Raw genomic sequence first — 72,089 nt, 5'->3', positions numbered from 1 at the left:
GACATGGGGCCAATTTCATGGCACCTTGAGGGAAAAAAATGTTTTTATTGTCACTGAATGGACTCTTCTTGTCATTTTCTGTAAAGCTTGGGAACAAATGGCTGACAGGATGAAAACCTGAGAAGACCTTTGATCCTTTTACAGGCAAGCAGAGTGTGTTGGAGGAAGGCAGGGTGTCTTTTTTCCTGTTACTGAATGAAATTATTAAACCCGACTTACAGGCATGTAGAGGAAATCTATTTAGACATGTCTAAATAGATTTGCAAGACAAATCTATTTAGACATGTCTTAATATGTCTATTTAGACATATCAGTCTAAATAGATATCTATTTAGATATCTAAATAGATATCTATTTAGACTGATATCTATTTAGATATCAGTCTAAATAGACTGATATCAGTGCACATTTTGATTGAGAATAAAATATGTAATAAAATAAACTGTTTGCTACCTTTCTGCACTATGGTGTAGGGAGCACAAAGTAGGAACTTATAGTGTGAGGTTCAAGTCAAAGAGGGTTTGTACTTCTGCGCTGTGAGGAGTCATGTACAGCAGGGGTTCACAGTATATCCTGAGATGTGTCTTACTTGTGCTGCAATGTCTTAGTTTTATCTTGCAAAGTTCTCTTTAGTGTCTGCTGCATTCTGCAAATGCCCGCACACCCTGCTGTCAAGCCAAATCCTATAAATATGTAATGGTCTCTTAAACTGAGAGACCAAACACTAAAGTATATTTCATGCCAAAAGGGCAGTAAAATAGTTATACGTGGTCATTTTGTAATGCTGGACTGCTCAAGTTAAATTAAATCAAATCAACCTATTGTATATTGTATATATTTAAATGGTGTTAATTTGTTGAAATGCAGTAGGACACATACATTTTGTGAAGCAGCCTGTATGTATAGGCAGTTATGGCAATGAAGCTAAATCAGTTTTCATTTCTGTGACTGTCAGCAGCAGAAATATCACATATTTCACCCAAATTCTGGTTCTAAAACTACATCCCACAATCAAGAACATTACTAATTAATCCCATTTAGTGCTGAGGTTTTGTGGTTAGTCCTTTTTGTGACATATGCACAGCTTGCGAATATTATCCTGTGGTGTGATTTACATGTATTCAAGTCACTGCCTAAAGATCTTCCTCTCCTCAGTGGAACAAAACACTCCTCATTTTATAATGACAACATTAATCCAACTAATCCACTAGTTAGTAAAAATTCATGACATTCACCCTTTCAAGGCAACATCCAGGGAGGAAGTGAAGTCCGTATTTGGAACCTTCCTGTGTTATAACAGGCAGACAGTTTGTGCTTTTTTTCTGTCAGTATGAAATCTCTAAGATGAAAGAGCTGAAACAGAATAGCTTGTCAGATAGCTGGCACCCTGGCAAAACCAACAACAAAGAATAGCTTCACTGAATATGTGACTTCTCAACAGCATTTTCTTGTAGGTACTCAGAAAAAGTGTTTCGGAATAATGCATGAACTACTTGAGTATCAGGGAAGGGACCCCTCCTGTTACCTCTCACTGAATTAGCTGTAGTAAGTCTTCACCTCAAGCCCAATTCAACTGCCTTAAGAAACAGGTTTGTTGCAAAGTGTGGAAAATGTCTGTCATGAAGTTATAAATGTCTAGGTATAATGTACTGTGCAATAGTCTTGAGCTACCTCAGTCAGCAATGATGTATGATTAAGTTTTAATGCTGTTAAATGAATCTGATGTTTGTTTCTATGCATCTCGCCACCGTTTTGGTCAGGTCTCTCTTGTAAAAAGAGATCTTTGATCTCAAAGGGACTAACCTGGGTAAATAAAGATTAGATAAAAATAAAATAATTAAAAAAAACATCCTTTTGAATGCTCTTCAGACTTTGAAAACAATTCCCCAAAACTACTTGAAGAAATTACAAGAAATCTTGCCTAAAAGTTTCAGGCTATAATGTCGTCATAACAAATATTGACTTTCAAGCTCATTAGAACTGAACAAACTCAACCCAGTATCATGGCAAAGCATGTAATAGACAAGCTGGTCCACTGTGTAGAAATAATATATTTAAAGCCAACAAGTTGCTACTGTCCAAGGAAGATATGAAATATATTCCAGTGTCCTTCAGGTAAGATTAAGCTAGGTGGCTGATATGTATTTACATGTGTTTTAATCTTGGCTTGAAATAAAATATCACCCTTTGCTACTACTGCAGGTTGCTCCACCTTACTGCAATCTGTCCATTTTACACTTAGAAGAGGCAAAGCAAGACATCCACACAGTGGACCAGCAATTTTATTACATACCTTGCTGTGATATTGGGTTGACAAACTCTACTTTTGCCTTTTTTTGCCATTCAGGTTTGAAATTTTTTTAATAAAACATTGCACCTATTCCTCACAATAGCACAATATGGACAGGGGCTGGAACATATGAGAACTGCATAATGAGCAGTACTACATCACTCAACCCACATACTCAATGCTTAGACACACAGTTACATTTCTGTTATAGATGTGGTATTTCTACAGTAATCATGAACTTGAAATACATGTAGTGTTGCTTGGACATGGGTACTCAAGAGACTGAGGGCAACATTATTTGTATTGTTTCCTCATTTGATTCCACGACTTGAATCTGACTATTACAGTAATTTTTTTTAAAAAGATCAGTAAGAAATTATTACAATGAGTGTATTGCAAGGAAAGGCAATGACTGATAAGTCAGTGAAGCAGAGTGATTACTTTGTACAGAAGATATGTTGTTCCAAATTGTGGTAGCATCCTAGTTATTTCCTTTTCAGTGCAACTGACCACACCACTGACATGCACACTTCTCTTCAAAAGAAAGAAAAGAGAGAGAGAAATGGAAAGAAATGTGTGTGCAGGAGACCGGGAACATCATGTATTCCTCTACAGAATAATATAGAGGGATGATGACACGGTTGAATACTTTGAAAAGACGTGCATGGGCAGCTCAAAGTCTTTCTTTCTTTATTATTAACAAAGCCAAGTCACTTAAATTCATAAATCTTCAGGTATTTTCAAACAGAATCACCACTCAGGTTTACAAATTTTGGATAATTATACCCATTCCAAAACAAGCAAAGCCTAGGAACATGATGTCCTTTTCAGAGACGATAATGTAAAGGACGATGAAGTAATATCATGGAAGGCGTGACTCAAGAACACACAATAGTATCTGTAATGTGAAGTACATCTCATCCCAGAAGGACCTGTGATATCTACACTATGTAAGAAACAATGACAGTCAGAGCCCACTGTTATGTCTACAGAGGGCTTTGAGGAATGTGAAAGTTAAAAAAACAACAACCTCTCAGGCATCTTAAGCATCGTTTCTAATCTTTAATGATTAAAGTAATTTATATTCTGACAAGCTGCACTCGTACAGTTGCTCAGAATCTTTACAGAATTCAAGCGGTTCACTTTTAGGACTTTACTGGATGGCGGCTTCGCAAGTCTGGAAGATAAATTCATTTTGTGAATGGACAGTGCTATAGTTGCACCTGCTTTCCTTATGAAATAAACTAGTCTTAAATTGCCATGGTAATCCATCTTGACCTTTTTCATGCATTTCATACTTGAAAACAGCTTTACAGTGTTTTAGCAGACACTTTTCTTCTTATTAGAAGACCAGTTTCACACATTTTTTTTTTAGATTTTAAATTTTGAAAGAAATTCAACGCAATAGGGGTCATTCTGAAATATTTAAAGAAGAATAAATGAATGAACCGTGAACGTTAACAGCACTTTTGTGTTTCAGCGGCAGGGTCTTCTCCCGGGTTCCTGCCCTTTGACTTTGCACGCCTGGAGGTAATGAGCTCACCTGTTTGCAATCATCTTATCTTCCTGCTGCTGCTTAAGATCTAACTCTATTAGTGAAGTTGGCTCCCTTCTGAGTGTATTTCCTGAAAGAGAGAATCTTGTGAAAGAAAGTAATTGTGAACCTGCTGACTCCAGAGCCATGCGTGGTACTAGGAATGAAATTATGCTTTTTTTCTTTTTTTTAAAAAAATGTCATTGTTTTATACAAACAACATGGATATACCACATTTCTTTATAGACGATTGCTCCTACAAAAGAGAAAATGTATACGAAATAAAGTCATTTACAGCTTTTGATAATTTCTGGTTTTGATTATATTGTAGCCCTAAGAACTAAGTGTATCCTTTTCTACTAGTCACTGCTCCAGTGACCTTGGAGAATTGGAGCACTAAAGACTAAAGCACCTAACTTATTTCTGGTGAAATCTAAAACGAGACTTTTAGATTTTATGACCCCTCCCCCATCCCCCGAGATAGCCCTTGAAAACTAACATTCAAAACTGCCTTTATGTCTGGTAAAGACCGTTTGTTCTTCCCCTTGCTCTCAGCTCCTTTGTACTGCTATAGAGGAGCATATCTATCAAAAGAGAAGTCAAACTGAGGCTGGTGTCAGTACAGGTTGAATGAAGTAAGTACTTTAAGGGTCCTTATATGCTACTCTGCTATGCTGTTTTTAATATAAATTCCCTTCCTTAGCTCATTGATAACCACATCGTGGATTTGATTTCTTACACTGATCTCCTTCCTTTACAACTTTTTAGATTAAAAAAGTATAAGATTAACCACAGGCCCAATTTATTTGACAATTCATTTTAAAGACTCTTTGTGCCAGAAACCTCATCCAAGTAATCGCCGTCTCCCTTTTCCTCTGTGTTTTGCTGCAACTCACCCCTGGGCTGATCAACATCATTCACATTCTGCCTGACCTTCATCAGCTATGCAAAGCACACTTTACACCATGGGCCCTGCTAATAATGAAAATGATAGAAGGAGAGAATAGCTCACTTTGCCTGGGAAGACAAGACTCCTTGGGTCAACAAGGTCAACTCTCTGTGACTAGCAACACTGTAGATGTAAGTGCAGATCAAGTTGCTTTCAGAAGGAGATTTTATCAGAGCAAACCAGAAGCAGCTGAGGCAGGTTACTTTCATAGTGTTGTTTATAAAATTATATATAAAAAGAAAATTAAATAAGAAACAAGAACAATAAACAGCTCTTCATGTTTTATTAAAGTCCCATTCATCTAGCTACAGACCATGAAAATATTGTGCTGACTCTGGATTATATTGCAGAAATATCCTCATACAATTCAAATATAAAACACTTATGACACAAGTCAATATTTACTGCAGTGCCGTTCCATCAAAGCAAGCAAAACAAAAAGTCTAATGAAATCCAAAAGTAGACATCAAACTGTACCATAGTGAACGTGACCTCTATCATCTCAGTGTTATAAAGTGCCTTCACATTGCTGCCCTTCACAGTTGACTATTGTCTCTGGAAGCAGATTTAACTCAGCTATGATTGCACTGGACTCCATAGGGAGCCAGCATTTTGAGGACATGTCCACAATCTGTTAGCAATGGCTTGAGCTTGTCAGTTGCTTGACAAGCTCAAGCAACCAATCCAGCAGCTTTTTCTGATTGTTTTGCACATGTGAAGAAGTTTAACTCCTTTAGCATGTTCGCAAAGGAAACATTGATGGAGCCCAGATATTAGTTCCTCTGGTTTAATAAAACAGACAAGTTGAACAGGTGCTCAACCAATATTTCCAGAATATTATGTATATGAAATTGGCTGAAAATGCTAAGTTTAATCAGCTGTTTTGATAATAATAATAATGACACTTTTTTTTGTACACAGCTACAGTTGATTTTACAGGAAACCTACCAAACATAAGTTGTTACAGAGGTGCAACATTTTTCAACTTGCATTAACTTGCATTAATTGTGTAGGAATTATAGCCATTTCAAAATAATTAAAAAAAAATGGTATGAACTTGTTGGATGTGCTGTTAGTACAATTTATTCCACAAAAACCCACATTATTTGTCAAATAATTGTATTAGCTCCAGAAAGCCTCAATACCACAAATTCAGGTAAGAGGTCCAGCACAATGAATCTAAGTATTCACAATGCCCCCAGTAATGCAACCTGTACACCGCAATAAAAATTAAATAGATAAGTGAAAAAAAAAACACTCCAGACTTTCACTTGAAGACAATTAATCATAAGCTGTTCATAGTTTTCAGTGATAAACTTTTCTCCTGAAGACAGAGAATAAATTAAATAAATTAAAATAATTAAATGAATAATTTAAAAATAATGTAATAAATTAGAAGTTTTAAAATTCATGAATAAACTTCTGCAGCACAGGAAAGCATTAATTACTTTTCTTATCTTATTCTCATCTGGAACCAGTCATGTAAAAGATAACATCTCTGTGCACATCACTATTTATTATTTTCAATTTGATTTCTTCTCTAAAGTGAAATTAAACCAACTTCACAGATTTATTTTTATGTGTAGCAACACACAACTGTATTTCAGTTCTGCCAGCTGCCATTATTCTTCTTAGTTACTATCATACCTTTAAAAAACAAGAATAACCATGTCCCTAGAGAAGTTGTTCTTTGGTTACATTTTCCACATTATTATCACATCAGTGTGTGCTGTGTTAGATAAACAATTGTCCACTGGGGCTTCAGTGGAATTTACATAGTTGGCTCTTCTTCACAGAACTCTATAAACCAGCAACCCTGTGGCTCAAGATAATAACATCGAAAAGGCTTTGAGTTTAAACAAAGCAAAACAAACAAACAAAAATTTATTAAATCTTGTACTATGGGAAAGAGTCAAATCAAATCAAATCAAATCAAATCACTTTTATTGTCACATCAAATGTGCAGGTACACTGGTACAGTACATGCGAGTGAAATTCTTGTGTGCGAGCTTCACAAGTAACAGAGGTGTGTTAAAATACAGTAACATAAGAACAAGCAAAATATAAGAATGGGTAAATCTGAGAATTATATGAATAAATATATGTACACTATAAGAGTGTATGCGCATTACTGCATGTGTATACTAAATATGTATATCTACGTGTGTGTGTGTGTGTGTGTGTATATATACATATTTTAAAAATTAAATAGCTGGCAGTTGGATATTGTGCAAAACAAGTGGCATTTATATACAGTATGGAGTTCATAATGTTGAAGTTCTGGTAAGTGAAGCTGAGATGTCTATGAAGTGTTCAGCAGTCTGATGGCCTGATGGAAAAAGCTGTCTCTTAGTCTGCTGGTTCAGGACCGGATGCTGCAGAACCTCCTTCCTGATGGAAGTAGTCTGAACAGTTTATGGCTGGGGTGACTGGAGTCCTTGATGATCCTCCCTGCTTTCCTCAGGCACCGCTTCCTGTAGATGTCTTGGAGGGAGGGAAGCTCACCTCCAATTATCCGTTCAGAACACCGCACTACTCTCTGGAGAGCTTTGCGGTTGTAAGCGGTGCTGTTGCCATACCAGGTGGTGATACATCCAGTGAGGATGCTTTCAATGACACAGTGATAGAAGGTCCTGAGGATGCGGGGGCTCATGCCGAATCTTTTCAGTCTCCTGAGAAAGAAGAGGCGCTGCTGCGCCTTCTTCACTGTTTTGTTTATGTGTCCTGACCACGTAAGATCCTCAGCCAGATGTACACCAAGGAACCGGAAGCTGCTCACTCTCTCCACAGCAGCGCCGTTGATGGTGATGGGGGTGTGTACTACTCTGCACCTCCGGAAGTCCACTATCAACTCCTTTGTCTTTGCGACGTTGAGGGTAAGATGGTTGTCTTGACACCAGTGGATCAGGGCGCTGACCTCCTCCCTGTAGGCCGTCTCATCACCTTTTCAAGACCCACCACTGTAGTGTCGTCCGCAAACTTCACAATGATGTTGGAGTTTCTAGTGGCCGTGCAGTCGTAGGTGTAGAGTGAGTACAGGAGAGGGCTCAGTACACACCCCTGTGGAGCACCAGTCATAGGTGTGAATCATAGATGCACCGAACTTATAACACCCAGCTGAATTAAGTATTTCACACCTTGAGACATGAAAACAACTCTGACCTATCAGGGCACAGATTGGACCTCTGGGGGGTGTTTAGGACTGGTTTCCAAGTTGGGCCTCTGTGGGTTGCGGCATTATTCATATGCTGTTCTTCCTAAGTGTTTCCAGACTGGATGGACAAATTGTCCTCCTGGTGGACTCCTGCTATCCAGGATTAGTTTTGCCATGAGGAGTGGGTTTGATCTGCAACAGTGTTTAGGTGGATGGTAAGGGTCAGCAAAACATCTGCATGAATTTCAAGACTTGAGCCTTCCCAGCTGAACACTGCCTTGTAACTAAATAATCAATGTTTCTGATTTCAGTGGTTTTAATGCTGAGTAAAAAAAAAATAATCACAACTTAAGAGTAAATTTATTCAGCTAGGTTATATTATAAACAAGTATACTACGCAAACAACTTAAATACTACCTGTGAGCTCAAGTCATTCTAATTAATTCAGAAGAATGCCACATAGGAATCTAGTCGTGATGCCATTGCTCTGTCTACTTACAGTTACTGTTAAATAAAGATGACCAGTCGTTTCTGAGATCAATACTAATATGTATGATATATTTCAGTAAGGAGAGAGCATTTGGAAGAATTTAGCATGATGTATAACAATAGAGAAATTGATTAATGTATTAGATTAGACACTGATGACCTATCATGGCGGGATGATATCATGCTATCATCCCAGTGGTGATAGTATTTAGGATAAGTACACCCCAGAAATTAGATGCTGGTGGTGGTGAAGATAAAGACTGAAGCTTGGATGCAGCTCTGAGTGACTTGGGTGAGGTGGAGATGTGGAGGAGACGAATGAGAGTCTGGAAGGGAGAATGCCTGAGAGCACAGTTTTATAGAGCGGAAGCTGACTGGCTCAAAGAAGATGATTGAACAAGAGTAATGATGTCAATAGTATGGGAAAATGGTAATGAGGTAAAGAACAGACAAGGAGCTAAAACCTGGGAAAGCAGGCAAATGAGTGATTTCTGATCTTTCTTACTGAACTTAGGGATAAGCTTCATTTTAATAATGCAAAAGGCATGCAACTGGATGACTCACTGACATAAATTAAAAGTGTCAAACAGATAAATCGTGTTGTAGCCTGTGCATGAAAATAATAAGAGAAAGAGAAGAAACAGTATTTCTTTTAGAATATAATATATCTATTGCAAGTGAGAAAACAGAATACCTTTTATCTTCTTAACATATTGGATATTGAACATGTACTGGCATGAGCTCCAGCTCCCCCATGATCCTGAATTGGATAACCGGAAGTGGATGGATGGATGTTTAGCCTGAAAATAAATGCATTAAATAACGTAATTAAAGTCTGTATTTCTGCTGTCTTACCCTACCTGGCATGGTTTCAACATACATTTATTAATTCTTTGTGGTCTCAGTATCAGAGTTTATTTGATTAATTTGGGTAATTTTTTTTTGTGAACTGGCAAAATAACACCAATTTTTACATGCACATGTAGTTTGCCACTGCCTGCAGCGACAGATTGTGTGGAGTGAGGATGAGGACCCAAAAGCAGACATTGGAGGCAGGACTGGACTTAACAAAACTGAGCCATTTATTTTAGGTGGCACAAAAGCAAACAAAAGTCAGTGAGAGTAGAAACACATGAGAACACAGCAGGAACGAATTAGACATAATGAGACAGGGGTGGTAAAACTAAACACACTGAACACTGGACGAGAGACTGTCAAAATAAAAGAGAACGTGACACGCAGACTGAGACCCAGGCAAGGACATGTAAGCTAGACAACAGAACAGGGAACAGACGGACATGAAAGCACATTCTCCCTGCGTAAACTTGAACCTAAATGATCTTAATAATCCAAAGAATTGTAAATTCACAAGAAAACTCAAAATGCTTGGTCAAATACCCAGAACCATGACAAAGTTACATCTTTCTAGTAATACAGTTCAACATCTGACTTGTTTTTCTGTGACTTACATTAATCATTTTAAGAAATGTTTATGGTCACTGTTAAACTTAAAATATAGTGTGACTCTTTTACTTCACAAACCCTTTGTTCCATACATTTAAAACAGAATTGATTTAAAAACTGGGCTTTTTCTATTCATCCATCCATTTACCAGATTACTATATACGTAATTAAATAAATGCCCACATTGTGTAATCACTTTGTTACAGTTTGAGTGATTAAAATATGCTTTTTTTTTCTTACCTGGTGGTATTTGAGCCATGGAGGTTCTCTTTTTCATTTGCTCAGTCATTAGAATTTAGCTTGTGGTCCCAACAGCATTGATTCTTTTAATGCGGTAATGTTTGGATGAGTAGACTCAATAGAATTGCAGCCGCTCAGTGTTGACCTTGTACCAATCAATTGTCACAAACAACCTCAGTGGTCACACTACTCATTGAGAAGCTCTCCATTCTGGACAAGACGGCAGGGAAGAATAGTTCTGGTGATTTTGTATAATTGTCACAGATCTAATCACTAAAATAACCCTTTTTCCCCACAATTTGTTTCATTTGAAATGTGTTTGAAATCTAAGTACTAAACAGAGAAAAATATGCACATTTAAATAAGAAGTTGATTACCTTGACGGTGACATATACTGTTCTGAGTCCTGCGACAGACAGTTGATCTGTCCAGGGTGTACCCTCCCTCTGGTAGCTAGGATATGCTCCTGCCCCCCACCACCCCACCCCCCAAACCCCAACCCTGATAAGGATTATCCTGATAAGGGCAAACAAAAGAAAATGGATGTATAAATATCATATTCATGCTACAGCACATGCATGTTACAAGGGGAAAAATTAAAAATTTGATGCACATCAGAGTGAAATACAAGTTAAATCTCAAAAATGATTTCTGAAGAGGTGAGCACTTAAGGGTTAAGTGGAAAAAAATATTTTAAATCATTCTATGTGGAGTAGACATGCGCATCATATGGCTCTATTGTGTTTCTTTCATACAGTGTCTTTGTGCAACTCATACACGTGTGAGGTTGTCTGTGGACGTCAGTCAAAATCAAGTGCCAGTATGAATTTGTAGACCTCCCCACAACAGACCCATCAAACCAGCAGGGTCATCTGGATTAAGATCAAGCTCCACAGCTCCAAAGCTTGACAGCTCTATTGTACTTTTAACATTTCTAGTTTAAAAGACGAGTTAGACACAAAGAATTACACTGGAATTGCAGTAAAACTAAGAAAGATGGAGTCGTTTTTTAGAGCTCCAGGGGCTCTTTTGCACCACCAGTTCTTTTTAATGGGAGATTTGAACTGCTACTCATGAGAAAACGCATGTTGAAAAGCAGCATATGCTGTCTTGCCAATTTGTCATTTTTGATTTGAGGCAGCTATGGAGGATTAAAGGAAAAGAAAATGCAGTTTCACTAACAGTGAAAGAAGAAAACGAGATTAACGGAGCTGTGCAGTCAGCACAACAACAAACTGTCATGCAGCTGAAATAAAAAAATACATCAAACCAACTGGGTCCTGCACTGAAAATAGTACTATACAGTAATGTAATTATGAATGTTGTTGGAGAGGATTCACGTACAGCTGGCTGGTGTACAAAGCAGCAGTGCTGACCCTTTGGGAACCTCTGGGGGATGAAGTATCAAAAACTGTAATGGCTCAAATGACAGCTTGAGGCTGTCAAGCCAATCCTTAGAGACTCCCATGTTGAAAATACAAAACTTGCCTTCATAATAAAAAGAGTCCAGTAAAAAAAAGTCACTCTCTTCTCCATCTTCCTGAGACCCTGTGTCTTCATTAGGGAAATTACATTTTGGATTTTCTGAATGTTATATACAGCCTTCTTCTCAGCTATGTGTTTTATTCTTTTTAATAGTGGCTTTATTAAGCTGTAAATTGAACCCATTGTACCTTTTAAAAAAATTACTTTCTCTTCAAAATGCAGTGCTTAGGTTTTTTAATAGTGATGTGCGATACCACTGATTTCCTTTCCAATCCGATACCAAGTAAAATTCAGAGTGGTATCGACGATACTGATCCGATACCGATACTCTGTACAAAAACTTAATGTTTCACTGTATTTCATAATACAATATATAATTGTATTATGTAATCGTAATAATATAGCTTCATAATGATTACAGGACATCAGACTACTTGTTCATATTGCTTAATAATGTAGAATTATCATGTAGAAATAAAAAAACTGAAGTTTTGCGCTATTTGAGCATGTCGCCTGCCTGCAGCACCAAAGGACTCCGCGAGAGACGTCTGTCTCCCTTAGCAGCACCTGTCCTTCTCCTCCTCTTCATTTCGCCTCAACATAAGCTCGTCATATTTTGTGATATGATTTACTCTCAGATGTTTGACGAGGTTAGTGGTGTTGCCACAACACCTCACTGTCTTGCCACATGTATCGCAAACCACGTCTTGGCCGTTTGTGGAGGTAAAATACGTTCACACATGACTCCGTTCACGCTCAGCCATTGTTGTGAGTGCGCACGCCAGGGGCTGCGACACATTTATACAGCTGTATTTCGCATATGACTGTGAAAGGCATAAGAGGAAGTAATTCCTTCCAACTTAGACAATCCGAATGATAGTTTCTTTCCACGGTGTTCCTGTTAATGAAAAACTACAAATTTACCCCAAAGTACTAAAATATCGATATTTTAATATGAGAATCGATTCTAGAACATAAATTACTGGTATCGGAAGAATCGATATTTCAATATCGATCCGCACACCACTATTTTTTAATGATCAGATCCAATGTGTGCACCACAAACTACTGTTTACAATCCTGTACAAACTATCAGAGCAATGTGACTTTGGTGTATATAAAGGTGAAAAGATGCATCAATACAGCTGATGGAGAACCTCAACTTGGCACATATAATACAGACCATTAGACAATCAGAGGAGTTCCCAGTAAAGGTGTACTTGCAAGTTCTAGATTTAAATGGAAAAACACAAACTGGAAGCCATGACAACCACCAGGGAACCAGGGAAGTCACCCACAGACAGAAAATGGGGGGAAAGTGAAAACAAATGTGGCAAGACAAAGCAAACCAGAGATGAAGGGTGCCCTAAAGTGAAAGCTTCATATGACAATTGTCTCAAAATGGGACCCTGAGCCACAGTGTGTCGTAAAAGCAGGTCAGTGAATGAGGTCACTGAGACTGAGAAGGGTAGGCAGACCTCATATTTTGTGGGTTTGGTGTTTGATGTGAATGAGAGAAATGAAGCATGGACTGTGCAACTAAATTTAGATTCCATCCCAATAGAATTTAAGATCAATACAGGGGCTGATGGTGTTGTGATCTAGAAGTGTTTGAAATTATTTGCATTTCATTAGTCCGTGGAAAAGATTTGAGGTTTCAGAAAGGAGTATTCTAATTGTATTTTTATTTTGGACATTTTCTGTGAGTTATTCTAGTTATGCTATCCCCAAAAGGTTTGAGTTCAGACTGGCTTGTGATGTCACGAGTGAGCATGAGTGAAAATGTGACGAGTAGAAACGAATATGAGCAGTGTAAGAAGAGAGAACGTGTTAGCTATGGGATGCTATGCTTCATTAAACTCCAAAACTCAAATGAGGAGGGGAGCTGTTGTGTCTCAGCTCTTTTATTGTCACAATACGATACAGGGGCAAAGACTATCCTTTTAAAGTCTTTGTAGTCCATGAACACAAAGTCAACAACCTATTCAGCCATTTCCTATCAGTTAAGATGAATCTGATGAGGCGTGTGAGGTGTATATCAAGACAAGTGTATGTTAGCAGCCTTACGGGGAGCACGGCACTGCCCACCTGGTGCCTTATTCCATGCTGCTGAAAGTAGAAGAGGAACTACACTGAAAAAAATGTTTTGTTCAATTTACTCAAATTTTTTATGACAAGTGGTTGCATGAAATAAATTTGTTTGAATCCAGAAATATTTTTTAAGTACACTGAATTTAATTTAAGCGAGTAAAACATATATTTTTAAGCTACTTTAACTTAACTGTTGTGGATACGACTTAGTCAAATATTATTAGTAATTCCAACTAAGGTCGTGTTAAGTGTACCAGAATAATTTGTTTCCTTTAAACTTATGTCCCAAAGTTCAAATCAATCAAATTGTTAATTTCTCTCTATTTCAATTAAGTAAATTTTACTTAAAAAAAATATTGCTTACCCTGATTTGTAGTTTTTAATAACGTCAATAATGAAAACTACAAAATTCTTTCACATCTTTTATTAATGCAAAATTTGTTGCAAACAGAATAAGAATCCACATCTCTAAGGGAAATCGCTGTAATTTGTATAATACAAATTACAAAACTTTTGCCTATGAACTAATAGCTTTAAAAAGCTCTATTCAAACAAAACAGAAACAACAGACAAGAGAAATGTTAACCAATGTTTCTCTTCCTCTAAAAAAGAAAAAACTGCTTACATAAAAGAATAAAACACTGCCAGCAGTATAAAGTATCACAATTAGAAACTGATGCATCCACAAACTAACCAAAGTTTCAGACTTGCTGTTCTGCGATCCACATTTAGAAATTGCATTTTAATAAGGTAATTAGACTTAAAACTAAACTTGTGTTTTCCTTACTGCTTTTTGACCACTGTCTTTCCATTCTAGTCCTTCCTTGAGGATTCTGAATGTTTTACATGTTTTCTGACCTAACATACTCGCTTCAAAACAATTAATAGTCTTTAAAGTGTTACCAGTGTGCTGCAGTGTGGTAATCATGCATATGTTTTTTTTCTGTTGTTGTTGTTTTTTTTTTGTTTGTTTTTTTAATCGGGTGAGTTAACAATGATTATATGCAGGGCAGCAGCTATCAAGGACCGGGATAAAGAAAAATTGCTTCGGTAAACTGAATAATTACAAAGTTGCTCTTCAAGCTACTCAAATGTACCAAACGTGAAACATTCATTATTGAAAGTTAAAATGTTCAATCAAAACATAACACAGAACGTGAGAACGAATGATGGTTATACAAGAGTTTCACTCCTATTCACAAGAGCACCAGTCATTGGTAATTTACATAACAGCATTCTCTTGACGTGTGGTTTTAGAAATCTTCCTATCCAGTAGCAATTTTGTTCTTCAGCCCAAGAACTTTGGGGGAGAGCTTTTCCCCATCCAATCCCATCAACACTTTCTGAATGAATTCATAATAGTCCTTCAATTCCTTGGGGTAGGCTAGGTTTAGTGCATAGATTACTCCAAGTATCAATGCACAAGCTTGGGCCGGAGATCCAGTGTTGTCCATGACTATCTCCCCTTCAACAAATATTCCAATGTCATCATAATGTCCATTTTGTCCATCCTCCTTGTTGATGACATAAATGCCCATGGTGTGCTTCTTCAGGTCTCTCTGGATGTCATCTCCTTCAATGTCCTAAACATTTAATAAAAAGGTAAAAGAAAAACAATTAACTCTACAATTAAATTCCAATCTAGTCGTTTGTGTGTCTATCTAAAAAGTGTGTGTATAGATGACTTGCTTACAATGACTTAAATGACTTACCAAGTACTCCCGAATAAGGCTTCCGTCCTCTTCACCAAGGTAGAGGCAAAGTGCCCTGAGAACTGCTTCCCTTTTCACTTTAACATCACTTTCAGCCTGTTTAAAGAGAGTTGCTGATTAAACCAATTTGGAAAAAAGAACAATAAACATTCGCAATAAGTACATTTTATCATATGTCAGTTCAAACATAGTAAATAAAATTTATATATGAAATTTCAAAATTTAGATTGCTTGGCTGGTCACCTAAAATGGCTTATTGGACTCACCAGTGACCTGCCACTTAAGACAAAAGAAATCCAAATAGAATTTGCAATATTCAGATTTACCTATTGGATGATCTGCAAGTGGTGGGCAAGTTTCTGCCCAGAAACACCGCCCTTCTTCTGGAAAACTGTCATCAGCTGAGGTGTAATTCTGTCTAACTGTGCCGCGAAGGTCGTCTCCAGTTGAAGTGTTGTAATACACTGGAATTCAGCATTTACCTGTATCACACACACAGAAAAAAAGAAGACTGGTGCTTAATCATTGGTATGATTATTTTGTTATTTCTTCATTAAATGCTACAATGCAATTGCCATCACTTCATAAAGCATGATTAGCATATGGGTTAGTATACAGTGCATGAAGGATGTTACTCCTGTTAATCAAAGAAGACATGAATGGCATCAGTCCATTTCACGGGTTTAAAGGGTTTTAAAAAGCAGATATTTGTCTGTTTCAGGTGGTTGGCAACACATTTTCCTGTGCTCTTTGTCCGCTGGTGGGAGTGTCTCACCTGTGAGGTCAGCAGGGCAGAACTCTGCCGTCAGCAACAGAGAGCAGAGAAAATTTAGAGGTGCAACTAAAAACATGCTTGCCATGTACGCCCCAAACATCTCTGAAATTGCTCTGCAAACTTCAGGGTACTTGTACTTCAGAAGTCCTGTGGGTACCGTAAAGACTGATGTATGCACACAAACCTCAATTTTTTTGCTCTCTGATCCTCTTTCTCTTAGCTGTTTCCTTCAGGGATCACCACAGTGAATGATCCACCTCCATCTAACCCTATGCTCTGCATCCTCTTAACTCAAACCAACTAAATTCCTGTTTTTCATTTCACTTTCGCAAGTTTTTTTTCTTTTATCCTGGATAAAAGAAATTTAATCATATATATTAATTGATATTAATTAATATCAATATTAATAAACACAAGAACCCTTAAGATCAGATAGATAAACTTGTCACTGCAATACTGTCGTGATAAATATGTAAGGAATTTGCATGTACTTACCAAAATAACACCGTTTCCTTGAATAAACAATAACACATAAGGGGAAGAAAATCTGCCAGAAAAGGAAGACAAATAAAAAAAAATTAAAATGAGGACTTTAGAAAGACAAACAATTACCGTTTCCAAGCCATTAGTGCATTACTTCATGATACTCCCTTGTAACAAAACAAATCTTACTTGTGCCTCTGTACAAACTACAGATGGCACGATACCACTTTATGTCCGATACCGATATCATAAATTTGATTATCTGCCGATGCCGATATGAATCCGATTTTATAATAAATAAAACTGGGTTTTTTTAATAAATATTTTTCTGCATTTTGTATAAGTTCATACTCAGTTTTTAAAAAAAAAACAAAACATTAAAGCTATTCTGTTATACCTGTATGCAAAAAATACACTGCACCCAAAATATTTTATACTTCAGCAATACCGATCAACCTAAAAAACTTACACCATCCTCCTTATTCAGGTATTCTAAACAGTACACAGAAATATTAAACAACCTAACTAATAGGGCTGCAAACTCCCAGCAAAAATATTAAAAAACCACCCCCCACCCTCTGCCTCATAATGCTTAATTGACGTAATCTACTTTAATGCACAGAAATCAATTATTTTTCTATAATAATTAGATTCAACATTTTTCTTCAGTACAGTTGCAGACAGCACAGATGGTACCTTCCCAAAGGAAAAAGTGCTATATGTACTACTATTACTAGGGTATATATTAGACTTAATATTTACTACATACAATAATGGATCTCTATACATTTAACCAGATCACCACTTTGGTTGTAAGATTTAGATAATTATTTATTAAAAGCTAGACATTTTAAATGAGAATGAGAATAAGAAAGAAAATTATTTATTTGTGCCCCCCTTTCCCTGTTAATGCCCTACCTGGCCCCCTGGCAAAACTTTGCTAGATCCGCCCCTGCACAGTTACCACATGTCAGCTACATAGAAAAGGATCCTGGTGTTATTTGTCTCTCAGAAACAGTTCATAACTTCCCTTCAACTAATTAATGTCACCTAAAAGGTAAACCTGTTTCTTCATTACCTGTTCAGCTCTAATGATTCAGTAAGAACATCTCCTGGTTTCACCTTCATGTTTCCTTCTCATCACATCCAAACTGATATCATGACCAGCAGCTATTACGGCTGTGGCTCCAGAAAACACAAGCGGATACTAGAAAGTAATATTAAAAAAATTCTAGCAACAGGTGATCAAGCTTAAACGTGCTGCTGTTGTTTATCTGCCGTTTTCCTCTTTCTAGCGCAAACTGGGCGATTAACAAACGAGAGAGACGGGACTGGAGACAGAAAAGCCGATCAGCTGATAATTGATCAGTTTCATGATTGAAGTAGCAACAGGAGAAGGAGGGGGAGAATGAGGGAAGAAGTTTTAGCTGTTCAGCGTGAAGACACCGAATAACTCCAGCTTTGTGTCTTTTTTCATTCTAGCTGAAGTACGAAACAAATCGCTTCCTTTCCCCCTCAATACAAAACTCCGACAGCCAGTCCAGCTGTGGCTCCATACATCTGTTGTTAAGCTCAACATGGAAATACTATGCAAACATACAGAGATGAACTTACACACTTGCTTTACTTCTCTGTGTTAGTTTTCTCTGAGATTAAATGCAGCGGTTTGGAAGCACGTAGCTAGGCTTCAAATGCTAAACCAGACCACTGACAGGTCTCGCACTCAACAGCTCTATCACGTGCAGCAACTTCTTTTCTGAGTTAATTTCAGTCCTGACAAACATCACTCTCAGTGCCTTTTGATCTCACATTTTTGGCAACCACTGAGTTATTCTCCTCCACAGTTTACAACCATTATTTGTTTCTGCACAAAAGACGTTGTGCAACGCCAATCCTACTTATTTATTTCCTACTGCACCCCTGACTGTGGAGGTGCGTTCAGAAGCCCCCTCCCCCACCCGACTATTCCTTAATGCCAATGTTGTGGCGGGAGGGACGATTTCTCAATTTAAAACTGCAGGCTGTCTGTACAGTGAACTTTACAGCTAACGACAACAGAGAAATTGCCTCGTTCCATAATTTGTTAGTACAAAGTGTGCCACCAGAACTAAGCTAGAAACATATGACATTTTAACGTAGCAGTTTTCATCAATACAATTACTCTTTTAATAGAGCAGTAGCTAATAGAGCACATAGCTAGCTTAAGTCAAATCACAACAAAGTTCAGAGGTGTACAACTACTTCGACTTCTTTCTCCATGTGCACACGTCTTAAAGAGTCAACATGCTTTGACTGAGGTAAAAAAAAATAAAACAAAAACGACCATAAAAGGTTTACTTACCGAAGCTAGACCACCTTTACACGAAGTTGTGTGATTAACTTGAGCCCGCTTGCAGCACACAAAGCGTCCACTTTTTCAAAATGGTTGCCTGTCCTAACGCATGCGCAAAATGGCCCAGCAGGATGCTATGAATAACATACTTAAGCATTTTGAGCTACATTTAATTAACTAAAATTAATTGGATTATAACGCAGGGAATGTATTCTGGAGTTACTCGAATTATATATGTAGACAGGAATTACTCATTTGAATTGAAAAGATATACCAAAATAAAATATGCTATATCTAAAAGGAGCCAATATCACTTTTTTCAGTGTACAAAGGATGGAGATCAATCATGTCATTGAGGTGGTGATATAACCTACTGAATGGTTAAAAAAAACTGCGCTACATCCTGCCTACCCCTGATTAAAGAACCTGTGGCACAACAATGTACCGTATTTTCCGCACTATAAGGCGCACTTAAAATCCTTTAATTTTCTCAAAAATCGACAGTGCACCTTATAATACGGTGCACCTTATGTATGAATTCTGGTTGTGCTTACTGACCTCGAATGGATTTTATGTGGTACACAGCGCTCAAAATCTGTCAAAAAATGTTGTAAGCTACGAAGCCGCACCGCTTGATGGATTGTCGGAGCATTACGGCTACCGTAGTCAGGAGCCTCGTGGAGTACTCTGGGTCCAAAACTCTGTCTTCTTACGGTCCCAAAGTCAAACGAACACTGCGTTTGTTCATCACTGAGAGGTAACTCAGAGGTCACTGAGAGATAAAAACTGTCTAAATTCTTTCGTCTTTAATAAAATGATCAGCTTTGTTGCTTTACGAGGTGTAACAATTAAGTTTAACATCCAGGCATCCATGAAAACAGTTTTATTAAATTTAACGGAGTTAGAAGTTAGCAGGAAGTTAGCTCACTAGTTTCCACCTAAACATGATATAGCGTGTTCTGACTGAGAGATTTCTGAAAAAATTAAAACGTACAGCAGCTCTGCTATCACTTCCAACATAAATGAAGAGAGAAAACTAAACAGCAGTGATGTTTGTAGGGTTACTAAAGTTGGACTAGCTGGTATATAATGATGTGCTATGTGATTGCTAGCGACACAGCTATGTTAGCATAACAAACACAGTGAAGCCCTCCCAATAACTTTTTTCCACTTGTTATTGGGAGGGTTCCCGATGGTTAGGGACAGATGCAGTCGCATGGCAGGATGCTGTAAACGGACCAAACTTTAATCAGGAGAACAACTGAGATAATCCATCCATAATATGTATGGAAACAGACCCGTTTTCATACATAAGGCACACCGGGGCTCAACCAGCACAGAGCTCAACCAGGAGAAACGCTTCTTCAGGCAGCGCGAGCTACACCTCCAAGGTCATGTGAACAACCATTCAGATGTGAGGAGAGCAAAGGAGAGACCTAGAGAAAGTGGAGGCCATCCACCAGCTGCTGCGCACCGAGCACAATGTGTTGTATGTTACTTTTTTGAATTACAAACCCAGCACTAGTAGTTGGTGCATTGTAAAGTAAATTCTCAGTGTAGTCTCGCACTGACCCTCATGCTCAACATCTGATGATGACATTCACTCAGTAAAGTTACTTAAAAATAGTAATTAGTTACTAATTACTGATTAGTAATCCTATTACTTTACTGATTACTTATTTTCAAAAGTAATCAGTTACTTTATTACTTAGTTACTTTTTAAAAACATGATACACAACCTGAATACATTATAAAGCAGTAGACCTTTCAGCCCAATTCAATTTTTTCGGCATAATCCATCATAAAATTGTATCAAATGAAAAAGGCTCTTTTTAAAACTTGTTTTATTAGTTTAAATCTTTCAATTTTATGCACATTGCATCAAGCAAAAATTAAATTATATGCAACAGTCTTTGACTTGAATAAATTTGTTTAACATTTAAACCTATTTTCTGCATATTCCAGCATATAAAATAAAGTAATTTATTTTTGTGTTTACACTGAGTCTTTCAAATAGATGCAAGTAAAACACAGCAAAAAATAAATCAAATCAAAAAATCAGCGGCACTAAATCATGTCGCTCTTAAATCTATTTTCACCTGTTTTGCAGGAGTGGAGGTTTGCCCAGTACCGCAACGGTCATGTCAACGGTGGGATGCGGGGGTTTCTCTGTGAATTTCACATTCGCGTGGCAGCGTGCTAGGTACTTGCTCAGATTTGAAGTTTAAGTTTTCACTTTAGAAAGAAGTTTTCTTCCCACACAGAGTGTACAGCGGACGCTAATGTTTTTGTCACTTTTGCGGAATCAAACTCAAAGTAATGTCAGTACTTCAAAGCTTTAAGCACTGCATGATCATAATCCCTCCACACTCCATATTATTCATTGCAGACCCTAGAAGACTTGCAGATGCAGAAAATATAATCTCAGCTGCCAGCCAGGATTTTCTGTGAGACAGTTGGAGGTGCATCACAAGCTGCTTTCTGCTAGAATTCACCTCACCTAATCAGAGTTACAGAACTGGACCGGTTGACCAGGTTTGGAAGACCACCCCAACCGGTTCTGCCAGAGGTTTCTTCCTGTTAAAAGGGAATTTTCCCTTCCCACTGTCGCCAAAGTGCTTGCTCATAGGGGGTCATATGATTGTTTGGTTTTTCTCTGTATGTATTGTAGGGTCTACCTTACAATATAAAGCGCCTTGAGGAGGTTGTTGTTGTGATTTGGTGCTGTATAAATAAAATTGAATTGCAAATTGAATTGAAGTCATTGCTTTTATGCAGCCTTTGCAGGGCTTTTTTAAGCACTAATAATTCTTAACTAATTTATCTTTTTCCAGTGGATGAAGCAAGTCAAAGGTCTGAAGTTGCTTCCGATGTAAAATTGCATTCAAAAGTGCCCTGTAAGAATCCACAACATGCAGAGAAGATAGCGCTTCAGGCAAACTGGCCGTCATTAGACTGCCAAAAGAAAACATTCAATAGAGAGAGAGCAACAACATTAGTTGCGGCCAAATCAAAAGTTTGGTACTTTCTGCAACACACACACACACACACACGCACACACACACACACACACACACACACACACAGAAAATGCTGAAATGTAAAAAGGCCTGCACAGCAATAATGAGAAGACAAAATTGGTGGATGATTGCGGGATCCTTATGGAAAGTAAAAACATCTTCAGACCTTGCAGTGAAGTACAGAACACTTTCCATGAAGAAGGCATATTATTATCCTACCATAAAGAGAGGAATTCACAAGAGTAAATAGAGAGGGCCCACCACAACTCACTGTGCAAATCATTCGCCTGCTTCAAAAAATGCAGGCTATATTAGGCTTTGTCTTAAAACTAACCTGTAACAGCAAGACAGGAATAAAAAAAATAAAAATTTAAATATTGTCATGATCCTAGGTTTTTTTGTGTTAGTGTGTGTTTATTCTTATTCTATTTTCTATTTTATCTTAGTTGTTCTTGTTTCTGTTATTGATTGAATTTTGATCTGTATTTATTCTTGAGTATTTTTTAAGCACTGAGTATTTTTTAACATAGTTATAGAGTTTAATTCCATCAGTGTTTGCTGTCTCATTCTTCTGTATCAATTTCCTTATGGTCAGTTTATTTATGTGTCTACATTTCCCATGGTAGCTCTTATTTCCTGTTTTATTTTGGTAGTAATTTGTATCCCATGTCTTGCTTTTAGTCTTACTTCCCCTCACTTGTGTCTCATTGCCTTGAACATCCTCAGCTGTTGCTCTTTACCCTCCACTTTCCCTGAATACTCTTGTATATAAATAGTGCTGTCTTCCCTAAGTGTTTTATTCAGTTCCTCTAAACCTGTCCCATGGATTTAGTTTCACTTCACCCTGTGGACTTCATGTTTTGCTTTCTGGACACAGAAGGGAGGCCAGCAGAAATCCTACTGGCACCCTGTATCTGTATTTTGGGTCCTCAACTTTACACTCCATGAAGTCAACAAACAAACAGCATGTACATGAGTTCCAGATAGGGCTGCATGATTATGGTCAAGATTAGAATCAAAAAAATTATAAAATTAGGATCATCAAAGACTCCAGTCACCCCAGCCATAAACTGTTCAAATCACTATACTACTATAAACTGTTCAAACTACTTCCATCAAGCAGGAGGTACTGCAGTATCCGGTCCTGAACCAGCAGACTGAGAGACAGCTTTTTTCATCAGGCCATCAGACTGCTGAACACTTCATAGACATCTCACCTTCACTTACCGGAACTTCGACATTATGCACTCCATACTGTACATAAATACCATTTCTTTTGCACAATATCCAACTGCTAACCTCTGTACATATAAGGCTACCGTGATGGAGCTGTACAACCACACGAGGAAGAAGAAACAAGAGAAACTTGAGAAAACCAAGGGTTGAGAGAGGAGCTAGAGAAAATGAGCGGGGTTAAGGCAACAATGGTTTCTCTGTGAATTGTAGCACTTGGGGCAGTGACCCTCAAACTGGGTGAGTGGCTCCAGCAGATCTAGGAAGCTGTTCAGAAGAGCGCAGTTCATGGAACAACAAAGATACTACACAGAACCCTAAAGCTGTCAGGCCTTTGGTAGAGGACCCGAGCTCAAAGGATAAAGACCGCCCGGAGGGCGCGTGGGATTTTTAAAAAAAAATATTTATATATTTTGACTATTCTCCAAAACATTTGTTACTTGCTGTGTTTAATGGCCACATACCATTGGCCAAATGGAATATGATGATGCGCTGTACAGGCTCGCCTTTTATGGGCATCTGAGCTGATGTTAGGACAGTTCATGCTAGCTACCATTGCATTGTTTTTCCTGGCCTTCATTCATTAATTATACTGGAGTTTGTCATGTCTTTTCAAGCGGTTGAATAAATTATTTGTGTTGCCTTGCAATGCAGACACAACTCTACAACACTCTTCACATTTGATTTGTTCTTGGTTAACATCAGTTGCGGTAAACCCAAAGAATTTACAAACAACAAATGACGATCCACTTCTAGGAACATGCTCTTCACTATCCATCGTGCCAGACATTTGATTTTCATTGCATATCTGTGTTTTAACGTAGCGTTATTCATCCAGACTAGTCCAGAAAACTTTGAGCTGCATGGTGTAGCTCACAGCTCTGATGGGTCCGTGCAGGTACGTCAGGTGCTTGATTTGCTTTTTCTTTGCTTTTTACATAATGGAATTGTATGTAAAATTAAATCTTGCTCAATCATGCTGATTAGTGGGAAGCCAAAATTGTGATTGAGATTAAAATGTAATTAATTTTTATCTCAATCACTATTGCCTATAGGATTTTTAGAAAATTATTGAAAGTTAATGTTATTTGATTATTTTTATTTGTCCAATTATATTTGAGCTCTCTAAAAGAAAACCTAAAAAAAACATGGATGCAGTTGCTATTGAATGAATTAATGAGTTCATAGGAGAACCTGAACTTTAATTGCATGAAAAATTATGAAAATTATGTCACAGTCCAAACATTTACTGTCGTCATTGTATCGCATGCAGATAAACCTTAAAAAAAAAAAAAAAAAATCAAAGTAGTAACGAATGATGGTAGCGTTCCATTAAGTGGCATGATAAGCCATCATATTGAAACGTTGCAGCTTGTATCTACTTTCAAAATAAAGAGGAGCATAAATAAACACTACCTAATCTGTATGTGTGAAAGAACTGCTCTCTGAATTTGCTCTTTTGTTTCTGCCAGAAAAACCACAAGATAATTTTATTCACGAATGTATGGGATTCTGTCTATTGTGTCTCTTCTGTTGAAATAAATAGTTAAAATTGGGTCATGAATAACAAATATATAAATACATATATATGTCTTGCATGGTAGATAATTGACAGAGGATTAGGAAAAAGATAACATTTAACTGTATTTATAAGAAATAACAACCACAAATTAGCCCATTCTTTTATTTTTTTGGGTTATATTTCTTGGTTCACAATAAAACAGCTAACTTTTCTAATCTGTGTATACCTCTTTACATAACTGCAAATCTTAACATGTACTCTGTGCAACAGTGCCTACATTACCGACTGAACTTTATTACACTGTTGAGTTTCCTCATGTCACTCAAGACTTAACTTATAAAGAAGTCTTTTCTTTCACATTCCTAGACTCTAATTAAGTGTTTAAGAGGCTCCTCAAGAGAATACTACTTAAGCTAAACATTGCTTAAGAGTTCATCAGTAGAGCCAAGCACTTTTTCCAACGGTATCCAGATAATTACTTGAATTTTTGACTGTCTGCATACAGATAAACAAACTTAAAATTTCCCCTTACCAGTGTTTTATCCATTAGTTCTTGTAACTGCAGGGGCACATGGAATGGAATGAAGCCATTATTTAACCTATTAGTCATAGCTTTGTTTGACAACTCAAAATATCTCACAATACTCCTTGCGCTGCCTTATCCACACAATATGATTTTGCACGGAACATTCTGATATTGTAAACATCTTAGATCAAACCACAGGAGAACATTCACAGATTTATCAAGTTAACCTTTTCACTGGCTGGAGTTCCAGTCAGGCGACGCTAGGCCCCTAGGCTCATAATTTGTCACATAACTCCTAATTCACGCCTGGCAAGTTCACAACCTGGTGCCTATCTCAAACCTTGCCTGTTGTCTGACATTTCTCTAGTGCAGCTTTGTAAGCTTTTCTGGATGAGCTTAGTTTCTGGGGGTATTTGAAAGTCAGTGTGTCAGAAAATGTAAACTTTAAGTACTCATTTTCACTGATATCTTTTAACTTCAACAACTAGACTATGGAGCAAAGACTAAATTTTAAACTGATTCTTGAGAATGAGGCAGATCACTGGAATCTTTTCTAGCTCAGAGTGAGCGACCTATGAGACACTCAATAACCACTTGATTACTTACACCTGCTTGTTAACACAAATACTAATTGTATCAGCCTGTTAGGGTATGGGCAGACTAGCTCTGGTTTTGTGTTGTATCTCATTTCATGTTGCGAGATATAACACATACGAGCAGGTGTGTCTGGGGTGGAGCTGGGTGAGATTTTCACCTAGCTGCATTGGATCATCCTTATCAAGTCGGATTTTCGTAAGAGGCAGTCGGTGCAGCAGTTCTTCAACAGATTATTTTACTACCTATGTGGTAACACTTACTCGCCTCTGTGTGATAGTTACTGTCTGCATTCCTTGCATTCATTTAACCTTTCTCCAGTGTCTGTTTCCACCGACTCACCTCTCCTTGGGATTGTGTCTCAGTCTGAAATCCCGGCTCCTTGAATTAACCTGCCTATTTCTCTGCCTGCCTGCCGGTTCTCCACTGTGTTCTCCTCCCTCAGTTGCCAGTAAGCACAACAGTCTTATCATACATTCCTCTTGCTTCACTTACTAATTCTTGCATTGGTCTGTTTCAGATTTCACAGTGAAAGCCTTTCCTGTTTGGTTATTTAGCACTGTCTCTGTAAATAAAGGTTACATTAACTCGAACATTGTTCTTTTGAGTCTGGTTGTTTGGTCCACCTTTTGGCTCGACCTGTTATAGCCACTCATAATGGTAGTGACTCATTGCACTTAAACATATGGTTATGGCAACCTGCTGAAGTTCAAACAGAGCTTCAGAACTGGGAGGAAAGGTGATTGAAGTAACTTTAAATGTAGCATTGTTCTTGGTGTCAGATGAGCTGGACTGAGTTTTTTAGAAACTGCTGCAGACAATGATCCATAAAAGAGAAAATATCCAGCAAGTGATAGTTCTCAGTGTGTCTGAAAATGACAGCAGGTCCTGCTACAGTCAGGTGAGAGCAGGAAATCTAAGCTACAATTTGCATGACCTCCGCAAAATTGGACATTAGAAGATTGTAAAACCATTGCCTGGTCTGATGCGTCTTGACTTGTGCTGTGACAATGAGATGGTACGGTCAGAATTTGGTGTAAATGAAAGGATTCATCTCACCAACTATTGGTGGTTCAGGCTGATGGTGGCAGTGACATAATGATGTCAGAACTAACTGAGCCTACAAGAGAATCATTCCTGATCATTTCCATCCCTTTATGACCACAGTGTACCCATTTTCCATCTGTTCCACGTCACAAAGCTCAGATCATCTAAAGCTGGTTTCACGAACATGACAATGAGTTTGTTTTACTGTAATTGTCTCCACACCCACCAGATTTCAATCCAGTTAAGCCCCTTTGAGGTGTGATGGAACAGATTTGCATCATGAATGTGCAGCTGACAAATCTGCAGCAACAATATCCTTAAAATTGAATGATCCCTTCTTGGTTCAGACCCATGTTTGAGGACTGTATTGCTTTTTTTAGAATCAGTCTGAGCATTTAACTCTTGCCAGCTAATATTACTGTGACCTGTATGTCAAGCCTGCCATTTACATAGGACAGAATGGCAATCCTGTGTGAGATATATTTTCCATGAGAGCAACCTGTAAACTATTTGACAGAGATTTGGAAAACAGAACCATAACCCTAATGGCCACCTACCAAATGCCGTTTGTCATAATTTAAAACACAGGTAATTTAAACTTATGTTAGAAAAAGAAGGTGGACAGGGTGCACAAAAGGTAAAGCTTACATGACTAAGTTGCCAGAAACCCACACAAGTATAATGCAGGTTTTACAAAATGAAAAACAAGCTAATGTTTGTGTTTGATGCTGGTTGCTGTGTGTTGGAGTCTTTGCTAAGTTTATCCCTTAAGCTTCATAGAACCCAGTCTATTCATTCAGCTATTAATTATGTCTGACAGGATCAGGATCAAAATCTTTTTTTAATTTTTTCAGTTTTTTTCTAAACCCTAGACAAATGAAAAGTCACAGGGCTGAGTTTTGAGCCTTGCCAGTTGTGGGAAAAATTATTTATTGTACCGTTATTAAAAGCTTGATCTGTTTAAAGTCAAAACTATTTTTGTCTATTTTGTTTTATCTATATTTGCGTTACATCCCGTCTGTGTTTTTGGGCTATTTAAGGAGAGAGTGAATCAAATGAGTCAAATGTTCTGGAAATGACTATTTTTCCAAAAATCCTCCACCACTTGGTTATCTGTTAATCCATTAATGTGGGATGAAAGTGTCCAATATTAATGCACTTTTGGGGTGTCGTAATAGCATTTAAAATTGTATTATTAAAGTGCCACATAGCCTTTAAAGTGTAAGTGAAACAGAACTAGGAAACTAAGGTAGGTAGGTAGATGCCTGCAGAGTTTAAACATCACACTGTTTACGCCTCTGTTTGCCTACTGCGGAGTGTCAAAATGTAACAAAAGGCCAATGCGGCAATCTTCAGACAGCCCGGGGATTAGCCTGTCACCCCCGGCTGTTTTCAATCAGGCTAATTAAGAAAGTGCTGAAAAACTTTTTCCACACATTTGTCAAATAAAGAAAATGGCTGCAGCATGCCATGAAAAGGATATTGAGTGTCAATTATTTTGTTCTGCAGTCACAAGTCAGAATATTTAAGCAAACATTAAAATATTTGCAAGTATTTAAAAATCAACTGTAAGAAGTGTGCATTGTTTTTAGCACATTTCGTCTGAGTTACATTGTGGGCCCAACAATGTAGGTTTATTCCTTCAGACTGGAAGTATAAGCAAAATGTTTTGAACTGCCCAACGGATATGTGCAATTTTTTTTTCATGACTTTCTTTCATCTTGAGAAACATTGGATTCTTTGTGGGCAGCAAGATATTCACGCTGATAAGCACAACAGTGTGGAGAAATAGGACTGCATTTTTCACACATCATTTGCTAGCCTTCTTGCTGCGGGAAGGTGGGGCAAAAAGGTTTTGAGTGTTCTCTGCTGCCATAAAAGCAACATTAATTGCAGTCACTGAAACAGAACCATTCAGTGTTTTAGCAACATTAAAATCAGTTTCCAGAGCAATTCAAAAAAAATATTTTCTTCAACACAGGAGGGCAAATAAGTTAGCATGCATTAAATGCCCTCTTTGATAGGAAGCTTTATACCACTGTGGTGGGTAAGACGCTACACTGCAAAAAAAAAGAATGACATGCCAAATGATCTGACACAGACCAGCAGACCAGCACTCCTAAACCGAATGCACTAGACATGGACTACTGCACAGCAATTTCCTTATTTAGTGGTGCAGATCCATGCTTGTACCTGCTGTATCACCCTAATATGTATTGACTCAAGATTCAGTGCTCTGCAGTATTTTATGTTTCAGCTCTGTGCTCTGACACCCATGCTAATTTTTAGTTGTAAATTGAAAGATTTGGGTCTAAAAATCATTCCTTGATGGAGTTAAATGTGATAGAGTGTATTTTTAATGAGAATTAGATTTACTGCTGATTTGCATGAACACTGTGAGGACGTTTCCCTGCTGGTCCTAATTATCATGCTATCCTCTGAAAAGGACAAACTACACCCCCAGATATTTACATGTTGTACAACTATCAGTCATTAAAGTCTTGTTGTAACCACTGTCTCTTTCAGCCTTTGTAATCTGCTTCAGCTCCAGATGATCGTTTGTTTGCACTCCCTGCCTACGATGTAAAAAACCCCCAAAACAAACTCCTGTTTTTAAACTGTGAGATTATGATCCGATCAACAGAGAGATACCACTACAGACAAAAAAAAGTATCAGCTGTCTGATGAGTTTAACTCACTTTTAATGTAGACAGGTTTTTCTTTTTACTTGACTGCTGATCGTCGCATCAAATGCTGCAGCCGATATACTGATGACTAAGTAACAAGAAAGAAGTAATCAAGGAAAGTTATCTCAAATGTTCAGCTTTGATGACAAAACAACCGGAAGCTAAAAGCTCCTGCTAAGCACATAAATTTCAGAGCATTTTTAGATTAGACAAGCCATGCGGTAATGCTGCTTTGAGGCAGCAGAGAGATGAAATATATCCAAGCGGCACAGCTTGTAACTGAAAATTTTAGGGGATTGAGATGGCAGCAGATAGAATTTCATTTGCTCATTCTCAAAACAGCTAAACATGATTAGCCAGCTCCCTGTGAAAACTCAATAAGCTACCTCAAAGCTGTTTTTTGTCACCTTCAAGTTGCCTTAATACTGTTAATTTTTTTCCCCTTTAGCCACACTCATACAAACTTTACTACGCCCACAAGGCCTATCACATTTACTCCCCTGTGATATCTGCCATGAAGGCAGTTTGTAGACCCATTTATAAGTTTATATCATTTTGAAAAATTGCATCAACAGCTTTGAATGGTCCCCTTGAGAGATAGGAGGCAGATGAGTACCTGGCACTGAACCCCCTTTCCCCCCACTGGAATAAATTTGTCTGGTTTGTTAAACACTTCTATATAACAAGACAGAGGACACAACACACACTGGCTGTTTATTAAAGTTGAATTTAATGTTAAAATCTGTAACATTGTGCTGTCGATTTTTGCTTTCATAGTGACTGATCTTTGCACTGGATTTCACCGTCAGACAGAAGCTGCTAAACCACAAAATAGATGTGAATTATTGTTTAGTAGCTGCAGGCACCAAAACTGACATAATGACAGAGAGCAGAATTAAGGTCTGTGCTGTGCAGCGATTATGTCTGCAGAGAGTAATGTTTAGCATTACACATGCATACATCAAATATAGTTTGACGTGTTTTTTAATCTCTGATTACCAGCAAGTACATTGTTTCTCGTTCATGTTTTGTGCTAAGGTGGTAGCCCACTTCTCAAAATTGAGTAAGCTCATTTTTACAAAAGGACATGTATAAATTATTGAACCACTCGGACTTACGTCAACACAGAAATTCATCACAATAATGAAAAGATGACGCAAGATGAGTAATAAAGGGCAAACAATCTTGTAACTGCAAAATCAAATGTTGCAATGTACTGTATGTGGCAAAGCAAACTGCACAAAACATTATTCTTGGATGCAGCACAGTATAGTAATATTCTTTTGTATAAACGAACAGTAATACTGAAAAGTTTTCTGGCTATCTTTTGTAGTGTTTTTTTTTTTTTTACATTTAACACACTTCTTTTTAAAAATTGCAATAAGTCACAGCTACATTTCATCATAAGCATATTCTGTCATTTGTAAACACTCATAATGCTACGAAGAAGACCAATATACAATAAAGCTACAATAAGCAAATATATTAGTACTCACCACTGCAGAGCAATGAGAAATCTTTTTTATAGGCCTTTATATAAGAAATGTGATATCGAATTACAAAGTTATTCATTCTCATATTAACAAATTACTTGACATTTACCAGGAATAATAATTAAGTGTTTAAAGTATAGTATACTGCTTTTACACCAAGAAGAAAGAAAGAGACCCACGCTGAAAGAAACTTTAAAGACACAACAAACAATTTAGTCACCGCTGAACAGAGAGAGGCACACACCGTGCTGTACATTCAAAAAAACACATTATTTACACATAGAAACAGCAAAATGCCTTGATTAATACGTCCAAATATTTAACCAACCTCAATAAAAATGATTGGACAACTTAAAAATGCAAAACACTAAAATGCACAGCATATATGTTTTCACATTCTTTGAAAATACTTTCATGAGTCTATTAACATTCAAATCTCTTTAGGATAATTAAGGACATTTGTGTTGTGTTTGTATGGCTGTACCTTATGGTTGATTTACAAAAAAAAAAAAAGGGTTTTTTTTGTTTTTTCTATACTATGTGACAGCTGAATGTCTGTTCGCTATGTGTTAATCAACACGGAATATAAATGACAAAATACCAAAACTGTATTTAGCTTTGATCACAAAATCTATTTATTTTTTTTATTCCAAAGCTCGGTATGTTCAATAGGAAACCAAAACTATGATTATGCTTGATTACCAAAACAAGTGACAAATCTAATCTCTTAACAGCAAAATCTATGAATAGACCAAAAATGTGAAAATTTTCATGTCTGAGACTTGATGAATGCTGAGTCAGTGCGGATCTCCCACAGTTTGCTTCCACTGTAAACTGTAAATGCAACAAAACAGAGGTTGTCGTACTGCCTGGTGCCATCTCAGCACTTGATGTTCACACAAGCAACAATTTCCATGCAACACAGGGAAACAGCGTTAAAACAGCAGTGGCACTGGTAGCGGAACAACGCTATCCTTATATATTGCACGTCACCATGCAACTTCCTGTATTGTTTTCCTTTCACTTGACTGAAAAATATAAATAAAACAATGACGCCCTAGCTCCTAGATGGCTAGTTTGCGTTCAGTAAGCTCATTGAGCTGCCTGTTTATTGACATGCTGGAAATGTTTACTGGATTTCTCCTCTGGCTTATTGTAGGTCACCAGGAAACAGTTGCATAACCAAGAGTTACACACAGAGCCATGTAGTGCTAGAAAGAATTCAATCAGCAGCTGTTCCGCTGGTGACTCTCTGCAGCCACTCGTTCATGGCTTCAGGAGAAGCCATGAACGCCCATCCTTTGTGTCACATGAAGTTCACAGCTGTTATGGGCTGAAATAAAAAACAGGCTTTTGATCTGATCTCCATCAGAACTGAATAATTTTATCATCAACTGAATGAGCTGTAGGACAGATGGCTGTGTTTAAATGCTTCTTACAGTGTTTTTGTATCAAAGGGTGAACTTGAATGAACAAGAGTTAAACTTTTTGCTCTCAGTATTTCTATTTCTAAGCTAACCAAGCACCGTGCGCACTTTTTTGTACATCTGCAGTGTAATAATGCATGCGTATAAAGCTTTACACATGGAAATGTTTTGTGGTACACACACATCTGGAAATGCTCATGTTCAAGGGAATTCTTCAGGCTGAGCGCTGGGAGCGCTTCCATTTTGCGTTTTCACAGTGGTGTCGCTGCAACCAGCAATCTCTGTGTGCCGAGAAGTGACGTAGCTTCTCTTCTTACCAGGCAGGGAATGCTTCCTTCCGGTGCCACCTACAGCGCTGCCATCACCTTCAGCATGGTCATAAAGTACCACCATGGTGTTATCCATCCGTGTCAGTGTGTACATACTGCTCTGGCGTGTTTGGGTTAGCCGTGTAGAGCGTAGTTCCAGCTCGTCGTAGCTGGACACCTTAATAAAAGGGCACCAACGAAATGCTTGCTTGAAGCCTGCTCGAAACCTGTTGTAGTGAGAGAAAAACACATGACAAAAAAAAATGAGTTCATTTGTCATTTAATTGGCCTTTATTTCTGTTAAATCTTGCATAATTTCTTCTAATTGAAAAAGTGAACCTGAAACCTTTATATAGACAACCAGTAACTTTGATCTAAATGTGCAGTTAGTGGGTTAGTGTGTGTGGAAATGCAATATTATTTAGAAGGAGGTAAGCAAAAAAAAAGACTGTGTCTGAGATTTTGGTAGTGCATAGTTTCTGAAATCTGCAATAAACCAAACTTCAGTTGCTTGACTTACTTCACTGATTTCATAGGATGACATCCACTTCTACATTTATGAACACACCAGAAGCAGTATGTTGGATTTCTGAATGTGCATTTTCTGAGGTCTAGAAATGCAAAAATCCATCGCCCGCCTTTCTTTGGCATTAGGATATATTCTGACAACTAGCTACTGTGTAGCTAGCTCTTGTTTATGAGGGACTAAGCTAATTGCTCTTTTCTCTAACAGAGGAAATTTCCTTTCATAAGAAGCAAGTGGTCCCCCCCTTGGCTTGTAAATGAACCACCCTATGAGGTGAGGAAGGCATACAGCAAACTGCTTTCTGTATCACTTGGTTATTGTTGTTCTCATAAGCTAATTTGTGTCTCTGTGTTTTGAATGTTCTATTCTCAGTGACCGTGGTGGCAGGCTGGTCTGCAATGCATGAAGGAAATTGCTTTTCTGCATAGTGAGGTGCAAAACAGCTGGCTCTGTATCATCCACTCATCCATCCATCTGGAGAATGCTATCACTCTCTGAAGACTAAGTCACCAAAACCTTTTATAGAAATGCCTTTTTGGTCTATTTTTCATTTTTGAATTCATCTTTGGCAGAGTGGTGGCACCGTTGAGACAACTGTTTCTGTTTCTGGCACTGGAAAGTATCTCCACTTTTGACTGGGGGAAACTAGTATCAGCATCAGTATATGTGCTGTGCAGATTTAAATACCCTGTCATTTGAGTGGTAGGGGTTGTGGAGACAGCTGCTCCAAAGAGCCTCTGAGAAAACTGCCAAGTAGGTCATTTTTCTCCTTGGTGAAGAGAGTAATGAGGCCACTGAATTTGTACCTGAGAACTATAACTGTCCCAAGCCTGGACTGAGTGGTGGTAACACAAACATCCTCTAGTCCAACCCTCAGGTACCCAATGACCTATCACTTGCCGAAGCTGTTCTTGAGGCCTGTGGCCACGACTCAATGTGGCCACAAGTAGATCATGGTCATCAGTGATGAGAAGATCCGACAAACACATCATCACCCACCAATCTACACTGATGAGTTGCTTGCCCCAAGTTATGTGTCTAGAATGCCAAGGCTCTCACTGGGTAAATGCAGGACAAGGTTGTCTGAGAGGCCAGTCGGTGTTGAAGCACCTTAGGACAGTGTCTGCAGTTGGCTTAAGATTCAAGGGCAATTCTGATGAGTTTCAAGACACATATCATGAGTACGCTCTGTATCTAATTGACACAGACACAGGGTCATGTCTTCATTTTCACCTTTGCCTTTAGTGGGAAGTGAAGTGGTGTCCGTCATTATTAGTAGGGATGCTAGATATGACGCTGCAATGTAGTTGTGTGTTCTGCATTGTTGACCAGGTGTGGCTAGGATAGTAAATGTTATTTTGGAGGTAGCATTCCCCCAGGCAACTACTGGCATTCTGTTAATAGTATTGCAACTGATATATTACTACTGAAATACAGCTACTTGAGTTAGCTAACAGTTAAGCATTAGCTAACTTCTTTATGATAAGTAGCTTATGATACTTCTTGGATAGAGAAGCTTACATTGCATAGCTAACATTAGATAACACTGTAGGCCTTCCTAGTCATCATACAAATGCACTGAGGGAATGACAATCCCTTAACTGCTTTCATCTCAATATGAACAACAATCATTATGGGCGCCAGTTTAGCTCAGTCGGATGAGCAGGTGACCATATGCTGCGTGCCTTAAAGCGGCCACCCCGAGTTTGAGTCCGACCCGTGGCCTCTTGCTGCATGCCTTCCCCTCTGTCTTTCCCTCCGCTTTCCTGTCAGTCTTCGCTGTGTCTATCCAATAAAGCCAATAAAGTTAAAATGCCAAAAAATATATTAAAAAATCAAATCAAATCACTATGTAACACAGGTGTAAAAGCCCTTCAATTAATTCCCTCATGCATCAAGTGCCTTTGCAGAATTAGTTGCACATTTGTTGTCTCGTTAAGTAGCAATGCTAAATTAGCAACACTGTTGTTACCCACCTGCTGTTGAGGCAGCAGTAGATGATGGGGTTGTACATGGTGGAACTCATTGCAAGCCACATGATCGACAGGTATACCTGCTGGATGTACTTCCATTTGCTCAGAAACTTGTTGAGACCTGTTGCAATGAAGTAAACATGGTATGGCAGCCAACAGAGGGCAAACGTCACCACTACAACAATCATCATCTTAACCACCTGAAACAGAGAGAGTGCAAAATGATGAAAAGCATAGATAAATGACAATCATTTGAAAGAAGAATACGGTGCACATAACTTCAGTCCAAAAGCAGGCAAATTATACTTTTATTACTGTAATGCTGTAATTGGAAAGCAGGATAGCATGTTCCAGTTTCACTGATTTGATATCAATTCCACATCTGATCTCAATCTACAGCATGACTATCACACAAATACGTGAAACACCAAATAATTAGTACCAAAAATAACTCTTCTGCCAACTCTGTTATGGGAAAAGAGACGCTAAAATTAACGTTAAATGTCCCTGGATCAGACTGAGGCAATAACAATTCCTTAATTGGCCTTACTTCTGCTTTTTATACATGGAAATGGAGTAATGCTAATAATAATAATAACAATAATAATGTAATTCAGAATTTTTTTAACTGAAACATTTCATAAAATCATTTTGAATTTAATGACATCTGAAGAAAATCTGGAGAAATCTGTCATGAAGATCATTACATGGACTCAGGAACACTGTCTGTGAGCACAGTTCACAGATTAGCCATACATGAACATGATTCAGAAATGCTGTCATCTTCTCTGGACCAAAGCTCATTGAAAATGGACTGAGGGAAAATAGAAACTGTTCTGTGGTCAAACAAATCATAATTTTCTTCTTCTTCTTCTTCTTCTTTTTTTTTGGAAAATAGACTCTGCATCCTCCAGACTAAAAACAAGAGACTCGTTATGACCATTCAGTTCAAAAGTCGTAATGGAATTGACGGCTTAATAGGCACCATCAATGCTGAGAGGTATTTATAGGTTTCAGAATAACATGTGCTTTTTTCTAGGGAAGAAATTGGCAAAAAGACCTTTCAAATCCACATAGTGCATCTATAACAGCACAAGTTCATAGAAGAACAGTCCAGGTGCTGAACTGCCTTGCCTGCAGTTCAGTTCTTTCACAAGCTGAAAACATTTGGAGCATCACAAAATTTAAACAAATGAGAAAGAAGACCCACGACCACTGAGCATCTAGGATTCTGTATCAATCAAGTGTTTTAGCATGTTTATATTTCCCCCAGCATTCCAGTTTTTTTTCTCTTTTATCTATCTCTGTTTTGTTGATGTGTTACTTCCCTTGCCTTCCTTGTTTCTACTTCCTGTTTTATTTTGGTAATTGCGCTTCTTTGTGTGTTTGTCCTATCTTTTTTCCAGATAACTTCAGATCATTGAGCTATTGTTTTTGTTTTGTTTTTTCATTTTGCCTACAGCTTGGGTATGAATGCACTTTTTTTTTTATCTTTTGTAAGTTTATTAAATTCCCTTTGTTTACTGCATGCCTTTCCACTTTTGCGACATTCTGCATTTGGAACCATTTAAGAATTGAATCAAACCATATCAATATGCCAATTTTAAACACGCTACATTTATTGAAAAACAAAGGTTAATAAAATTCAAGTCAGAGGAAAACCTACTCTTTTGCCTGACTGATGGCAGTTCAGGCAATTCTGAACTGCAGTGGATTGTATCTGGGTGGTTACCAGGAACAAAATCTCCAATACTTTATGTTTCTTCAGAGAGAGGCTAGAGAGGCACCATGAGCAGAAAGCTTTGCAGATACAAAACAGACATGCCTGAGTCCTCCCTGAAATCTAAACAAAGTCTTGGCACCCTTTGTTTTGAGTATATGTTTTAAAAAGAAGTTTATGGCATAATACAAACTATGCGGTAAACTTCACTAGGTGGCTGCTGAACAGGGTTCAAACACTTAGTTGCTGTTTTGTTTAATGACAGTGTCATTAAATGAGGGACGATACCCAAAAGATATAATACAACTTAAACAAGTCAAAAGACCAATAAAAGACCAAGAACGCCTTATGTGTGTAAGCATAAATGTTTCCATTGCATGTAAAATGATCTGTAGCGAAAGAATCCTCCAGCGGTGTAATTTATGGGGAAAAGCTGAGGGGAAGGTTTTGACTCCAAAGTTTATTTTAAACTAGATTATTTGTAGGACCTCTCTACATTTATAAAAGGCTGGACATTTTGTTTGTGTGTCACAGAGCCTTGAAAGGATGACAGAAGATAAAAGAGCAAGACATAGTGGCAACCATTGCTTGTATCCATTTTGATTCCGAAGGTGTTAACTGATGGTAACTACTGCCATTTATATCTTATGGTCTATGCTGTTATTTATTTATTATTCATGTGCTTGTCCATCTTTTAGTTGTTTTTGACTTTCTTGCATTGCCTATGGAGCCAGTTTTCAAACCTATTTTCTTCCTTTAAAGATCTTTAAAACATACAGTCTTTTAGTATCATTGTCAATCTCTCTGTGTTTACCAGCATATCTTCTGTCCCTCATCTCGAACTGGTTTGAGTAGGCAGATGGGTGCCCCTTCCTGAGCCTGGTTTTGTCAGGCTCCTTTTAACTTCCTGTTAAAAGGAAGTTTTTCCTTGTCACTGTCTCCAACTTCTTGCTCACAGGAGGTCATGTGATCGTTGAGGTTTTCCCTGTATCATTTTAGGATCTTTACTTTACAATATAAAACACCTTGAGGTGGCTGCATTTGTGATTTGGTGTTATATTAATTATATATATGAAGTAATTCACTTGAACTCGATTGAGCTGAATTGAAATGCTTTCAGTGAACACTACAGGACCAGCTGTTAAAAATCTTGTTGCACTTTTTGGTTTCTTGCAAATATACCTTGGAAGGCAAAGCCAAACAGGTACTTCCTCTTCAGGCTAAACATGTTAATAACTTAACAGAACGACAGACACATTTGCTAAATTCTCTTAGGGTTTTGTTTAAATGGTCCATATTTGGACGTAATCACACAAACTTAAATATTTACTTTAAGAAGTATGCTTTAAATATAATAATCAACTATTATTAAACATAATATTAAAGGGGGAACAGAATATAAAGCATTTCTTTGAAGATTAGGTATCTGTACCATTGGGCATCAAACAAAAGTACAAAAAAGCACCTTTTTGGTAAATGAGCATAGGACAGAGCTTGTTTTTCAAGCTTTTACAGTAAAATGTAGTCCACAGTGGTCAACATTTTGTGTGCAGTAAAAATAACCCACGGTCCCTTCCTTATGCAACTATGGTCCATAAACAATATTAAAAAGGATATTCTGTGACGCACAAGAGACTGAAACAAATAATGGCTAGAGTGCAAAAGGTTTATTTCTACATACTCTACCTTGGGTGTTTTGGAGGTTATTGAAAGGAAAGAGAATATATGGGGACAAAGGGCTTATTCTGTCTAGCAGTGTGCTCAAATGAGCTTTGAATTCAAAATGACATCAGACAATATTAGAATGAAAAATTGAGGACAAACAGGGGCTCATACCTAAAATCATATGCTTTGTAACAGTCATGTTAAATTTAAGTGAAACCCAGTGAAAACAATAAGTAAGATGTAACAACAATTATTTAAAACCGAGCTCACAGCATTGGCAGTAAGTTAGCACCAGGCTACTTATAAAGGCAGCAACTGCAAGAGTAAAGAGAAAGTATTCAGTCTAATATTCAAGCAAGCGCTTTGGCAAGAGTGGGAAGGAAAAACTCCCTTTTAACAGAAAGGAACTTCTGGCAGAACCAGGATCAGGGAGGAGCATTTGGGGTGAGGGGAGGAAGACAAGACACATTTTCCTAAAGAAAAAAGGATTTTAGTCTAATACCAGTATTTAAAAAAAGAAAAAAAAAGAAAAGGTCATCTAAAACACACACACACACACACACACACACACACACACACACACACACACACACAACATAAACAACAACAAAAAACAAACAAACACACTTAGGATTATGAGAAATTAGAGGCAGTAGTTCCATATTTTTGTGTTCTACGTGCTTGGTTTGATCCCAGGAGGAGACACAAATCCATCTGCATCGGAGGCCTACACTACGAAACAGCATTTCATCTTATCCAGGTGACTTTGGGATTAATCCTGGGGCTTCTGTGACATGAAGGTGGCTTACCTCGCCATGTACATGGATATGTAATTTATGCTTGGAACAGGTTAAGTTCCAGATTAAAGATATTTTTTAACCCTACAAAAAAAAGAAAGAAAGAAAAAATTACAGTTTTGTTATTCTACTGTACAAGCAGTGACATTCATCTATTTGTACTTGTGGACTGTGTATCGCAGGTAGACTAAGCCTTTGAATTCTGTCTTTGTATTTATTCTTTACTCGCTCTCAGATCATTAAATAGTAGTATAAGTAACCTTAAATTTTTGTCCTCCCAGCCTCTGCTTTTTGCTGTCCTGGCTCAACACTGAGGCGTGCCCAAGCCATCTGAGAGACATGATCTCTCCAGCATGTCTTGGAAATGCCTGAATGGGTCATTCTATATAGATGCCTAAACCACCTGAAATGACTACTTTTGATGCGGAAGAGCGGCTGCTCTTCTCTGCTCCTTAGTGACTGAGCCTCACCTTATCTCTCAGGGTGAGAACAGACACTCTTGAGAGGAATCTCATTTCCACCACTTGTATCTGTGATTTCATTCTTTATATCACTATCCACAGCTTATGGCTGTACATCAGGCAGTAAATTGACAGCTTTGCCTTCATGCTCTGCTCTTTGGTCACCGTGACAAACAAGTCGCTCACCGACGAACTGAGGTGCTTGTTGTCAATCACCTGCTCAACACTTTCCCCTAAATACTTGAACTCCTCTGGACATCCAATCTAAAGCGCATATATATATATATATATATATATATATATATATATATATATATATATATATATATACACACACACATATATGTATATATGTATATATATAAATGTGTGTGTATATATATATATATTAGGGGTGCAACAATACTCGTATCGATATTGAACCGTTCGATACAGTGCTTTTGGTTCGGTACGCATATGTATCGAACAATACAAAATTTTTTATTTATTTTATCAACTTTTCTTCTGATGATGCTGTCTGTGTTGAGCGCTCAGTGGATCTGCGTTCGACTACTCCGCCTAGGCTGCACTGTCGAGCGCAGATCCACTGAGCGCAGCGCAAGCTAGCAAGACAGAAGCTTAGCTCGTTGGAACATGGCAACTGCCTCAACGCTAGCTGAAATTGAACCTCCCCCACCCTCATTCAGATCTGGTGTTTGGAAATATCTTGGTTTTCATGTGAAGTATGACCCTGATGGTAAGCGCGTCATGGACAAAAGTAAAACAGTATGTCGGATGTGCCACGCAATGCTCAATTGGTGGGAACTAGTGCGTTAGCGCAGTTTGCTTGTTAACGTGTTGACGCCGTCCAGCCCCACGCACGGGGCATGTTTCGTTAATGGAGATTTGCTGTGTTATGGCGTTAATGTCATTTTAATGAGATTAACGCTGACAGCACTAGTGGGAACACAACGAATATGACTGCACACTTACGCCGACATCATCCTAGTGCAAAGACAAGTGGAAGCAGACAAAAACAACAAGCACGCATGCTACAAACTTTACCCGAGTCATTTAGACAGCCGTTAGCACATGATTCTCCTTATGGGGACCTGATATGTTTAATATGCTGCTGAGAATATACCCCAGAAGAAGGGTATAGTATAGCTTTTATTTTGGAAAGAGACATTTCTCTGTAATAAACTCTCTTTTCCAAAGATGAGTGATTTCTCGATCAGATAGATTTATTACTTTGTCGTTTCAGCAACATTACATTTAAAAACTGTACTTTTGAGTTAAAATATATATTTATAATTTTAATAAATGACAAATTAAAAAGGCATGAACATTTTTTTGTATCGAAAAAATATCGAACCGTGACACCAAAGTATCGAACCGAACCGAACCGTGAATTTTGTGTATCGTTGCACCCCTAATATATATGTATGTATATATGTATATAAGCCTCTTAACAACTAACAGCTTATTGCAGTAAATCTACCCCATGCAAAACATAATTGAGAAATGTGTGTGAAAGACTGAGTGAATTATAAGTCAGTTCAATTTAAAGAAAATTGTTTTTATGGGTACGATAATTTTCCTTTAACAGCAGGGTAGCAGGCAGGCGGATGACAAAACACAAGAAAAATCTAAGGAAAATCATAATATGATTTAATCAGTGTCTAAAATTTGGACTCAACATATTTTCTCTGGTTTATCTTGAGAAAAGATACTAAATACTTTTGAGACAGCTACAAAAGACTGTCTGACACCTGCAGTTACTATCCTGTAGGGCCCTTTTGTCTGAAGAGGCCAGTGCAACACTCAAGTCATCAAATCCTTATGGTCAGGACCTTGATTGGTTATTTGATGCTGGCTTCAAAAGCCCCCTCACTGTGCTAATGAAGAAAATCAAGCTGCATGTTGCACACATGTTTGATAATGGGAAGACTGCATTTTAACCCATATCTTGATTTTTTACTAACGCGATTCAATAGCGTTTTCTTCTAAACTAACCAAAACTGCCAATTATTGCTAACAGGAGCTAGCCTACGCTGGACAAAAATACTTTTCTTTTTAATCATAGTTAAGACTTTTTGTCCATTGATTTTCCCAACTTAACCTAACCTAACCTCAGTAAAATGCTACTCTAGATTATTTCCAAACACACTAAGAGTGCAGAGTAGTACTCCTCTATATTGAAATGAACCAACTGAGGTGGTTTCAACATTTACCTAGGATGCCTCCTAGGCAATGTGTTTTAGGCTAACTGAAGGAGGCCCTGGGGCAGACATGAGTGGACATGGAGTGGTTATATCTGTTGGTTGGTTTGGGAATATCTCAGATTTCCCAGGAACACCAGAGTAGGTTGTTGCAAGGCAGACACAGATGAGCAGCAGAAGATGAATATCTGGATGGATGTAAAAGGAACCCAGTGTGTTCAAATATGACACTAAAGCCTTCTGACCAAACATCAACATGTGAAATGAGTATGTGTTTGTCTAAGAGTAGAATCTCAAGTGTTTGTATTCAGTTTTACATCTTAAAAACATTGTGTTAGTCAAGCCTAAATTGGCGTACAGTAGCATGCCTGTGTAACCTTTAAGCTATTTTATATCAAGACATGTAAAAGGGAGGACTAAATGAAAGTGGTCCTTTCTCACTGAATATTACATTACATGCTGTATTGCAGGGGTGTACTTGGTCCCCTGTTGGTGTGAAGCTTGTAGAGGAAGAAAAGCACAAAAATATGTTGCTTGCAATGTGGAAATCAGCCTGAGGAGCACAGAGTGGGAATCAAATGTAGCACAGAGTCCAGCATCAACATTAAATTCATATATATTTATATCACATATATAGGTTATATACATAATTTAACTGCAAAAACTAAATTAAACCAAAGTGAACATACTAACTGAACCTTTCTTTAAAAATCTCCTTAACCACAATATTTCACATCTAAATAAAATGAGAATTTGGAAATGTGAAAACAAAAATGGGACAGTTCCTTTTGAAAAAAACAAAAAGTAATAATGCTAGTGAGATATGAATAATTTAGAGTTAGACCGTAAACCACCAAAACAGTCTTGGGGTTTGCCCTAACACTGGACTTCATTAAGCTAGTAAATAGCCACACGTTACTGAGCATGAAACTGAAATGAGTTATGCTTCGTGTGGAACAGATATCGCCAAATAGTGTGTTTGAATAAAACACAATATTGATTAATTGATTAAGCAACAGAGAAACTCATTCAATAAAATGAAAAAATGAATGAGAAAATAATGATTACTAATGACCTAGAGGGAAGTTTAGATATTAGCAGCTGTGAGAACTATTAGTATATAAACAGTAAAGCTTTAAAGCAATAATATTCATAGAATAATGTAATAATATATTTAATTACAATAATAATAATAATAAACGATATTTTGAGAGCAGACAAACTCTAGATAAAAGAAAGGGAGACTCAAGGTACCACAGGGTCTGAGTAAAGTAGAAATCTACCCATGATTTGTGCCTGCAGTTAGGGCTGCAGCTGGAGTCCTTGTCAAGGTGTGAGGCAGATATTTAATTGCTGTTTTGATCAGTCACTGACGAGAAGAAAGAGTGTGACACACCTTAAGGTCAGCATGCACTCAAAAAATAAATTTAAAAAACAAAGCAGCAAACTTATATGGTATTATTAATGACCTTTAATAAAGCTTTTGTAGCATAACCCTCCACACTGACTGTATGACTGTCTCTCTCAGGCCATGGATGAATCCAGATGGGATTAAAACATTTCATTATTGCTGATGTTAGTGTTACACTTGCATACGATACAGGTTAACACTGCTGTACTGAATATCTACAAATAACTCATCTTGTAATGTAATCCACACCGATCTTTACCTTCTCACATATCATTCTCAAGACTCTACCAAGAAAGAAAAACTGAGCACTAAGACTGCACAGCAGTCTTGCGACAGGTCACTAGTGTTTCATGTGTCAGACTGACATTTTCAATGCACAGCCCCAGGCATGAGCTTAAAATAGAGTACCCGTGGCGCTGTGATTGCAGAAGAATGGATTAACTCAAAACAATGCACCAGTGTGAATCCACTTTTCATCACAACGATGAGAAATGATGCACACGATCAAGATTTCTTTTATTGCTATGTCTCATCTCGCAGACCTGTTGCACAGGAAATCTATTATTAGGATGAAATATTACAAAACTGAGCTTAAATGTGTCTTTTTATGATTGGTTCAAACAAACAAGACACTGTCAAATCATTTCTGTATTCATTAGGTATTTTTATTGCAGTTTGTTTGTCTGGTCCAGACTAAAATATACACTTGTATTTGACTTATGTGAGGTCCCCCTCAGGTTTTGCATGGACCATAATTTATATTTGTTACACATTTCTTTCACTGAGTTTGAACAGTAAGTTTCTAGATGATAGCATTAACATGTAGCTAAATTTTTAATATGTCAAAGCTTTACAGAGCTAATATTAGTAGATATACCAGATCTTGCTGACCTAACAAACAAATTAGATTGTAAACATGGAAAAAAATCATACCTACAAACAACTTTCATATTAGCTTTGTCATTTATCATGTTAATTAGCATGCTGATTAGCACTCAGGCAGAAGACCCACTGAAGGCAGTTTGGCATGAGAAAGATGTGAGCAAATCATGTCATGAGACGTTCCAGAAATGCGGTGAAAAAGAAAGACGTGATTCGGCAGTTCAAAAGTATTAAGATTCATTCAAGCGAAGGTATAATTTGGCTGATGATGAGGACATTGTTTTGCTAGATAATTTTAAGTGAGCAATTTATCAGGTAGTAGGTATTCTTCTTTTACCTCTGCTTCAAAGATGATATATTGAGTTTATTATTTTTATTGAGTAGCGAGTTACACATTCAAGCGAAAGGTCACTGGTTCACTTCCAGCCAGACACAACTCCCCTTTTTGGGTGTGTAGAAACTCTGCCAAAGCAAACCTGCGGAGCTACCCCGCTGTGGCGACCCCCTGTAAATAATGGAGCAGCTGAAAGTAGCTTCCAAATCTTTGGCTCGTTTTCATCATGTTTCAAAGGAGCAGTTTTGTAAAAGCTGAGGAGTCGGCAGCAATGAGCAAGAAGCAGCAGCTGCGTTGTTGTCTTTATGGTGCTATAACACCCTGCTGTTTGTGAAATTGTGATGAAAAATGAATCTATGTTCATGGATGTGAACCGTTACCGTTTTTTTGGTCAATGAATATAAATTTATAAGTAATATATGTAAGTAATAAGAAATTTTTTTCTGAGTAAGGAGGAAAGTGTTACCAATAACAACAAGGAAAATAAAGGTTTTTTTTCTTTTCTGAGATAAGCTACTACACATAGTTCCTGTGGTAGTTTACTTAATCAGTTTCATCCAGATTCAGTGAAACGTCTCGGACAAAACAGGGAAAAGACATACATGCATACGTTATGATCTTTGTAGTAAGATGTCACTATAATTTCTCTTTGCACTGAAACATTCTCTCAGATTAAGCCTGATTAATTGTAAGATTACATTTAATCTGCAGACTGTATAACAAACAAACAAAATAAATTCAATCTGTGTTGTTGGTTTATGAGCAAAATGACAGAAACGTGGTTACGGGCTTGCAACTTGCCAGTCACACAGCAGACCAGCCCTGACACATACTTTTTTCACTCTAAATTACAAAACAAATATTAAGGGCCATAAATTGGCTTGAATTTTTTCCCTGGCCTGTCTGAAAATAAAGTTTTAAAATGGTATTTCCCCCTTCATGATTTCTTTCTTTTTTTCTTTTCTTTTTTTCATATTTGTCACACTTACATGTTTCAGATCACCAAATAAAATTTGGTATTACAGACAAAGTTAACCCAAGAAAATGCAAAAGGTACTTTGTAAATGATGGGGGTTTTTTTTACTAAGAAAAAAAAGCTTTCCAAACCTGCCTGGCATTATGTGACGAAATTAATTGACCTCTGTTATTAAATCATGAATTAACTGTGATTAACAACATTTTTTTTGGAAAGCTGAGTTCACTTTCACTAGCCATGCTCAGGCCAGACCTGTTGATTTAAGAAATCACTTAATTAGATGCTGTCTAACAAAGTGAAATAGGCTAAAAGCAATAAGCTGCCAAGCTTTGCACAGTCATTTATAAGGTTTAAGGGGCAAATACTTTTTCATACAGGAAGGTTTTTCTCCTTAACAAATGAAATTATCATTTTAAAAAAAATCAATTTTATATTTACTCTAGTTATCTTTGACTATAGTTAGAATTCTGACACAAACGTGACAAATATGCAAAAAAAAAAAAAAGAAATCAACAATTTCTCACATTACTGTATGTCATACTGCTACATCAACAGCTTCAATTTGCGGGTATTCACTGTGGTCAAAGTGAGCTGATATGACTGAAAAGCTCTGACAACAGGATGTTTTCACTTGCTCGTTCGTCTAAGAAGTTAGAGGGACATTTGTTTGGTGTAACATTTAGAAAAAAGCTTTTATTTTATTTTACTTATCGTAACATAACTTGTTATTGCGAATCAGTTACATATTATTTAACCTCAGTCTCCACTTACACAACTGTAACTGTAAATAACAGCAGTTTGCAGACTAATGACTTTGATCTGAAATAAGAGCAGTGCAAATAACATAAGTTCATTTTTTACACTGTATTCATCCTGGGTCTGTTTTCATTTATTATTTCATTTTTAAATTCCAACAATTAAGTAAAATTGTATTCTTGGATGTGTCTATTTATTACATTTTATGTTACAAAGTTAGGAAAGCTTAAGTCGAGCTAAGTTGTGCTTGATGTTTCCTTACACATAAAACAATCCCAGTTTCTTTCTCACAGCGATGGCCACAGTTGATTATTTTAACACTAGTTTTTGTCCAGCACGACGGCCATGTGGCAGACGACGCAGAGGGCATCAATCAGAAAAAGAAAATTGTGAGTGATTCCAGAAAATATTGAACTGATTCTACCTGATGTTTTTGTATTTGCTTTAATTTTTTAGCACGTTTACGAAGCTAATCATGTTTATTGTGCAGTGAACTGACTGCACAGCTCATGGTCAGCATGCTTAAAAAAAAAGTTAAACTCATAAACAATGCGTACTGACAAGCCTTTCCACTGTGAACACATTAAATTTAATTTGCTCAGAATTAATAAGTAAAACTAAACTGGGACACAGCTAATGAGCCATAGCTTTGTTCACTAATACCATGAAGAGCTGAAAGCAATTTAAGGTCAACTTGGGGTTTAGTTTCCTTTAAAATGGGCTCACAATGCACAGTTTGATATCTTCTATGCACATTGTCTATAACACTTTCATAAAGGAGACACAATCCTTTAAAACATGAAAAAAACATGAAGTCATTTTAGGAACAGGAACCCTGACACCATCTGCATTTACTTACTCAAATGAGGAGTTATAGTGTCTATTTAGCTGTAGACACAACAATATTTCCATCAGATTCATTTACATTTCTGTGCCAGTCACCAAGCTGATTTTTTTTTATGAGTTTTCAAATTGATTCGGCTCACTGAGCTGAATATATATATTTATTTATTTAGTATGTTTTGCCTGGAGTACCATAAAAACATCAGCTTGTAAGCCTGGGGCTGTTCTCTCCTTTGTGTAACCTATTCTGACCAGAGACTCAGAGCACTGTACTCTCAACCTGCATGACATTCATGTGCTCAGATAAACACACTGTACCATGTAAACCAGCAATGGAAACAGAACAGTACTAGGTGAGGATCATGCTTCATCAATTACAAAAAACAAAAAAATTAAATGGTAAAATGGTAAAATTAAGATTTAAACAATTCTGCTCTGAAACAAGTGAACAAAATATATGTCTGGGGTCAAATATGAATATGTCTATGCACAAAACCCCGAACAGACATATATAAAAATTCCCCCGCTCGCCCCTGTGGGCGGTCAATCCTTCAAGCTCGGGTCCTCTACCAGAGGCCTGGGAGCTTGAGGGTCCTGCACAGTATCTTAGCTGTTCCTGGGACTGCGCTCTTCTGGACAGAGATCTCCGATGTTGTTCCTGGGATCTGCTGGAGCCACTGGCCTAGCTTGGGAGTCACCGCACCTAGTGCTCCGATTACCACGGGGACCACCCGTTACCTTCACCCTCCACATCCTCTCGAGCTCTTCTCTGAGCCCTTGGTATTTCTCGAGCTTCTCGTGTTCCTTCTTTCTGATGTTGCTGTCATTCGGAACCGCTACATCGATCACTACGGCCGTCTTCTCATGTTTGTCTACCACCACTATGTCCGGTTGTTTAGCCACCACCATTTTGTCCGTCTGTATCTGGAAGTCCCACAGGATCTTAGCTCGGTCATTCTCCATCACCCTTGGGGGCATCTCCCATTTTGACCTCAGGACTTCCAGGTTATACTCTGCACAGATGTTCCTGTACACTATACCGGCCACTTGGTTATGGTGTTCCATGTATGCCTTGCCTGCTAGCATCTTGCACCCTGCTGTTATGTGCTGGATTGTCTCTGGAGCATCTTTACACAGCCTGCACCTGGGGTCTTGCCTGGTGTGAAAGACCCCAGCCTCTATGGATCTTGTGCTCAGTGCTTGTTCCTGTGCTGCCATGATTAGTGCCTCCGTGCTGTCTTTCAGTCCAGCTTTGTCCAGCCACTGGTAGGATTTCTGGGTATCAGCCACCTCCGCTATCTGCCAGTGGTACATACCGTGCAGGGGCCTGTCCTTCCATGATGGTTCCTCGCCTTCCTCCTCTTTCTTGGGTTTCTGCTGCCTGAGGTATTCACTGAGCACGCTGTCAGTTGGGGCCATCTTCGTGATGTATTCGTGGATGTTCCTTGTCTCATCCTGGATTGTGGTGCTGACACTCACCAGTCCCCGGCCTCCTTCCTTTCACTTAGCGTACAGCCTCAGGGTGCTGGACTTGGGGTGAAACCCTCCATGCATGGTAAGGAGCTTTCTTGTCTTTATGTCAGTGGTATGGGTGGCCAGTATGGGGAGTGAACCCATGACTTTGGCGTTATCAGCACCATATATGTATATATATATATATATATATATATATATATATATATATATATATATAATGTGTGTGTGTGTGTGTGTGTGTGTGTGTACAGGCCTAAATGATGACCACAGTGAGGCTCAATACAGAGTAACAGGAATGGTGAAAGTACGCAAAGGCAAAGACAGAAATCTGAACCCTTCATTTAGCATTTAGCAATGAAGTCATAAGATTACAAAATTACAAGCACATCATTTAGTAAATATAATGAAGGTTAGATCAATGCAGTTCTACTGTTGTGTGGACCTTACATCTCCTCCAGTGATTTCCAATCTATCCAGTATATTTACCTTTCTTAGTGTTGTCTGAGAAAGGTAAATATGTTTTGTTCTTTCATAGATATAATTTTGCTGGCACCGTGAAGACACCGTGAAAGGCATTAATAACAGATCATGCCTGTTAACAAATAGACATTTTATTTGAAGAAGAATTAAATATTTTTGACAAAATTAGAAAAAGGTCCAAAGCTAAACCAAAGCATGATCGGTGTGCAGCAGCATTAGCTAGATAATAGTTTGGCTGGCTCCTGGACATCGACACTGCCGCCACCCCCACTGGCGTTCCCCAACAGTGTAGGAGAGGGGGCCAGCAGAGTGAGGCCAGCCAGGATGCAGCCTGCCTCTGCGCCCGTACCCACTCCTCGGGTGGGAGCACCTGGAGCCTTGCAGGTGCCTGCACCCGCTCCAGCTCCCCGGAGGAGGGCCGCAGAGGAACCATCGTGTCCTCAACCTGTGCAGCCGGAGCTGGAGGTGGAGGATGAGGCACGCGAGCGACCTCACCAGCCGGAGGTGGAGGATGAGGTGAACGGGGGACCAGCTCGGCCTGAGCCCAGAGGTCCGGGTGGCGGAGGGACTGGCCGTGCCACCCGGTACAGCGGTGCCACCCGGTACAGTGGCGTCCTCACTGGAGTCTGTTGCGACTGCAGGACCTGCCAAGCTGGAGACAGAGGTCAAAGTGTGCAGGAGTCCTGCCAAGCCCAAGGTTGGCATTCTGTTTGATCCGGCCTCTCTTCCATCAGAGGCCGGCGTGTTGTGTGGTCCTGCGTGCCGGCTGCCTGCCGAGCTGCCGGGCCTCACAGCCACGACTGCTGCGCTGCCCTGAATTGCCACATGTGTGTCTCCCGGACCAGCTCCGGGGCCACCGCTGGACAAGTGGGTGGCCCCTGGACGCACCTTATCGTTGGCGCCGCTGGATACTTGGGCGGCGACCTGAACAGACACCTCCCTGTCGCTTGGGGGGGTGGTTTGGCAAGATGGCCTCAGTTGGGTGATGGGTGTATGTGGCATGGCGTGGTCTGTGGTGCCGCCCCTGTGGCTGGTCTCTACATCTGTCTAACTGGGGCCACCCCCCCCCCCCCCCCAAAAAAAAAAACCACCCAAAGTACAGCCAATACAAACTTATTGAAGTGAGACTAGAGCAGACTAGCAGATATTTAAAAAAAAAAAAACCATAGAACTATGAAACGTATACATAGTCCAAGTTTAAATTGCATTAAGGTACAATTTCCAGTAATATTTATTTTATAAATAACTGAATATATCCATGTGGATACACGCATTTGATATACAAATATGGGTCTATGTGGGTCCTTCTAACCTGGCTGTAATCTGTACTTTAAAAATATTATGACAGACCTAATTTATCACAATCACCTCTACAGCGGTTTGAAGATCTGCTTTGTGTTATTTTCTCTCTCTCTCTCTTTTCTTTTTGTGTGCTTTTTTTCAGTATTTTAGGCATTTGAAGTGAATGACGTTTTCAAAATTAATACCCACTGGTTGGTTGGACAGTCACTGGAGCTACAGTCATTAGAAGAAAAGTGCTACATCAATAGCCTTACAGCAGTAATCCATTATTTTTGACAGCAGGCAGCAGAACAAGCTACCTGTGAAATATGGTGTGTTTTAACAACAGCTGCATTCTCACAACTTTAAATTTTCTAATGGAGACTACAAGGTTAAAATTATCCACTTCCACTGGATGTTTATTCCAAGGCAACGCTAAACTAACCACGGCATGTCCAAAGAAGTACACAAAATAGGCCCAGAGAAAATAATTAAGTTTGGTGGCAGTCTGAGAGTCTTCCCCTCATTCAACAATAAACGTTTCATCCACAGTGACTATATCATTAAAAAAAAAACAAAAGTTTAAATGCAAATCCTAAATGTATGTGCACTGCTGCATAATTCCTCTGCCTTGGTGCATGCTGAAATGGTTTCTAGCTTGAGCAAAGTAAAGACAAATATATGCAGCATGGTTTGCTGTCCTTATCCTGGCTTACTTTAGGTTATAAAACAGAAGCAAGATGAAAGTACTCTGAAGCTTCAGGATTCTAAGTGGCAGAAAAATACTTATTATTCTCATTTCTCTGCCTTTAAGCACTCAACAATTATCACATTCACAGTTGCAAATTGGGTTCCCATAGGTCATATCTTGATTTTTCAGATGCTGGTGTATTATTTCCCCTGTAAGCCCGCTTACCTTCCTTTTAGCCCGGAGCTGTCCATGATAGTTATCAGACGAATCTCCAGGGATCTCACCACCCCATAGTGTCAGCCCCACTATGGTGTAAGTAATGCCCATCACCACTAAGGGCAGCAAGTAGACCAAGACTGTTACTATGATATGATACCTAAGAAGAAAGTATAAAAATTGTCAAAGAAGTGGGAACATTTCAAAAATAATCATACATAACTCACACATAGTATATATTTCATGCTGTATAAACATGTCCACCTCTGTGCTCTTAGTTCCTGTTGCAACTGATAAATGGGAACACTTGCACTATAATCCCAAATGACTGCATTTGGTGTTACCTTCCAGAAAAATTAACAAAAGACAATAAATTAACAAATAGTTTTGGTGTGTTTAATATATTTTATATTTTTTTGAATGCTTCTCTATTCTTATTTACCTCTGAAAAAAAACATAGTTTCTCTGGAATGCTATTTTTTACTCTCATAATGCTAATGAATACGACAGTAAACACTGCAATATTGCATATTTTGCCATTTTTCTGATGAAGATAGCACAAGTTTTCACCAGATGTAGTCATAGGGTTTATGTTTTCCAAATACTTGCAATCTCTTTACCTTTTAAACAAAACTACCACTGTACAACTGTATACTTACAAAAATGAAAACATTATGTTGTAAAATCGCTACTTTTTTCTGAGCTTAGCACACATAATGCTCAAATGGGAACACTACCCTGTAGTGTTTCCAACAATACTGCTCTGCTCTAACTTTGTTTAAATGTACTGAGTGATGTTTAAAATGAAGGATGGGATTTATTACTTTATTTCATCTTGCTTGTATTATTTGTATAAGTACATCCAACACATTCAAACATCAGACATAGCAGAAAAAACAGATAAATCTTTCTCACATGAAGGAGTCATCCTTCCTGTTGGGCCAGGCCACATAGCAGACAGTCCTTTGGGGTATGCTTCGGATGGTTTGGATGGTTGAGAAGTAGCAGAGGGGGAAAGCCAAAACTATAGCTAGACTCCAGATACAAACAATAACCCCTGTGGTGACCTTCGCTGACAGTCGAGGCTTAAGAGGATGGATGATGGCCATGTACCTACAGCAAAGAGGTTAAAAAGAGAATTCTGTGTTTATATTTAATTGCTGACGTACATGTCAGAGTTAACACATCCTTAATGTTATTATCTTTTCTTTATTGCAGTTACTTTTTACAGATCGTAACATCTCAAAAATTGTCTTCAAATCAGTGGTCGTTATACACTCTGAAGTTGTTTCATGTCAAGGATTTTAAGAGGACTCAAGAGGTGAACATGAAACAATATTTCACAGTTCAAAAGTAATTATTTGAGAAAGTGTGAAATTTAAATAGCATCAAGTCTATTTGCTGTATGCAATAATGAAAAAAATTCTCTTACCTAAGCATTTAACTTTAACAAGCTGCTAGAATATAAAGTGTAATTTTAAAGTGGGAAATGTCACTAATGCACAAGTGGAATTGACTGAATCGCCCATTAATTCAACTTATGATTCAATGACATTTTCAACATTAAAAATATACCTCATTTTCTACAAGGCAGTCTTGTATAAGTCCAATTACATGGGGGCGTTTGAATTTCGGGGAAGCTGATGGATGATTCATTCCTAAAAAGCTGTGATGAGATTTTGTTTGACTGACACAGTGAAACACTGACAGGAGATTACCATCTTCATGAACTCAGCTCAGGATGTTACATGATTTTCAATAGGCGATCACAGGGGCTTAGAGCTGCTAATTCAATCTTCATAGGATGGTAAAAAAAAAAAATAGGCCTTGTCCTTTCACCCCAGTGACCACAACCCTCTGGGGGATAACAGCAAATTCACCAGTAATTGTTTGGAACTTATTGCTTCTCACTGGACCTTGTTAAATGTGGAATCAAGTATGTGCCAGAGCACAATGTCAGCTGATGGAATGGACTTGCAGGCACTGAGCAAACTTGAAAAACCTAAATAAAATAACACAAGTGTACACCTTTTTGATATCTATCAAAGAACATTTAGGGAGACAACAGAACTGGGTGTGACTCGGAAGCCTGTCATGCCTGAAGCTACACAGGACAGCTTTTGGAAAGCATATTGTTTTGAAGCTATGTCACAACGGTGTGTTATTACCAAGTAAACATTCACTCAATCACCAGCATGTGTTTAACTAGCAGAGATTACCTCAGATGAGGCGTCCAGACCAAAAATAATGTACAGAGGTACATTTCAAGTGCTCTCTCAAAAGTCCTCAAAGGAAAGAAAAATGTTTAATCAGTCTGCAAACCTCACTTTAGAGTATCACAAAGGAATCATTAATTGTTATTTGTACTTAATGCTTACTAGCCATGATTTTCCATTCATTTTTGTCTTTATATTGTTATCATTTGAACAGCATTGCATTTTCTTTAGTAAAAGCTATGTTAAGTGTTCCCAATTAAAGCTATTTAAGCAAAGAAAATGAAATTGTACATACGCTTTTAAGAAATATTGACCTCCAAAATATAATTAAATAATTATATGAGGTATAAAAAAATGTTAAAAAATGACCACAGGGACATTGTGAAATTTTCAGTGGTGTTACCTTTCACACAGAAACCTGTTTTCTTTTCTTTCCACTGCCCAAGGAAACACACTTGGCAGCTGAGAGACTCAGCAGGAAGGACAAATTCACAGATGATCACGAACTGTGGCCTCATGCCATTTCAAGACATCAGAGCGGAGACAGCACCATACTGGGGTTACGAAAAGCATGACCGGAGGTTACATCTACATCATCCAGGTCATGCCGATGTTCTCTTTCTCTGTATACAGATGACAAATTGAATGGACATTGTGGACCAAAAATACAAAGGCATGTAAGTTGCTGTAGAGAGAAGCCAAACTGAGCACGGCCTGAGGAAATACATTGTTCCATTTGGGCGTCAAGAAGAAGCACTGGAGGAAGAAAACACCTCAGACAATAACACAATGCACTGTGACACGTGAACACTAGCTGTAGACACACGCTGCACTTGCTTGCAGCTTTCACATGATTTTGTCTTTTCATTATGTTCAGCCTGTGGCTACTTCTTTCATCAGTTTAATCCCTTTATTCAAACATTATGATGTATGATGGTCCACTGATCAGTTTCAAAGCCCTGGTGATAATGCTGACTGCATCCTCACATTAATAGAAAGCACAAGGGCTGTCAAAGAGAAAGACTGCAAAAGAACCAACGGGGAAAAGAGGACGTGTGAATGAGCAAAAAAAAATAAAAAAAATAAAAAGATGTGCATGTGACAGAAAGCAAGAGAGCCAGAGCGCGTAGGAGGAAAGGGCGATCTTTTCTAGGGTGTTGGCATACACAGAGTCATTCACTGCAGCGCAGACTCTGTCCAAAACAACTGTTTCAGTCTGATTCACATGCATTGAAATGTAAAACTAAATCTATGAAACAGGCCCAAGGTGTATGAGATGGCAGTCACCCTCCTGAGGAACTGCCTTTCCAATACAATTATGCAAATCACGACCTGACTACTCCATTGGGAATTGAAAAAAAAACAAAAACCGTGTAACAGCAGGGACAGAGAGTGGAAGCAAAAAAGGACAAAGACGAAGTTGATAACAGAGGCATCAGATTAAACTGGCGAGGACTCCAAATGAGTTTCTATAAGGGAACAAGTTAATACATTCGTTTGCCTTGCCAAACGGAGTTTGAATTGAAGCAAGATATTACACTGATTTTAATTCACATTCCCACAAGTGCTGCTTGAACCCAGGGTTGAAATACAATGATCCAGATTAAAGTGTCAAGGTTATCTTTCATCCTGTGTGTCTTCTAATATTCTATTATTCTGATTATTAGTTGCCTTTAAGACTGTGCACATAAGTGGGATATATTCCCATTGCTGAATGAAGGGTCTGAACTTTAGTGTTTGTATAACATCCTCACACTGAGTGATTATTTATTCCAATATTGAAAAAAAAAATGAAAGAAACTGATTAGAGGCTGTTGTTAAACCTAAAATAAGACCTTAATCAATTTACCTGGTGACCATTAAAAAACGAATTATAATTATGAGGTGCATGTGGAGCAACAGAGCATTATCTGTTGAACTTTTTTTTTTTTTTACTGCATTTTATAAAACCCACCTGTCCACAGCTATTGCCGTCATTGAGTAGATACTTGCAAACACAGATGTGACTGGAAAGAAATTGTGGAATTTGCAGTAGGCTTCCCCGAAGTACCACTCCCCGTGAGCGGCGTAGATAAAGTTTATTGAAGTATTGAAAGCAGCCATTGACGCATCCGAAAACGCCAGGTTTAGCAGAAAGTAGTTTGTCACTGTCCTCATGCGCTTGTGCGCAAGAATGATCCATATCACAATTAGGTTTCCAAACACCGCCACCGCCAGCACGAAGCTGTAGGCAACAGACCAGAGAGCGATGCGCCATGGCGGCTGGACGAACTGGTTGGTGTGGTTCGTCGTTATGTTGGATCCGTTATATGAAGCCGCCATCCTCTTCTCCTTTTCCCCTGATGTTGTAAAGGTTTCAGTTGTTTCGCCAATATGTTCTAGGCGCACAGCTGGATTGGCAAGAAGGATTTGCTTACAGGCGCCATAGCGCGCAACTTAAACACCCCTAAAAAGATCCCTGTTCGTTTGATCCGACATGCACGTCTCTGCACACAACTAATAAAACGCAGTGAAACTGTGTGTGGAACAAGTATATCCCAGTGTTTGATTGTGCCTATGAATGCGCAGCCTCTCCTCCAGCAGCAGGACGCCGTGCGCGCTCAGTGACGCACAAGTGGCACAAAGTGAAAAAAGATTGATTGATTCTAGTGGCGGCTGTTTTACACTTCATGAATAATGCTCTCTCGCTCTCTCTCTCTCTCTCTGTCTGTCTGCGGTGTAGAATCAGTCTGTGTTTAGTGTGCACCTTTATCTACACTGACTCGTCAGATGATGTTGTTTGCAGTATTTCCAACGAAGCCACAAACAGGATATTACATTTCATTCATTCAGTCTTTCTCTCTAACACTTGTTGTTCCAACTATGTCAATGAATTCATCAGTGCCATTTCCTGCTGTTGGGTTCTCCAGATATATTAAATTTTGTGCTGCTTATTATTATTATTATTATTATTATTATTATTATTATTATTATTATTAGTAGTAGTAGTAGTAGTAGTAGTAGTAGTAGTAGTAGTATTAGTATTAGTATTATAGAATAGAATTCAACTTTATTGTCATTGCACATGCACAGGTACAGGGCAACGAAATGCAGTTTGCATCCATCCAGAAGTGCTTTAGCCGTGATATAGATATATTACAATATATATTATTATTATTATTAAGTTGTACTGGAGAGAAAGTGTGCAGTGTCCTGTGTCACCTTTACTTTTGGTATAGCTGTGATTTTTCTCATTTCTCCTTTTCCTGTCAGACCCATGCAGCATTTACAACTAACAGGCTGAAGTTCCCTCCAGACATCCAACAGCTCACATCGCTTTTTTCCCCCATACAGTGCTATACAAACCTCTATCCAGGCTGCATTTACATGTTTTATACAGCTAATAAAATCCAATTGAGTTCAGCAAAGCTTTCTGACAGACAATAACATGCACTCACCAGTACAACTTGTTTGACATGGTTTGAGCTTTGTGACATGTTTTCATGCTGGAAGCTGCCATCAGAAGATGGGCACACTGTCAGTCTGAAAAAATTCCCTTATGTAATGGCAACAGCAACAATCATCAACAACAACTGTGGTGTTAAACAATGCTCGGTTGTGAAAGTGTGCCAAGAAAATATCCCCACACTATTACACCAGCAGCTTGAACCGGTGATACAAGGCAGGATGGATCCATGCACTCAGGATGTTTATGCCAAATTTTGACCCTACTATCTGTAGTTCGCAGCAGAAAACAGCCCTCATTAGACCAGGAAAAATATTTCCAGTGTCTGATTGTTCAATTTTGGTGAGCCTGTTATAATTGTAGCCTCATTTTCCTGTTCTTAGCTGACAGGAGTGACACCCAGTGTGGTCTTCTGCTGCTGCAGTCCATCTTTTTCAATGTTTAACACGTTGAGAGATGCTCTTCTCCATACCTTGGCTGTACAAAGTGATGATTTGAGTTAATGTTGCCTTCCTCTAAGCTTAAAGCAGTCTTGCTATTCTCCTCCGACATCAGCCATCAACAAGGTATTTTCTCCCAGGCAACTGCCACTCACTGGATGTTTTCGGTTTTTCAGACTATTCCCTGCAAACCCTAGAGATAGCTGTCTGAGAAAATCCCAGCAGATCTGTAGTTTCTGAGATACTCAGACACACTGCACTGGCACCAACGATCATGCCACTTTCAAAGTCTCTTAAATCACCTTTTTTCTTAATTCTGATTCGAACATTGGCAGGTTGTCTTGACCATGCCTAAGTACATGTGAGTTACTGCCATGTGATTTGCTGACTAGATATTTGCATCAATGAGCAGTTGATGAATAAAGTAGCTGGTGAGTGTATCTCACTGTACTGTGGCAGCTGCTCAGAGTCATTTTTCCTCATTGAAACAATACATCCCCAGTTATCAGGTATGGTTCCACAGTCAAGTAGGTCTTCCTCAAACTAAAACTTTTAACTCAGTTCAATACGTGCATTCAAACAAAAGAAAAAAATAAGCTTTGTTTTGAATTCTGACTCAGTAGAACATTTAATGCTGCATTTAAATGTGAGAGGACTTTTATTAGACATTTTCACTCTGCTAGGCACAATTACACTGCAGTGACTGCAGCCTGCGTCTACTAGGCTGTGTCATATAGAAGTAAGACAATGTTTCCTGACACAAAGACATTGTTTGCAGCTTCTGAAATTCATCTTAATTATACTGTTTACCAAGAGATACAGGTGCATAAAAAGATGCAAATAGTTACAAACAAGCGCTACACCTGTCGACTATTGTTACCCTGCAATCTGAAGCATAATGGTTTTACTCTCACTGTTAACATAATACATTGTAATGGCTATAGAGTAAGAAACTGTGCAGAAGTAATTAAATGGTTTTGTGGTGCAGGAACAAAACCTAAATTACCAGTAATTTTAAAAAAGTCAGTACATTTGCAAAATGTTCAAATGATTGATGATGTAGTCGATAAGACGAGAAATGTTATGTATATGGAAGGATTTACATAATAAGTATTTTGTTCTGCTTTGCAATCCTGCATATTAATGTCGGTTAAAATGAATATCAGGTCCTTATTGTATAATATAACAGCATAATGTATACTGTGTGTATACATATTATTAAAGCAGGATAAGATTTCCATTCATATCTGTCAGCAAACACAGTTTCTTAACAGCAACATCAATGTTGGAAAAAAACAACAACTTCTTTTGTATGTGATGCATACCAACTTGAAATTGACTCCTGTCTGTTTTCCCCTTGGATCACGTTGAGAACGGCTGTGTAATGAGCCACCATGGGCTCATTGTTTGGCCACTGCTTCTTTGCTGTGTTGTTGTTGTAAAGCTTGATAGGCTTTATTGTCATTGGGAAGCTCCACTTTCTGACTTAATGTTTCATTTGTTTAGCTATTTAGATAACAGTACCTTTTACAAACATGCCAGGACAGCTGATGTGTAGCTCTTTTCACTGCTGGTGCTATGGTGTTTCAAACTGGGGTTAGAGCTCGGGGCTATTTGGTTTGATCAGTTCAAAATGTAACCACGGACAGCAATTTATTTGCTAATGAATGTGCATCACTCTTCAATTATTTCCTAATTAGTCCATATCTCAGACATTAACAGCTGAAAATTGAATTCCTAAGAAGACTGTCATGTGAGGAATTCATTGTATTGTTCGTTCAGTTCAGTTTTTGCGGTCAAAGTAAGTGCAACTATTGACCAACAACAGACTGCCACACACTAATCAATTAAATGTTATCAGCAGCCATGCTTGCACTGCTGAAACATTTGGACTCAAATTTAGAAGCAAGGGAGTGTTTTCAGTGTTGCCTCAACTAAAATGAGAATAATGAGGTAGGACTGTCAAACTCTAGTTTGTTGCTATAGATATACACCTACTAGAGCAAAGATTAACTGTCTTCAATAAAACCAGCTTCAGTGCAGTTACAGTAGCTGTCAAGGTCTGCTGGACTGATAAGAATAAAGCACCATTGCTTGGAATAATCATCATGGATGGTGGTGATATGCTAAAGTAAAGTATATTTTGTACATTCATGTTAGATTTCAATTTTAATTAAATTCAGTTTATTTATATAGCGCCAAATCACAACAGCGGTCACCTCAAAGTGCTTTATATTGTAAGACTCTAACAAAATATAGAGAAAAGTCCAATAATCCAAAGAATCCCTATGAGAAAGAACTTGGCAACAGTGGGAAGGAAAAAAGGCTTTTGAACAGGAAGAAATATCTGGCAGAACCAAACTAGAGAAGAGACAGCCATCTGCCGTGACTGGTTGGGTTTAGGGGAGGGAGAAAGGACAAAAGAAAGACAAAGAAATGTGGTTCTCTTCTCATCTAGCACTTCAAGGTTTCTATTAACATTTCACTTTGCTCATACATACTTGCATTCATCAGATGTAAGATAAAGGTTGCATTTTCTGTGAGATCTGTGGAAATGACCTGGGTGGGATATTGGCAGCTTTTGACCATTTGTCGATTTCTTTCAGCTTTTAAAGACCAACACTATTAGATAAAAGATAGAATATAAATAGACTGTGGTAGGAAACAAATTCAAAAAGGTCAATTTTATTCATGTAAAAGTAGAAGTCCAGTGATCCAAGTCTTTTCCCCCTAAATGTGATTAAAATGTCAGCAAAATATTAACAGCTGGTTGAACTGAAGACAGTTTAAATAATGACTCAGACTCTTGAGCCACACAGTCTATATAGCACATAAAATTACAAAATGATGACACAGAGACTGGGCTATTTGAAGGAGGGCCTCAGAGTGAGAGAAGCTAAAATTAGGCTTTTAAACAAAGGATGAAAAGAGGTGTTACATCAGTAACATTGTTACAGTTGTACACAGCTAAGGGGTCAGAAATTGGTCAACTGAAACACTGTAACCATCATCAAACATTTAAAAAAAATTGTGACATGCTGGTCTTTCTCTTTGGATCTCGTGAGCTGTCCCCGAGGCAGCTTTGGATATCACCCAGTATGACATACTATTAGAAATAAAGCGGTCAGCTGTCATGGACAGCACCACATTCATTCGCCCTTCTGTGTGTTGTGGATTGGACAACAGTTGGGCTGATATCATGTTGCCTGAGCATGGCATAAGATCTAAAGTAAAAAGTTTGTTTCCCCAAACAAATGGCTTGAATGCCCAAATAAAATGAGACAATATAGTGATGCATGCTCAGAGTCAAAGTCCTTAAAACAGACCAAAATCACACTGGCTTCCAAGTCTGTAATCACTAGGAGAAGCTGTTGTGTTTAATAACAATACACCTCTTTTGTCTTCTGATATTTTTTTTTACATCCGTACAGGAGATATTTTGTTGCTTTTGTTGCATTTATTGTGATAAGTATAAACCCGTGCTCATCATGGTCAAAGCTTAAACCTATAGGTGGAAACTTGATTTTTGTTTTGGATGGAGTACGACAACATAAGGCTTGTGGGCCAGAATCAGCCTGGCAAAGACTCCAATCCGGCACCTTGACAGCTTTGGGAAATATAATGGAGAGCATAAATTTCTGGACCTTTAACTGCATTTTTGTACATTTTGCAACATTTCTTCCGGATAAATACCTCCCCAGGGACATTGATACTACACTAAAGTAGTTCAGTAATAGATAAACATTTAAATGACAGAAACATTCCTGTACTTGATGTAAAATGAGTTTAAAATCCCTGGTGTAGATCAAACAAACACAAGACCTGGACCAAATCAGCTAAGTTCACTTTCTAAGTTTCTTTTTTTTTTCTCACAACCATGTAATTGATCTCACCATTACTGATTACTGTTGTTACAGTTTTGTGGTTTTGAAAACCATTTCTCAACCAGAGATACTCCATAGCTGATGCAGGGTTGATGAGAGAAGTAACAACACATTCATATTTAGAGAAAATAAAATTCTCATTAAAAGGACAGGAGGTTAAAATCTGCTAAATAGTGCTGCCTAAGAGTTTAATTCTGATCGTTCATAATAACTCACAGACTGCTTCTGCATTTTCGTGCCTTTGCATAAATTACCATCTGCCAGGGAAGCAACAAATGGGCTGGTCAGAAAGGGGTTTTGAGGTCAAAGTCCTCCCTGTGACATCTCCCTGAACAGGGTACCTCAGTTCACTTCCATCATCTGGCTTCCGCTCTGCCAGCATTCTGATTTTATCTTTAGAGTACTAGTAAAGCAGAGAACGACAGAACAAAGAGTTGGAATATCTACTCTCTGCCACCCTATTCTTCTGTAACTCCAAACTCCCATGGGTTGGGTATGCTAGAACATCAGGCTGAGTGTCACAGTCTGTGTGGCAGACCGTGGGGATGTGGAAGAAAATAGGACCCAAAACGCAGGACTCTTAGATGAAGGCAGTGCGTTTATTTACAGTGATGTAACAATCCAAACAACAATAAATCCCCAGTGCGATCCCGACTCCCGTTCCGTGTCTTCTCCCTTCTCCCGTGCTCCGTGCTCTGTCTCCGTTCCTTGTGTACAGTCCGTCTGCTGCTTCCTTGTTTCCACAAATCCTCCTGGGGAAACACACATACAAAGGCAACCGTGAGTACCTTTACATAACGCCAGACTGGCACTTACTTCGCACATTTACTGAGAACTGACGGGACGTCACAAAACGATCCAGTGTCGAGGAGCTCTCAGCCACACTGCTTTGTAGCTCCCGCGACGATGTTTGATCAGCTGCAGGTGTGTGATCGTTTCCTTAGGTGTGGCCAGCCACCTGGCCGGGCACACCCACCAGGCCTGAAGATGCCTGTAAACAGGTGCTCCCAGATACACCTGTATCCACACGCACACGCACACGCACACACCCACACATACCTGCCAATACACAAGCATGGAACACAGGAACACAGCATAGTGCAGCAAACATACACCATATACTATAATAATAATAATAACGATGATAATAACGGTCCACACTGCTCACGGACCCCGAGTCCCTAGAACCGGGTCCGTGACACTGAGGCCTTCTACAGGTAAATTAATTTTGTCTAAGTCATTATCAGGATTTATTTATTTTTTTTAGTGAAGTTACCGGCTAATTGGTGCTGATTAGTCGACTAATAAAATACTAGAATTTTAATGACTAACTGGAGGACGAACTTCTTGGAAGGCAGATCTATGGCTTCACATCTGTCCGCTCCAAGGTCCTGCTGCCTAAATCTAAGGTCCCAGTTTCCCACACTGTCAAGCTGTTTGTGACATCAGTGGTCTAGTCTATTCACTTTCTCCTTTTCTTCTCAAGGTCAATCAGCATTCATGCCACATTCTTTAATCTCACTGCACATCTCTCGTTCTCCTTTGCAGACACCTTTGTGCAACCCACCTCCTCCCCATCTCCACCTCTCATCACTCAGGCTCCATTCAAGCCACCATCTTCATCTCCACCTAAGCTCCGGGGGGTGCTGCTCTAATCCCTTTCACAGCTGGAGTTCCAGGCAATCGGAGTCTAACCGCCAACGCCTAGCAGGCCTAGCCTATGCAGATCCAATTGCTTGTGCCAGGACTAGTGATTTAAAAAAAATGACTAATTAATTGCACGATTTTCTGTAATTAATCGCCAGATTAATCGCAATTAATTGATCAATAGCCTGGCTGCAGTTACATTTTTTCAACTTTATATTTAAGCTTGTAACTGACATTTATGGAATATAATAGAGTAAATGCAGAATAAACACAAAGAATGTATGCTTTAATTCAAAGAGAATTTGAATAGTTTTCTTCAATCTTTTAACACAGGTTCTCTCCTGTGAAATACAACTTTTTAAAAAACCTATATACTAATAGGTAAGTATACACTAATATATAATATAAATTAGTGCTGTCAAACAATTAAAACGTTTAATCAGATTCATCACAGGGTTACAGTGGATTAATTTTGATTAATCACGATTAGATATCATTTATTTTTATTCTATATTAATCGCATTTCATTTTGCATGACCAAACAGACTCGAGAAAAAAGGGAAAATATACGCACTACCTGATCAACTGCCCATTTGCCCATGTGCGAAGGTAACTCTACATGCATTGACAGAAACATTTCAGGGATTTTGAGTCATTCTGCACTCCAGATGCGTTAACCCTCTGGGCTTGTTCAAAATCACTACCCTTTCAGCTTGTTCATGGCCAAAAGTGGCCACCTACAGATTAGGCCTGTAATTTGTTTTTGTTTTTGTTTTTTTGCCATTTTTTCTGCATAAAGCTTTTAAGTAACTTCAGTTCTTTCCATAAATATAAAATAATTATTACTTTTTTATTTTTTAACCCTTTAAACACCAGTTTGTTTGTCCACTGCACCAGCTGGACGACAACCTCAAATCTCGCAATTTTATATAATTGCATTGCTACTGAAATTTCTTGTATTATTAATAGTAGAGTCTGGGGCATATAATTGATTCACATCAACATTGATTATAATGCATTGTTATTTTTCTGCAGTGGCAGAAAAACAAAAAAACTCCCTCTCAGCTTGTTCGTGGCCAAAAATGGCCACCCCTTGTTTACATTTACAAAATGCTATAAAATTCATATATATTAAAAAAAATGTCCAGTTTTTTTTACATGATTTTTTAGATTAGCATCAGGACTGTTCATGAAAATCAAAATTTCATTAAAATTCTGAAATTTAACCCTTTAAATACCAGTTAGAGCACATAATCATAACAACTCATAAATAGAGAAAATCATAAAATCCCAGGTTTTTTTCTAAATAATACATGCCATCTGATTTATTTGCTAACCATGATGAAGGTTAGATGCATAGCAATAATTAACAGCATCAATGACATTTATGCAACATTGTTTTTTTCTGCAGTGGCAGAAAAACAAAAAAACTCCCTCTCAGCTTGTTCGTGGCCAAAAATGGCCACCCCTTGTTTACATTTACAAAATGCTATAAAATTCATATATATTAAGAAAAATGTCCAGTTTTTTTTTACATGATTTTTTAGATTAGCATCAGGGCTGTTCATGAAAATCAAAATTTCATTAAAATTCTGAAATTTAACCCTTTAAATACCAGTTAGAGCACATAATTTTAATGATTTACATAGGGATAAAAGCATAAAATCCCCATTTTTTTCCTAAATAATACATGCAAACTGATTTATTTTCTAACCATGATGGAGGTTAGATGCATAGCAATAATTAAAAGTATCAATGAGTTTTATGCATCTTTGTTTTTTTGTGCAGTGAGAGAAAAACAAAAAAAAGTCCCTCTCAGCTTGTTCGTGGCCAAAAATGGCCACCCCCTGTTTACATTTACAAAATGCTATAAAATTCATATATATTAAAACATTTTTCTACTTTCATTGACTTGATTTTTTAAATTAGCACCGCTTCTAGTCATAAAAACCAAATATAATTCAAATTCTGATATTATACCCTTTGAATACCAGTCAGATTATGTATTATTATAGTAAAAATAGTAATAAAGTTCACATCTTTTAGCATATAAATGGTGAAACCTAATATGTTGTTTATCATCATTGCAGGTCAGTAACAGTAACTGTTACAATGATTTATTTTTACTTTATTTATTTATTTATTTATTTATTCTTTCTTTTTTTTTTTGGGGGGGGGGGATGAATGGCCAAAAGCAATGTCACACATGGTGTGTTAGTGGCCAGAAAGGCAATTTAATGACCAAATAATCCCTGCAACCACCAATAAAATGATCAAAATTTATATTCCAGTATCTGTGTGCTTCTGTGTGCATCCTCATTAGCAGCAAGATGTACTAACCACATTAGAGTGGTTTTTGTAGGCACACTTTCTACACCTGGTTCAAGGGGCTGCTGTTCCGTTCCTTTCACGCATCCTTTATTCCCCATCACCGACTGCTGGTTCCTTGCGTGTTGCTGTCAAAAGAAGCATATTCCTCCGTTGCTTTGGCATGTGGGATATTGCTGTGGTGGTTTTGGTGAAGCCAAAGACAGACAACAAAATCTTCCTCTGTTGCAACTGGAGGAGCTGAGCAGGAAGCTCTGGGTTGTTTCCCCTGTGCCGGTTTTCATCTGAGGAGTTCCTCTGCCAATGTGACCGAAGGAAAGACGTTGTCCTCGGAGCTCCTCTGGTGTAGGTTTTATCTCCACTTCATCTATAATCCTCCAATCCTCACACCTTGGCCTCCCGTGCAGGTTTGTAAGGGTGCACAGCAGCTAAAAGATCTCCTTTGTTATAAAAAAGTCAAAAGTAGATCTCAGGCTGCTAATGCAGGAAACTGCATACAGGGTGACCCCTAGTTTGATACCAGTGGGTACTGGATTGTGGTGCAGTCTCTCTTCAGTAGTGGGACCCACATGGTTTTCCTTTCATGGCGGATCCACTGAGTCGCCGGCTCCTCGGTCTCAGAAAATGCTCCTATGTTCTTTTGGGGGGGGGGAGGGGGGGGGGGGGGGCTCCACCTCCATGCCCCCCAACCCCAATCCTCCCCCAAAGAAGAGTATTGGCTAGAACTCAACATCAGTGGTGATGCAGTCAACCTCTTTGAAGATTGTCCCCTCATCTTCTGGAGAGGAGGTTACTTCATCTTGGGCAGATGTATTTTCTTCAAGGGCAGAGGACTCCTTGCTGTCCTTGCTCTCTGACCAGATCATATAGGCAGTGCTTGAAGCAGTGATGATCTAATTGCCATATTGCCAGAATAAATGATCTGGAAGCTGTTAGGCATACTTACAGCAGTAGCTCTGTCTGCACCTGCATAAACTCCAGGACACGTTTACAAATAGTGTTTGTTGTTGTTGTTTGCACTCCAGCTGCAGGTTTGAACTCTGCAAAATGTCCTGTGATTGGGGTTTTTTTTGTTTTTGTTTTTGTTTCTAGAGTTGATATTTTGGGTATGGTATCTTTTGATGAAAAATACAAGAGTAAAAGTGCTTTTAACATGTGCTTCAAAGCTAAGTTTGACTGGGAACCTCAAAGCTCAATATCCTGCATCCACAGAAATTCACTGCAGCCTATGTAATGTTTGAACTTATTCCAGTCTATCTTGCAAATACATGTTTGTACTGCAATGTCATGCACAAACACAAACTATTAGATCCTTAAGATCAAACCTATGTCAAAATTGTTTCATTATTTTGGTCCATTGGAGTGTGGTAGGCCATCAAAGGCCGCTACTGGAAACTCAGAATATTACATGAAATTGCTTGCTTGGCCAAAAATGGGTAAATGATGTAATTTAGTAAAAAACACTAAAAACTACAATTTTCATGTGTTGAGTTTAGAATGAAAGCAATTTTACCTAAATCGCATGATATAGTACTGTCAGTAACAAGGAATCAAAAAAGGTGGTTATAATGGGTTTCAATTGGCCACAAATGGCCACGATAGAGCCAAGAGGAACAATTTAGTGTATAGTGAATATTATTGACATTATTAAGGAGCTGATGTTGAAAATCAAAATATCTGAAAGAAATACACACCTTTGGGAAGTTTCATTCCATTTGCATTAACAGAACAAAAATGGTTGAAAAGCGAAAAGCAAAGTGGCCACAAATGGCCAGGATAGAGCTCAGAGGGTTAATTGCGTTAAAAATTTTTTTATCGCATTGACCATGATGGCGGATTAATTTGTGTTAACGCGTTAATTTTGACAGTCACTAGGACACTTGTCAGTCAAAGCAACTATGTGCCTAACTTGGTTATCCAGTTGGATGAGTTATAAAAATATTCTTTCCACCATTCCCACTGCTGAGAGCCTCTAGACACTCACACCATTAGAGACCAGGTTTGGCGTAAAATAAACATTTGTTTAGTTTAAACAAAAACATTTGTCTGTCTTGGTCATTGTGTCCTTGGGCAAGACACTTCACCTACCGCCTACTGGTGTTGGTGTAACAGGGTCATAAATCACATCTTGTTATAATTACACAAAATGTGTTCTAAACCCCCAAACCGTTCCTTTTATACCTGACTTTTAGGACCTCCAAGCCTGTAGTTATGTTCATTATCAGTTAGAGCCCCTCCTCATTGTTCTTCTTCTTTGGTGCAACCCTATAAATACAGTGGACCCCTTTTGCCTCTCCCCTTTTCTACAATTCCCCTGTGGGAGAGGTGGGTGTCATTTCTTTCCAACACTGTAAAACACACATATAATTCATATTTAGCCACCCTGATGTTTCTGATTGCAATTTTAGTTCAATTATTGTCATCATTATGCCTGTTTTTTGTTAGATGCTATAAATGTGTAGTATGTGTGTGCCACATAGAGATTGAAAATGTGACGTCATTGAGGGGTAAAACCGCAAAGCATTGTGGGTATCCGTGGCAAAAGGTACTAGCGCAAGCAGGCTTTCAGTTGAAATCAGTTACACAGCGATAAAAAGAAACAAAAAATGGCAAGAAGCTGTTGTATTATTAACTGCACAAGCCGGGCGAACGACAGCCGCGTGAAGCCGACGGGTAAAGCGATTGGTTTTTATCAGATTCCGGCGTGGAAGAGAAATTGTCCAAGCCATGTCTCCGAAGTCACGAAGAGGCGACGGATGGCCTGGACAGTAAATATTCAGCTTTGAATAAATAGTGAATTGTCCTGACAGAATATTGAGTTTCGCTTCTGTTATTACCATGGTACATTGACGAAAACATACTTTTATTCACAGGATAAAACAGTTTTTTGTATCACTAATTGCCCAGTACGATTACAGCATACAATATTATTGTCACTGCTACATTTCTGTAATGCGTACCAGAAATTATTTCCACTACTAATTAATTACCGTTGAGCTCAAAGTTCCTATTAATAAACGGTTAACGAATGTGTATTTATGAAGACGATTTGTGAGACTGGTAAACTTACCTTTGTTCGTACGATGGTCTTGTGCTCTACACGGTGCATTTCAAGGTCCTGTACCCATCCGTCGGTAAACTGTACCTGGGCTTGTTGCAGTGACCTGAAGTTACTAAAAACTTCATGAGTGTATGCACTCACTCCAAGAACCGTATAATTATAAATATGAGCGCGGTGAAAGTTGAGCAGCACGCTGACGTCTTTTGTCCACTCTGTGTGCTCGTAAGGGTCTAACCCCGTCACTCCTTTGATTTTTTCCTTGTACCTTTTCTTTGCCTTTTTGTCGAGTCTGTCTTTGTACGGTCCGGCATTGTTCTCCTTCGTTTTGTACATTCCTCTTTTTGGGGGCAAAGAAAAAGCAAGAAGGAATTGAAACCGGCAAATGAACGTTTTGCGGTGCTGCAAATGCTTGCATTTGATGCGGTACTTTGATTATTTTGCCACGGGATCCCGGCATGCAATGCGCGAAAGTCACGTGGTCTGTCAATCTCTATATGTGTTCTAGGGAACGTGAACGCTAGCATGAATAGATAATTCTTGCTAGCTTGGAAGTTGTGGTGGGTTGAGCTAACCCTCTTCCCCACTGTTTGTATTTGGTCATAGGAGCTGGAGTGGGCAAGCTATTTATTTGGAGGTCTTTCTTTCTTTTACCTTTTATCGTCAGGTATGTCGGATTTCGTGTTGTTGTTGTTTTTTTAATCTTATGTCAAATATGTTACGTGTAAATTCATACTTTATGTTTAATGTAAAAAATAAATGCCAGCGCCCTTTTCTACAATTCCCCTGTGGGAGAGGAGCTGGAGTGGGCAAGCTATTTATTTGGAGGTCTTTCTTTCTTTTACCTTTTATCGTCAGACACAACGCAGAACCACACCGGTTCCATTGGCCAGAGGGGCCGATGGCCGAGGAGTACAAATACCTGGGAACCATCTTTGACAACCTCCTGAAATTCTCTGCCAACACAGAGGAGATTCTCAGGAGGTGCCACCAACGGCTATACCTCCTTAGGAAACTCAACTCCTTTGGAGTCAGCACACCCATCATGATGACTTTTTACTATGACTTCTTGGAAAGCATCATGACCTTCTCCATTACCTGCTGGTTTCACTCCCTCAGCCTTCAGAACAGGAACAGACTGCAGCACACTGCATCAGTGTGCTCTAAAATCATTGGCCTGCCTGTCAGAACTCTGGCACAGGTTTTCAGCCAACAGGCCCTTAGACAGGCAGCCAAAATCATCAACGACCCCTCTCACATTCTTCACTCCGCATTTCGATGGCTCCCCTCCGGGCGACGCCTCCGCTGCATTTCCTGCAGGACTGAGAGGAGGAGAGCCACCTTTGTCCCCAAAGCCACTCTGCTTTTTAACTCCAGCAGATAAGACCATTTCCCACACCAGAAACATAAACTACCCCACACTCTTTTTATACTACTGACACTTTATTCACTCTTAGTCACTCACAGTTATTTATTCACCTTTCAGTTACTTTAGTTTTAAACTGTGTAATTTTAAAACTGTGTATACTGTATATTCTGTGTATTTATTATCTCACTCTTATTGCCTGTTCTTATTGTTCTTATCTTCAACGTTATGCTGCTCTGTTGTATGTTAATTGCCCCTTGGGGATAAATAAAGTCTTTCTGATTCTGATTCTGTCAGTCTGCCCCAGGGCAGCTGTGGCTACAACTGTAGCTTGCCTCCACCAGTGTGTGAATATGTGAGTGAATGAATAGTGGAACTGTAAAGCGCTTTGAGGGTCTCGAAAAGTGCTATATAAATGCAATCCATTATTATTATTATTATTATTGTCCTTACAGAACGATGTTTGGTATTTTGTAATGACCAAGATGAAGGCCACAAGCCGAAACACGTTGTTCTGCTAATAAAGTTGTTTCCTAGTCTTTCAAGTGTTGCTGGAGTCCTCACCTGACCAGATCCTTACAGAACAACACCAAAAAAAACTGTCCCATAACTTAACATTTTTGCTGTGTTCTGTAGATAAGCAAAAAAATATTTGCCTGGTTACCAGTTAAATTATCCATTGTTCCTATGTGCAAGAAAACCCATCTGCTCAACAGTAACCCAAATCCCCCAGCCTTTCACCTTGCCATCCAGCACTTAGTATTTCTCAGCCTAGCCAATAATGTTCATTAGCTCTTCCAGATAAAAACAAAGACTTTCCTGTTATCTGCTTTTGAGTTCAACCTAAACCTTTCAAAATTTCATTTGGATCAGGACGGTAAATATTAATAAATAATGTTACCACTATCTTCATCAGTAGTTTTCTATCCAATTATGCTCATCTTCCCTCATTTTTAAACACAGGGATAAAATAAACACACTGTACCATCTCTTCTTCTGACTGTCATTTAATTGGTGGAAGAAAAGAATAATCAATAAAAAAAGAATAAAGTTGAAACACATTAATTGGGTTTTGGTGCTTTTGACACATTATAGAATCGAAAAGTGAATCTGCATAACAATAAAGATAGGCTTGACTTCATAAACCTTTGAATGCATATCTGTTTATTCTGTCTTATTGAGAGACAATATTTAGAAAATGGACTTTTAATTAAACACTAAATTGCTACCATCTGAAGTACAGTGCAATAAACCTGCTGTCATCTCTTCATTAATCAGGACCAAGATGTTCTGCTCTCAGAATGTACCTTGTTAATTATACAAGCGCCAACAAATTACAGTCCTCTGTGTTACTCATTCATCCTTGTGAGTTATCACAAATTAGTTGCTTTTCTTCTTGGTTTGGCTTTATCACTGATTTACACATGAGAGCTCACAAACTCTTTGCTAGTGCCATACGTTCATCAGCACTGAGAGAACAGCACAAAGGATGATCAATAGTCACATGCCTGGCTGCTTTCACACTCTATTTGGGGACTGGAGTGTGTGGCATTTATTTTTGTTCTCTCAGATGTCTTACTTTGATCTAAAACGGTTCATTTATTTTCACAGGTGAAGTGCAATAGTAATAAAGTGCTGATGAGTGAAAAAGAATTAGGTGCTTTTTGATGTGAAGCAAGAGATTTCTCTATGTTGTTTTTTGAAAAAAATCAGGGTTCACAAATGTCCCTTCACTCTTGAAGACAGCTATGTGATTTCATACAAAGTACCTTCATTGTACACTGTTAAAAAAAAATCCTAGAAAAACAGTAATATTCCGGCAGCTGGGGCGCCAAAATAATACCATCAAATAACAGAAAATAACTTTCTCATAAAAATACGGTTATTTTCAGTAATGACAATACAGTTTGTTGCCCTAATTTTACATGGGATTTTGCCTTTTTCAAGTGATTTTAAACATTAAATTAGGAACATTTTAATGTGATTAAAAAATGAAATTACCTATAAACAAGGTCAATGAATGTGGCAATATGAATAATAATACTTAAATGTACAGAAATATACAGTTAACAGTTGGTTTAAATAATAATGGATTGCATGCCCTGGGACAGAGTGACAGAGGCGAGGCTGCCATATCGCACTATCGGCCCCTCTGGCCATC

At 38.4% G+C, this 72,089-nt stretch overlaps 1 protein-coding gene across 1 annotated transcript; it reads right to left on the bottom strand.

Moving 5' to 3' along the window:
- Positions 1 to 30,338: 30,338 nt before the first annotated feature.
- tacr3a (tachykinin receptor 3a) lies at positions 30,339 to 56,360 on the bottom strand. Its single transcript, XM_063476223.1, has 5 exons — positions 55,715 to 56,360; positions 52,460 to 52,657; positions 51,554 to 51,704; positions 35,358 to 35,554; positions 30,339 to 33,082 (listed from the first exon to the last, which is right to left on the bottom strand). Exons 1-5 carry the CDS (start codon positions 56,080 to 56,082, stop codon positions 32,749 to 32,751), a joined length of 1,248 nt encoding a protein of 415 aa, XP_063332293.1. The 5' UTR covers positions 56,083 to 56,360; the 3' UTR covers positions 30,339 to 32,748.
- Positions 56,361 to 72,089: the final 15,729 nt, after the last annotated feature.

This window comes from Pelmatolapia mariae, linkage group LG6 (genome assembly GCF_036321145.2).
Source record: "Pelmatolapia mariae isolate MD_Pm_ZW linkage group LG6, Pm_UMD_F_2, whole genome shotgun sequence".
Lineage (NCBI taxonomy): Eukaryota > Metazoa > Chordata > Actinopteri > Cichliformes > Cichlidae > Pelmatolapia > Pelmatolapia mariae.
This window is presented reverse-complemented; position numbering and strand designations above follow the sequence as displayed.

Bases quoted from the DNA above. Each gene is read 5' to 3' on its own strand.
- tacr3a (XM_063476223.1), bottom strand. From the start codon at position 56,082: ATGGCGGCTTCATATAACGGATCCAACATAACGACGAACCACACCAAC. The intron at 52,658-55,714 runs GTGGGTTTTATA...TCTTTGCTGTAG, and splicing joins ACGGCAATAGCTGTGGACAG to GTACATGGCCATCATCCATC. The intron at 35,555-51,553 runs GTAAGCGGGCTT...TCTCTGTTTCAG, and splicing joins AGCTCCGGGCTAAAAGGAAG to GTGGTTAAGATGATGATTGT.